Raw genomic sequence first — 65,448 nt, 5'->3', positions numbered from 1 at the left:
CGGTGAGGCGTACGCCTCCGTGGAAAAAGGCGTAAGCCTCGCTCGAGCGTTCGAGGCTTAAGCCTCAGTTCGCCCGACCTCCGCCTCGATTCGAGGCGCGCCTCGAGGCGTCCGCCTCGAACGCCTTTTTAATCGATGGTTGATATCCAATGTTTTTAGGATTCATGAAGGTCACTACGTTTCTTAGTTATGCCTTTTGGGCTTACCAATGTCCCAGCTACCTTCCAGTCGCTTATGAATAAGGTATTTCAGCCCTACCTATGCAAGTTTGTATTAGTTTTCTTCGATGATATTTTAATGTACTGTCGGTCTGAGGCAGAGCATGTGGAACACTTGAGGGTGGTGTTAGTGACATTGAAGGAGCATCAACTATATGCCAATTTGAAGAACTGTTCCTTTGCACAACATAGGGTGGAGTATTTGGGACATGTTGTGTCCAAACCAGGCATAATTGTAGATCTTTTCAAGATAGAGGCTATGTTGGAGTGGCCCTTATCCAAAATACTAAAGGAGTTGAGGGAGTTTGATAGGAAATACTTGAGTTCGCAAGTAACCTAAGGTAATACTTGAGTTCGCAAGCAACCCTAGTCAAGGGGGGGGTTAGTCATCCAGGCATTTGAGCAGCTGAAGTCGAGACGAGTATCCCTGTATTAGCACTACCAAATTTCAGCCAGCCATTTGTATTTGAGATTAATGCATCAGGTTATGGGTTAAGAGCGGTTCTTATGCAGAGTCAGAGACCCATAGCTTATTTCGGCCAGGTTTTGATCGTTAAGGTCATACTGAAATCAGTATATGAAAGGGAGATGGGGCAATAGTGTTGACAATACAAAAGTGGCGACCTTATTTGTTGGGACGACACTTCATAGTCAGGACCGACCAGAGAAGTTTGAAGTTCCTGTTAGCATAGATGATGGTGAGAGAGGAGCATCAGTGGTGGCTTTCCAAGTTGTTGGGTTATGATTTTGAGATCTAGTATAAGCCCAGGCTAGAAAATGAAGCAACAGATGTTCTCTCCAGGCGTAGCGAAGACCCTCAAGTTATGGCTCTATCTATTCCCATAGTGGTGGATTGGGAGGCCTTGAAGCATGAGAGTGAGCAGGATGAGGAGCTAAGTAAGATCAGAGGAGATTTGCTGCAGGATAAAGATAGCAATCTAGGTTATTCTTTGATTGGTCAGAAGCTATTATACTAGGTACGGTTTGTGCTTTTGAGGAAATCACCACACATCCCTTATTTGTTGCATGAGTTTCATGACACAAGCTATTGGGGGACATTCAGTAGTTTAGAATATATATCATAAACTGACAGCAGAGCTATACTAGGTGGACATGCGGAAGGATTTAGAGGAGTTGATGGCCAGTTGTAATGTATGTCAGAGATACAAATACCTAGCTATGGCTCCAAGTGATCTTTTACATCCTTTATCATTACTCGAGAAGGTGTGGGAAGATGTAACTATGAACTTCATTGAGGGACTACCTAGATCAAACAGGTTTACTATGATTCTAGTGGTTGTGGACAGATTGAGCAAATATGCGCATTTTGTTCCCTTATGCCACCCTTACACCGCGATGTCGGTGGCAGCCACATTCATTAGAGAGGTGGTTCGTTTGCATGGAATACCTGGGTCCATTATGTTTGGTCCAAATAAGGTCTTTCTGAGTCACTTCTGGAGATAGTTATTCAAGATGTAAGGACTATCCTGAAGACGAGTATAGCTTACCACCCTAGATGGATGGTCAGACGGAGTTGGTGAATCACAATGTGGAGACTTATCTTCATTACTTTGTATAAGATACACCAAAGATATGGGCTAAATATTTAACCTGGGCGGAATATTGGTATAACACTTCATATCATACATCAGTCCAGACAATGCCATTTAAAATTCTATATGCGAGGGATCCACCTCATCTGATATATTATGGGCATGACAACACACCAATATCATCAATGGAGCAGTACTTGGGAGAAAAAGATCAGATTTTGGCAGAATTGAATGAACATCTACATATAGCATAACAAATCAAGAAGAAGCAGGCGGGTGGACACAGGAGAGATGTGCAATTTAAGGTTGTGGACATAATTTATTTGAAGATCCAAACTTACAGATAGAGGACTTTGGCTCGGCGAAGGAATGAGCTCTCCCCCCGCTACTTTGGGCCCTACGAGGTAGTGGAGCGCATTAGCTCAATAGCATATCGCCTACGATTGCCACTAACCTCAGCCATCCATCATGTATTTCATGTATCGCAACTGAGATGAGCCATTAAAAACCACACACCCTCGCCTGCACCCACACTTTTAGAGGATATGGAGGTGATATAAAACCATTGGAGAAGAAAGGGATGCGCCAAGGAGACAATGGAATCAAGGAGGTGCTGATCAAGTGGAAGGATTTACCATAATATAAAGCGATATGGGAGCCCTAAAACTATTCATAAGCAATTTCCCTTTTTCCACCTTAAAGATAAACTGACTTTTTGGTAGGGGAATCTTGATGCAACTAGCAACAGCAATCCAACTACCCAGGTGAGGCCTAGGACCTCATTTATCACAAGTGGGTCCAGGACCTCTTTCATAACTTGTAGCAAAATAGGCTTAGGGAGTAAATTCTTTGGGAAAGATGTAACGAGTATTTATTAGGGGATTTGAGTTATTTAAGATGAGAGATTATGGAGGATTAGGATTTTTATGTTATGTTTTGAATTTTTACAGCAACTTTTGTGAGGTGTTTTGGGTTCTTAGTAGCTGTTTTGAATTATGGGACGAACGATTCACCTCTCAAACAATAAATCAACATGTATCTTGTCTTGTTTTGCTTAAAAATTAATAAAAACAACTCTGTGTTATTTTTTAATCTATTTGAAGTTACTATTTTTTATATTGTTATGTGTTATTTTGATCATCAAGTCCTATCACAAATGTAGTCAACGAAGTTACTCCATGAAATTAAAATTAGAATAGGAATTTAACATATAAGTTCCCTTATAGAAAAATTAATGAAATTAATAAATATTATGATCCATAGTAAGATAAATATTCTATGAATTCAGAAAATTAAATGGGTTCAGAAAATTAAATGGGTTGGAGACAAGACTAAGCAGATTGATAGTTTAGAATTTAAACTATGATGTTCTAGTAGGAGTCAAACTAGAAATTATGTAGGTATAATTATAGATAATAGTTTGAAGGATAATGCTATAAAAATTAATAGAATTATAATTTTAAAGATTATTGTTGATGCTAAAATTATTAATAATATAAGTATTTATGCTCCTTAAGTATGTTTGGATATGTGTTTAACATTAAAATTTTGAAATGATTTAGAAGAATTAATATAAAATATACCTCTCGAAGAAAGAGTTTTTATTGAGGCAGATTTAAATATACATGTTGGCAAAAAGGTATATGATTTTAAAAGCATTTATGATGATTATGACTTTGAAGCAACTAATGAAGGTGATAAGATCATATTAGTTTTTTTTAGGTTATGATTTTGTAATTGCTAATATCATATTTAAGAAAAAAAATAAGCATCTCATCCCTTATAAAAAATGAATAGAGTAAAACTCAAATTAACTATTTAAAAAAAAAAAGATCGTTTAGATTGTAAAGTTATCATGAGTAAAAGTTTATGTACCAAACATTGTTGATTAGTTTTAGACTTTAAGATAAAGAGCAGAAAATAAAAAATAAAGTAAATCATTGTTTTATGATTAGATAGGACATTTAAAGAATATTAATAAAAATATTTTTAAGAGTAAGATTCTAGATCATAAGATTTTGTCTATGCATGAGAAAACTAATGTTATGTTATAAAAAATAGCTAGTGATATTAAAAATGTTTCAAAAGATGTGCTTAGAGTATCAAAAAAAAAAGATCATAATAATAATAAAAAAGTTGCTAGCGGAATCAACATGTGCAAGAAAAGATTAAAAAAAATAAGAATATTTATTATAAAAATTGAATTAGCTGCAAAAAATATAATAATTGAAAAAGACATAAAAAAGCACGTAAGGTGTCTAAGAAAGCAATTTACAATGCAAAGATTTTAGCTTTTAAATATTTCTATAATATATTAAATATTAAGGACGATGATATATATATATATATATATATATATATATATAGTTAGCTAAATAAAGAGATAGTAATAAATATTACTTCAAGTAAAATGTATTAAAGATGAAGATCAAAAAGTGATTTTATTAGAAGAGGATATTCAATAAAAGTATAAGATATATTTTACTAAACTTTTCAATGAAGATTATCAAAATGACTTTAGTGATCTTAGCACCCTAAATGAAAAATAAAATTTATTTTTATCAGCGTATTAGTAAAACCGAAATTAAAGAGATTTTAAAGAAAATGAAGTGTGAAAAAGCTGTTGAACTTAATGATATTCTAATAGAGTTGTGAAAATGGTTAGGAGATGACAGAATTTATTGGCTTACTAAACTTTTTAATATTTTTTTTATGACAAAAAATGACAGATGAGTGGAGAATGAGTGTGTTGATTCCTATTTTTAAGAATAAAGATTATGCACATCATTGTGCGAATTATAGAGGAATTAAGTTAATGTGTTATACTTTAAAACTATGAGAGAGAATTATGAAGCATAGGTTGCGGCATAACACTTATATTTCTCAAAATCAATTTAGATTCATGCCAGCTAGGTCTACTATGGAAGCTATACATCTATTGAGAGGTTTGATGGAGAAGTATAAATAGAATAAGGATGATCTATGTATGATTTTTATTGATTTAGACAAAGCGTATGATAAAGTTTCAATATAAATTTTATGAAGAGTTCTACATAAAAAAATGGTTAATAATGCTTATATTCAAGTCATTAAGGAGATATGTATGCATGAGTTGTTACTTGTGTTCAAACACAAGGTGGTTTGACCAAATATTTTCCTATTTCAGTTGGATTACATCAAGGATCAACCTTAAGCCCATATATTTTGCATTAGTCATGGATTTTATATTCTCATTTGCAAGAGGTTATAATCTCATGTATGCTTTTTGCTGATGATATTCTCCTTGTTAATAAGACTAAAAAGGGTGTTGAAGGTAAACTTGAATTATGGAGGTCAACCTTAGAGTCTAAAGGCTTTCATTTGTGTAGATCAAAAATTGAATATATAGAATATAATTTTAATAATAATAGATCTAGTTGAGGGATTGTGACTTTGGGTTAGGGGTATCAAAATGAGTCCGCGGGTCAAGTTCGAGTCAAATCCGAATTGACTTGAGTCTAAACGGGTTGACCCTAACCCAACCTATTTTCGCAAATGGGCTAGGAATCCAACCTGGACCCGAAACGCGCAGGTTACGGGTTGACACGACCCGACCCGCGAACCCGGGGACACGCTTACGAACTAAGGTTGTCAGAGGAGCTTTGAAGGCGGAGTTTAGTGTGTGCAAGTGCCTCGGCCTGGCAGACGACGGAGGAAGGACGACCGGCCAGACAAGCTGGCGCCTTAGCCTGTAAAACGGCGGAGTAAAGACGGCGGAAAGTTGGAACCCACGGAACGGGGAGCTTTGAAGGTCAGACAAGCTGCCGCAGTGCCGCCTCGATCCGACAGACAACAAAAGTTGAAGGCCCAGAAGGCCACACAAGTTGTGGCAGAGAACGGACGCGGCAAGCAATCTGAAGTCCCGAAGCTTCAGATGGTGGAGGATGGCTTGCAAACAGGCCAATCCACAGAAAGTCAAAATCTAGGGTTTCTAAATGGGCCAACTGGGTAAATTTTGGGTTGTTGGGTCAACACGAACCCGACTGTATGTCAAATGGGTTGACCCAACCTGTATGTCAAATGGGTTGATCCTAACCTGGAATTTTTCAGGTTGGGTCCGAATCGGATTTCGGGTCGTGTCAAATATGGACACCCCTACTTTGGGTGATCAAGTCATTAATAAGAGTACACATTTTAGATATCTTGGATCTATTGTTCAGAGTGATAGTGAAATAAATTGGGATATTATTAGTAGAATTCAAGTTGGATGGTTGAAGTGGAGGAATGCACCAGGTTTGTGTGATAGAAAAGTCCCTCTCAAACTCAAGGGAAAATTATATAAGATAGTAGTGAGACCTGCAATGCTTTATGGTACAGCAATGTTGGCCATTAAAAGATAAGCACAATATTAAATTGAGTGTCTCAGAGATGAGGATGCTCAGGTGGATGAATGACTTTACTCTTAGAGACATGATGCAAAATGAGCATATACATGAAAACGTTGGAGTAGCACCAATAGAACATAAGATTAGTGAAAGTCACCTTAGAAGATTTGGTCACATAAAATGGCGGCCTTCCGATGACCCGATTAGGAAAATAGATGCATTAGATTTGACTTATGTTAAGAAAGACAGAGGTAGACCTAAAAGACTTAGTTAGAAAATATTAAAAATGTCCTTTCTTTATTAGATTTAGATGAAAATTTGACTCTTAACAATATACGAAAAAGGATTCATATAGCCGACCCCACAGTGGGATAAAGGCTTGATGTTGTTGTTGTATAAAAAGATCCTTTAAAACATGCACAATCTAAACAATTAATATAGCATAATTATAAAGTAAATCCAAAGAAGGGTGAAGCTTACCATGTTTTACAAATCAAAATTAGATTTCTTTCCGGTAATGATGCGAGATATTTGAAGACCCCTGCTGAATGCTTCATTGAAGAGAATCCTTGTCTGCATTGCCTGGAAGCCAGGTAACCACGACAATAGTGCAACGGGAGCCATAACAATGACTCCAAACATCATATCATACAGCCGAGCCACAGCAACAACAGTATCCCAGACCACAGTGGTCTTAATGAGCGGTTTCATCACTTGAGCTATCAAAATCATGCCCCAACCAGTTGGAATTAATGCTAAAAGACTAGTAAAAATATCAACGATACCAAACTCGGTGAACTTGAGAAATATAACAATCACCAAAATAGCAAGAGTGATGATCAAAGCTTGGACGGTCCTATAATAGACATGCTCCTTTGCTGCATATTTATCTCGAGCATAGCCCATTATCAAGAAAACTCCAAAAGCAACTAGCACATAGATCCATGAGAGAAAGTAAACAATAATGCTTTTGCTATTATTGGCAATATTAAGCTGAAAGACGATGCCATACTGGAAAAAAAAGAACCGTAGATCAAGAACTATCTCCAATAATTTTCCCCAAAGTCCAGTTGTGCGCAAATGATCTTGTTCTTCCTCCCACCACATTTCCCAACTTTGCTCCGATTTCGCAAATATCCCACCACGGTACCATATCCAATTCACAAAATCATCGAAGTCATCAACAGTCTTCAACCAGTCAAAACCAGAAGGGTTGAAAGCAAAAGGAGCCATTATCCATGACACCACCAGAAACCATGAAGAGATTGTCATCACAATGTAAACAATAGTGTTCTTCGCAATGGCACTATATGATGCATACAATGTTAGCACAACACCAAGCTCTATAGCCTTAATAAAATGGCTCCGTGCATAAAGCCTGTAGTTCTCACAAAAACTCTTGTGCTGCACAACAAAGCCGCGCCCAGTTGCTCTATATTTTGCACCTCCGTGAAGGATTGTCCGCCCAAAATAATGAGTTTTAGTTCCCATGGAGAAGGTGTAAAAAACAGATGCAAGCTGAATCTGCATGGTCAGAAAATCCCAAACCGCCCCAAGGAATCCATGCTCAAGTGAGTTTTCTACAATCATTGGCAAGGCTGTGAAAATACCCAGCTGAATAATGAACTGCTGATTCAGAACTGTACCAAGTGCAGTATTGCTTGTCGAGTCGGCGCTGTTCTTTATGGCAGCCTCAAGCCCACTAAGAGCCAGGTAAAGGCGTCCCCATACAAAAGAATATACGGTTAGGACGACCAACATGGTATTGAAGTAAAATCCAACGGTCGTGTAATAAAAGGAAAGCATCCTAAAAAAGTCCAACCTATGGCCAAGTCTATAGACATCCCTGCTTAAAGCCTGCTCTCCATTGCCACTAGCGACCTTAGCCTCGAACATCGAAATCTGATTCAGGCCAACATCGCGTCCCTTGCCAACCTGGATATACTCATGATGAGTTACATTACCACCTCGCAATGTGCAGTTAAAGCCTGCAAATATATCCTCACTGATGTTGATGACTCTGGAAGCCTTGCTAATACCGCCACGACCCAAAAACCAGAGCCGATCAAAAACATCTGGGTGTCCATAGTGCATCCTCACTTTCAGAGGATTTGCTAGGACCCGCTGTCCAAGGGTGACGAAGCTAGTTTCCTGTGCAGACATGAACCAAGCAAGTGAAGAGACAGAACCAGTAAAAACATGCTCCCGGACACCTAAAATGGTTGGCTTTCTTGAACCATAGTTATGTGTGTATTCTTCCAACAAATTTCTCATCTTGAGAGCCTCTTCAAAGTAATTGTCTTGGTTCATATCTATAGTCTGCACTGCATCACCTCTTGTGAAAATGAGGGCATGGTTCTGGTTCTCTGGCTTGCCCTCACCAAGCTTCAATGGTCCAGGCAACTTGACCCGGTAGATCTCTACCTCTTTCTGCAACTGCTGGTCATATTTAACAAGAACAGAATAATATTCCACTTCCTCCCTCCCTGTGTAAACTTCATCAACATAGGCCACCCTGAGTGCTTCATTATTCTTCATAAGATACAAAATTTCTTCAGCATGAGGGTCTTTCTTTGCCTTCTGCTGTCCATATATCTGACAGGCAACAACGTAAGTATACTTCATGAGGGCTGTTCCATACTCATGGCCTTTGAATAATAGACTCACACCACTGCTTTCTCTGCTGAGATTCCGTGCTGACACAGACCTAAAAGAATCCCCTAATCCATCTGCAACAGTCTCCCGAGAAGAACCAAGTAAAGAAAGTTCTCGTGATCCTTCCCTAATGTCAATCTCAGAAGCAGAATCAAGAAAAGTAAGCATCTTGAGAGCCTTGTAGTAGTACATCATTCCCCTGACTGTGCGACTGAGAGTCTGGCCCCTGTTAGAGGCCCAAAGACGAAGATCCCTCAACTTCTCACCCCATATGTCAGACTCATACACCATTCCTTCTCCTCTCATTCGTTCTAAAAAGTTAGCCCATTCATCATCATAAATCTTTTGCAGATAAAATAAGATCGAGATGCCATCTTCATTCTCTGTGCGAAGCTGCTCCTTACTGAACAAGACATCCTCATTATAATATGGGGTAAGAACACTAAAGGCAAACATTTTCTCTACTTGGGGAGCCCGTGGCATGTTCATGAACAAGGAGTTGCTGAAGAAGGAAATTCGGCGCCGAGCCTCTAGGTTCTTGGGCACATCATTCATGGAATCCCTGGAAGTAAGAATAGTGTGCAACCGTCTCACCTGCCTGTAGAAATTTGTGTCTTCTGCGACAGGCAATTCAATAGCATTCTCAAAAAGAAGACCAGATGCATTTGGTCTCGTGGGCACCAGTCCTGCTTGCTTTAGCTGCTCCATGTTCCTCTTAGTAGTAGGAAAATCACGGATGGCAACATCATATAAAGTCTGTAATGTATTTACTATTTTGTTTAGATCCTTATTTGGTTTGAGCAGTTGATCGAGGAGGGTGATCAGCTTGGTGTGAATAACTGGCAACACTGCCAATTTATACTCTGCAGTCAATTTCTCCACGCCGATGGCATCATCAAACCCAAAGAACAGGTGTGAAATGATTTTGTGCTCCTCAGTTTCCTCTTTGATGATCTCAAGCAGCAGGTGTTTGACGCTATCATAAGCCTCCACAACCGCACATCGCCGGTACTCATTTTTGCATATCTTTCTCCAATGCCCACGGTCCGACGCTACCAGTTCCTTCGCCTGGTTAAGAGCCAGAAGAAGCTCATTGCAGAGTAACAGGCAAGGCCACCGAATCACCCTGATGTTCCAAGAATTTGCGGGCAGCTCAAGAAGTTCCAACTCTCTGTCACTGATGATATCCTCCTCCCTGAACGTAGCCATAATCTCATTCCATATTAACGCAAACCTGGTTGCTTCAACCTGGTTTGATTCAATCTTCTTGTAAGGCCTCCCCAACCCATATCGGAGCTTGAGGCGTAAAACCGCATCTTTGAACTTGCTCCTTAGTGTACCCCTCTCATGAAAGAGTTGCTCCTCAGGCATCAGATTGAACTGCATCGCACTTGCAAAGAACTGAAACCTCAGCCTTAGCTGCTGAACATTCCGGATTTCGCCAATGTGTGAGAACAGCCCCACCAGAGCTCCAACAAGGGATGAAAAAATTGAATACCAGATTGAAATATCCATAAGATATACCAGTACAACCGGGAGCCACAAGAGAAAAACGGCAAACCTGTTGGTCCGACTAAAGAGCTCATGCCAATGATAGTCTACAACATGAAGCTTGTAAATGGATTTGCTTGGAGAGACCATTGGCTTGATCTGAAGGAAGTAGCTGAAGGTGAACTTCACGGCTAGAAGAAGAACCCAAAACAGGGCGTATTTCACGTTGTCAACAAGCCCTTCTCTCAGGCCACGACCAACAAAAGTGCGGCTTTGAAACCACCAAGTAAGCACATAAAAGATCTTCCAGTTTGTCTTCTCAAGGAAGTTCCTTATCCAGGGCAGTATGAAGAGAAGAAGGGCCATCACCTCCGGCAGCACAAACACTCCGGCGGCCTCCAAGTAGTTCACCAGCCTCTGGTTGGCTGCCGCAGACCATCTGCGGTCTCTGTTTTTCTGGTCCCAAGCCCTGGCGTACAGAATGCCAAACACCACAGTCCAAGCAGCAGCCACAACGCTCTTGAGCACCATCCTCACTCCTAGCCACATAGTCTCCCTGCGCACAAGGCTGTATTGCGTCCCGGCATCCAAAATGGATTGGAAGAAGCGAAGAACAGCCCAAGTGATAAATATAGTTAGAGTCCTGACCTGGACGTCACGGCTCTGCAGATTTTGCCAAGGATAGGTTTTGCCTTCCCAGGCAACGATGATGGCCGCCTGGAGATAGAGGATTAGCATTACCCAGAGACGGTCGAAACTGCGGAAGAGGTTCCAGAATGAGCGCTGCTCGACGAAGCCAGTCTTTCGAACTCGGTTGCGATCAGGAGGAATGGCAAAGAAGTTCTTGGAGAGTTCGAGAGGCCATTTAAGGCGCTCAAAGCAATGGCGAGACCAGAAGTACTCGTTGATGTCATCATAGTTGCGCCAGGCGGAGTGGGGTGCGGTGCCATTGCGGCTGGAGTCAACCTCGGCTTTAATGGTGGCGTAGATTGGCTTGACTACATGGTTGAGGAAGGCCTCCTCACCGGTAATTTTCGGGGTGGAGGGGCGACCAGTGGCTTCATCGATGTAATCCTCAAGGATGCGGTTGAGGTCCATGGCCATGTGGTGGAAGATGTAGGAGATGCATTCAGGGACGAAGCGGAGGTTAGCAGCTTCGCCCCAGATGAGGAGGTAAAGGGCAGTGTAGAGGAGGTCGCGGCGAGAGTAGTCGGAAGCAGCTGTGGCGGAGCGGCGTCTGTCTGAGATCCAGACGTTAGGTTTCCGACCAAGGTAGGAGCACCACGCGGTATAGTTTTTGAGAAGCTTGCGGCGGAGACGTCGAGCGACGTTGGGTTCAAGGGCATCGATGTTGTCCGGTGGCGGCTGGAGGCGCATCTGCGCGTTAGCGAGGAGGAGAACTAGGTGCTCGCGCTGGTTGCGGACGTTGTCGGGCTGGAAACCGAAAAAGAAGCCAAGCCAGTCAAGGAGGTCGTATCCTTCCTGCCACCGGATGAACTGTGGCTTGCGAAGGTCACCAACGGTGCGGAGGGCGGCCATGGCGGCACGCACCTCAGGGAACCGAAGCGCTGGATGCTCCGCGAGCAGATTGTGGATGGGTATTATATTATAGGCTTCCTCCCCCTCCGCTGCGCCGTATCCCCTAGCACCATATCCTCTGCCCCCAGCCCCGCCGGCCCCAGCCGGGCGAGTCGTGCGCTGCCGGAGGCTCATGCGGGCATCAGATCTGGCACCAGTTCTTCCCTTTTCCTGTTTTGTAATCAGAAAAATGGAATTTTGGGAATGAGTCTTCTTAGGGTTTGTCCTCTTTGATTCTTTCTCTGTATGCTATTTGACAACGACGACCATGGACGAGTTTGGTGCGAGCGTTGAGACTTGCTTCAGAGGCGGGGAGGATGGACACTGGTTGGCATGAGGTTTGACCAGTTATGCATACTAAACCTAATTTAATTAATAAATTACCGCAAATGAATGACGGAGGAAGATAAAGGGGAACTTCGGAGCCTCTTCAAAAGTCTCAATTGAAAATTTGAAACTGAAAAAATCTACAGAAGAACAGTCCGATTGAAGTTTGATCTACTTTAAAAAAAAATTAAATTTATTTTCATATACAGATAAATAATTAATTATTTATTCAAATTATAATATCGTCTGAAAATTTAAAAAAAAAAATCATACCGGCTACAATATTTTGTCTTATTGTCTTCAAATAAATTAAAAAAATATTCTGCACCGTGTTAAACTAACCAATTAAGGAATTAAAAGCCGCGTTTATTTAATCGGCCCGCACACGGCGGGGATCTGAGATAGCAGATTTGCCATTATTGATCTCTATTTAATTTTGAAAACCAACAGAATAATCTCAAAACAAAAATAAATTAAAGAAAAAAACAGGATTCGCTTAAAAGCAAAGCATACGGGTTACAGGCACCCATCCCAGAGAACTGATAAGATTTGAAGCGTCGAGATTCAAGAAGAAGGGAACCGTTAACTCGGGTGACGGAAAGAAAAGCGACGCCGGTGGAACGGCGAAGCAAATGGACGTCACCGGCCAGCCACTAGCATGTAGCAGTCAGCTCGGCGAGTCTTCAACCCTAAGCTTTTCAAACGAATTTTCCCCCACAAGAAAAGACCAAAATCATCAAAACCGAAGCAGAAACAGAAAAAGGGGGGGAATCTCCAAAACTGTGACAAAAGCAGTAGAAATGGAGTGGGAAGAGAGTGAGAGATAGGAATACCTGAGAAGAGGAATCAAATTCCCAAAACCGGCAAGGTGGATAGAAAGTAGCGAATCTTCGGCTACGGAACCAGAATGCGCCGCGGAACTGAGACGAGGAGGAGAAGAAGATGATGAAGTACGGGATTGAAACCCTAGGTTTTTTTGCAGTACTGGATTGAATTAGGTTTTGCTAGAAAACGGAGAATGGAATCTGGATTTATTTCTCCTGGTTTTGTTCTGATTGAGATGCCCCTTGAAATTTCCAATACGGGAGTGGACGGCCAGGATGAGTTGATGATAGGATCCCGTATCGGGTTGATTCCGTGTTCTGTTCGTATGTCCTAATGGGTGAGTCGAACTGACCCGAATACGGTAGTAGTGTTATGGGTTAACTCTTAAAGGACCGTATACCTATCTATATGGATCTCTGCTATTGTATTACGTGCTTTCACTAAAGTGGCTATTTGGTTGGCTGCCGGATCCTACCATTTTAGGGAAAATTATTAAGTCCGGACATCGGATTTAGAAATAGGTCCTAATATCCAATGAAAATTTGTCGCATGGACTATGTTTTGACTTTGCGCTTTGACTGTGCTTTGACTACGCTTTAACTGTACTTTGAATATGCTTTGACTGCGCTTTATCTGTGCTTTTGACGCGTTTGACTTAAAATTACGCGGACACGTGTACATTCCACATGTCAATTTTTTTGTGGATGTCTGGATGTATCTATACGTCTGGGGTCCAGACCAAATAATTTCCCCCATTTTAGGTATTCATCCATGCAAACCATGGGATTTTCTTCATGATTAATATATGATTAAGCATGGCAGTGTAAATCAAAGAGCAATGAACAATTTGACTTAAATTTATATTATTTATCTTATTATGTATCGAATTTCTGATAAATTTTGTGTGATTTGCTAAGAATTATGTTGAATTCTAAATCCTGAATGTGAAAAGTATAGTGTTACATTAGATAGTCAACAAACACTTTCCTAACAATTATGACTTTTAATAAGGTATAATAGAGAAAAAAGATTCATGTACCATGTAAAAATCCAAAATGTCATAAATAAAACTTAATTTTAAATCTAAAAATTTTGAACTGGAGCGTCGAGAAAGCGTAACCGCGGCACTGAGCTCTCTAGAATTTTGAAAATAAATTTGGAACGGTGTTATAAACCATATTTTGACCTGGAGAAATAAATATTATTAAGAGTCATTATAAATCCAAATCACAAACCGTATTCGTCATAACATAGGTTTATAATTTCATTAAATAAAATTGTAGTTATTACATTTTTATGATTATATGTGATACGGCATCACAAAATTATCTTGATCCGGCACGAATCTCGATGCAAAAAGCTAGTTGGAAACTTCAAAAATTAAAATCAAGAGCATTCGAACTCCGATTTCAATGAGCTTATAGTCAAACTGAGCCTCTTGGAAATACAAACCCAACGACACCAAATTCGACCCAATCCGAGCCCAAATGGGTCCGAATCAAGGATCTGAAGCGCTGTTGGAAGGTTCAAACTGCAATTTGAGTTACCAAACAGTCTCCGATTTTAACGAGCTTATACTCAAATCAAGCGGCTCGACGAGGCAAATTTAACGAGCCCAAGATCACTGAATTCCGACATCATTAAGGCCTTCAAATGCCCAACGAATGGTGCATGATCAAAGGATTCGATATCGGCCGTCCATTCAAAACACTCCCAATTCGCCCTTGATCTCACGCCTATTTACGGGCTATGCCACTCCAGAAAAATTATAAATAGAGCTCTCATTCTACACCAAAGGGACTGAAGTGAAGAGAGAGAAGAAGAAGGGAAGAAGAAGAGAAGAAGAAGGAGAAGGAAGAAGCTCCTCCTCGACCACCGCCGGAGCTCTTCCTGCCGCCTGAAGACGCCGGAACTCTGTCGGATTTTCGAGAAACGCCAGGAATTTGCAGAACTTTGTAACTTTGTGAGAAGTTAATACTAAATTGATCGTCTTGAGTTGTAAGACGGGTCAACCTTTGTACTTCAAACAAATTCTAGTGAAACTTTACAACTAAGCAAGGCCCCGTGGTTTTTCCCTCTTTTGGGTTTTCCACGTAAAAACCCTGGTGTTCACTTCTCTGCTTGTGTGCTGAATACTCATACAACGCTAGGGCGTAAATTTCCAAGCTCTACCGCCGTGTATATTCTAGCACGCAACAATATGGGATAGTGATTTTACTTTTTTTTATATAAGCATATTATTAATACAAGCATTATAAATGAATATGAGCATGTAATTTACTAATAGCTAACTGATATTACTTTTGATAATAAAATATTTTGAAGAAAATAAAGACCAATTATTTATAAATATTGGTTAAACACTGACTGATATGTACATGATGATGGATAGAAAAGCTTTCCTTTAAATACTATGATTTTATGTTATTCTCTACAAATTCAAGTGATTATTAACTAGTAGTTATAAGGAGATTATTTTTTTACCAATAGGCAAAAAGTGACTACTCTTTTACGTACCCAATGATTACTGATTTATTTATTACTAAAAAAAATAACGTATAAGCCAAAACTATTTACTTATTTAATGCAATTATTGGGATACATTCATTATACTAATTTACTATCACTATCACTATATTGATTTATTATTACTAAATCCTTTTACTATTACTACAACATATTTACTGATATTGCTGCTGATTCACTATTAATATTACTTCTATTGATATATTATTTACTATTTTTGAGTATGTGATATAAAACCCCTTAAGTAAAAAGAAAATAAACTCTTAAATATCGAGTTGCTTTTTAGTGTAATAGTTAAAATTCCATTAAGAAACTCCATAGTTAAGTGTGCTTATTTTGAAGAAATCCCGAGATGATTAACTTATTAGAAAGTTACACCAACAGGATAAAACTATGAGGCCCTTAGGCTAAAGAGAACATTCTCTTAATAGTTAACAGTTTGACTGTTACAAATGGTATCAGAGAAATGTACCGGCCAAAAGATGGGAACTAAGTGTCATACAAGAAAAAGTGACATTTCAGGGGAGCCACCTCTTGAACCCTTTATGGGAAAAAGTGCTACGTGATAGGAGTCATCATTTGAACTTATAGAGGCCACCTATAAAATCATATTTATTTGGTGGATGATTCTGGATAAAGATGCTTACGAAGATGTTAGTTACTTAAATGAGAGAGATTGTGAAATCTCTTAAGTAAAATTTTTTTTTTAAAAAAAAAGATAAACTCTTAAACATCGAGTTGCCCTTCGGTATTATAATTAGAATTTCACTAAGAAACTCCGTAGTTAAGTGTGCTCATCCCGAAAAAATCCTGAAATGGATGACCTTCTGACAAGTTACACCAACATAGCAAAATTGTGAGGCCCTTAGACTAAAGCGGATAATATCTCGATAGTTAAGATTTTAGTTGTGACACATGATTCCTATTACTAAGCATATGATATAGGATTCTGATTTGATACTGATTTAAAATGATTGAATATAATTCATATTTTGATAGTATTGTATTGTTATGGATCCGATGGTCTTCATAGATACTTTGATTTTATTGATTTAAATGATTCCTTTGTTTGTTGGATAACACTACCATGTTGTATGAATGACATTCATATTTAGTTTATGAATTTGTAGATTTTAATAATTCAATATTATAATATTTTATTAGCATCCATATCGTATTAGTATACCAGTTTATAGATTTTTATCGTATATAATACATTTAATTATTTCTGCTTAAATTCATGATCATATTTACTGCTACTATTATATATGAATTGAATGATTACATGTATACTATTTTTTATCATGCTTTGAGTCGAGATATAAGATTTTAGTTATCTGCTAGGCTTTTAACTTTTTTTTTTAAACAAAAAGGAACTTATATTAAAAACTAATGAAAAGAAAATACAACAGTTGGAGAAAAGAAAGCAGAAAGAAAAGACCACCATTAAAAAGATACAGACACAATAAAACAGTAAAATAGAATCCCACAAGAGGGCTCAGTAGACTGCCGAGACTCCCAGCATCCTCGAGAGCGCAAGGACCATCCAAAAAGGGTGAGAATCACCAACGGTTGCCACAAGGTAGCCAACGAGGACACGAGCCCCAGCAACATCATCGCCCCGCAATCTCCAATCCCAGCAAAGAGCAATCCGTAAAACCGCAAAAGACAAACCAAGTTGGAATCGAATTATCTTCTTCTCCCTCCTCTATTCCAAAATTTACCACGAGAAACTAACTTAATAGGAAGATTACGAACCACTTTAACCTCATTACCAGGGTCTGAATATGACTCAGAATCAGATTCATATTCAGACGAATTATCCAACCAATCACCATTGGACCTAACATCCACTCCATCACCCACCTGATACTTCAAATTTTGGGATGCCATTAAGCTTACTGGAACATTAACCAAATTTTGAGAATTGTCCAAAATGCCAGACAATGCAAACAAAAATTTGGCATGCCCTCAAAGATCACCTTTTGAATGTAACCAAATTTTTCCTGCCCCAACCAAATGGACTCAGGGTGGGATTTGGAAATGTCAATTTCAACAAGAATACGAGCTACAGAGGGGCGAGAACCAACCGCAGTAGCATTGTCGGTTTGAATCGGGCGACCAAAGATAGATCCTAAACCTAAAAGTATACGAGGGGAGAAAAGATGAGGACGCAAACCAGGGAAGGATATCCACACAGGGACGATCGGCGATTCCTCCGATAAATCAAGAAAAGGAGACCACTTAATCACTTTCATAAAACAGCCAAACACAAAATACGAACGGTGGGCAAAAATTCGTCCATAATCAAGATCATTCGAGAGTTTGATAAGCACATTCGACTGATCCAAAACAGTCACAGAGACATCACCGGATAGCTTAAGATTGAAAAAAAATTTACGGATTGAATCCAAATCCGGTCGTTTAAGGGGAAACTTTCCAACTAACGCAAAATCAAAAGGTTTAGCAAGATGTAGAAATTCCTCTTCCGAAAACCAAAGAGCAGTTAAACCACGAATCGTAGAGATACGACAATCCGGAAAAACCTTCGAGGAATCGACGCCAGATAATACCTCTTTAAACGATTTCGAGTTCTTACCCTCCAAAAAATCAGGGTCAAGCCTTTTGTTAGCCATGGACAAGCACAATAGCAGGGGATGAAGACACCGGCGGAGACGGAGAGAAAAGGCACGAAAAGGCAGCTAGGGCGAAAAGCCCCAACCAGAAACTGCTAGGCTTTTAACTTATTATATATGATTTAAATGATTTCGGGTCAGGAAAACATATCGTAAGTGTGAGACTAGTCAATTATAGGATTCCTCATTTTTTATTATCATTTTGTTTAATTTGTCTTTTAGTTATTCTTTTATACCCAGGAGTGGGAAGATGGATTGTTGCATTTTGTATGACTCTTGAGCATTATACCTGATTTATATATAGTGATTACAGCTGTACATTGATATTTTGATCAATAGAGTTGCTTTCATTGGTATTTCATTATTGAAAAAACTTAATAACTATGGTGGTTATAATTAAAATGATAAATGAAATAATTATTTTAATTTAGATTCTGGAAAGTGATTGTATAAATGTATTGGTTTTACTGATTGATTTGGCTAGTACTAAATTTCCTTTTGTTTATGGATGATTGATTTTGATTTCCAACATTTTATAAATGTAGTATATGTACCATATTATTTATATAAAAAATGTTTAATAGATTTTTCAGTTTTCAACATATATTTTATCGCTTCTACACCAACTTATGATCATTTGAATGAATATTGTTATAAATTGGATGACTAAATATATATTATTTCGTTTATGTACTTTGAGTTCAGTTATAGATTTTAGTGATATGTTAGACTTTATAAACTTATTATATGTGATTAATTAATTTCAGATCAAGGAAGAGATTTAAACTCATGAGTCTGAGGTTAATCATCTTGAGGATTTATCATGTTACTATTTATTTTTTTAATTTTAGTGATTATTTTGTAATCAGAAGTGTATAGATTGATTGTTGTATTAGGTTGAGCTTTTAGTTATTGTATATTAGATTTTGATCAGTATTGTATATAAATGTTTGGAGATAAATAAAATTTTTTATTAGTTATTTTATTTTCAATTGAAACTAGTAGCTCTTGTTTAAATTAAGAAAATGAAAAAGATATAATTATTTCAATTTAGATATTGTGGCGTAATAATAAGAGTCTTCTAATTCCCTAAATTTGATAAGATGGTATTGCAAAGTATGTAATATAAAATTGTCTTTCTTTGAATGTGAGGGATAATACTAGAGATACAACAGTTGAACGATGTTAGTTGGGAAACACCGATCAGATGATGGTAGCTAGGTGACAATAATCGAGCGATGACAATTAGGCAATGTCAGTCAAACGATAATGAATGGATTCTGACAATTAGGCATTGGTGGTCATAAAATGATAGTTGTGTGATTACAGTCGGATGACGTCAATCAAACAATCAAAATTACTCGACTTGATCGATAGTGTCAAACGTTAGGTAGGGATCTAGAATACATTATATCATTAAGCTCTCTTAAAGCTCAAGTGCAGACTTTTTTTGCTGAAAATGAAAGTCTATTTATTCTATTTTGGGAGTGGAATTTTAATATAGATTTGTTCAAAATTTCATTAGCACTCGTATTGAATCTTAGATCATAGATCATTTTGTTGAGCTTTTAAGTGTCTTAATAATCTAAAAAACTAGTGATTGCAGGCTCGTTGGATTCATCTTGTTGAGCTTTTCCATTTAATAATAAACATGCTAGATTTGGAAATTAATCGATCATGCAATCAAAATCCTAAAATTTCCAATTATACTTCTAGTGTTTGAAATAAACATGCTAAATTTGGACTATGATCAAATTACTTTGGTGTCATTACATTCGTCTTATCCAGGCGCTAAGCTTGCCTATAAGTTTACTAAAATTAGAGGTTAAAAGATTATGAATTTAATTCCGAAAGTTTTAATACAAATAAACAGTGCAATAATATTCTTGTTGATCAAATAAAATTTCTTGTCAAAAATATTTTTTATTAATATTATTTAAATGAGTCAGCTTAATAAATAATGATAAAATAAAAATGGACTCAAACCCAACCAATGGGTCATTTCTCTAATCCATTACAAGCGATTCATGAATATGTTCAACAATGCCACCTTTATTAGCTAATAATAATTCCAAGACAGCTATAGGTTACGGGCAACCGATTCAGATGAATAGGATAACTTTGTAATAAATTCTGACATCTTATCAGCAATCACATCAACTTCCTATTTTGCAGAAATGTCCATTTTTAATCTGCTAAGTGGGCCAATGAGCCAATCCTTGCGAATTTTTCCAAAATTTTAAGGATCACCCCTTAATGGATACAAGTGTAAATATCACTTTTAATGCTCAAGAGTGAAGATAGCAAATAAAGCCCAAACTTATTCATATTTACAAGTCTATCATTACTTCGAGGCTCACATTATTCTAAATAGGTGTTTTCATGTCTAAATTTTTTCTTACAAAATAATTTTTTTTTATTTAGGGACTGTTTGGTTGAAAATAAAATAAGTGTAAACTGAAATAAATGTAACGGTTTTTGAAATATTTAGTATTTAATTGGATGAAAAAAAAGTGTAGTATAGTAAATATAATGTAAAATAATTTGGTCCTTTTTGAGGTAAATAATTAGCGATTAGTTTTGAGTGAGAATTGTTTTAAGCTCAGCCACAATCAACTGCAGGCGCAACCTACCGTCTGCCACCACCTTCCCAGTCGAAGGCCATCAATCGCCGACAATCACCCACCATAGCCGGCGACCACTCACCACCGACGACAACCCACCGTCGCCGACTTACCACCATCACCACCCTCCCAGCCAACGCCTCCGCCGCCATCCTGCAGCCATTGTCGTCGTCACCCTCCGATCACTACCGCCGCCATCCGCACCATAGCCGCCCTCTTGGCCACCAACCCCACAACTTTTATTTATTTAGAAAGTTATATTTAATTTAATATTATTTATAGGTCCGGGTCAACCCGACCCGACACGAATGACCTGGGGTTGACCCAAAATTGATAGTTTTAGGGTCAAGAATAGGGTCAATCTTCGATTTTTGGGTAAAAAACAAGTCATTCTCGGGTCAAATACAAGTTTTCGTGTCAATTTCGGGTTGCTATGTCAACCCGATTTTTAAAACGGGTTGATTTGTTGAACCTGAATCCAACCCGTTTTCGTGTCTGGTTGACCCTAACCCAGATTTTTGCAGATCAGCTTAACTACTTTTGCTTTTTAATTTTAATAATAAATATTAAGTAATTAAGATAATAATATTTTTTAATTATTTTTTCTAAATATAATTTATTATTTAATTAACTTAATAAATCAAAAAATTTTTATTAATTTAGATAATTAATTAGGAAAAATATTATTAAATTAGTCTAAGTAAGACTGAAATAAGCAACGAAAAATCATATAAATTCTTAAATCTTGAAACAAGTAGCTAAATAGTTTACCAAGACGTAATTTAATTTAACTATCTATCATGCCAAACAAGTTTCAAGATTTAACCCATAGAGGATTTAGTAAATCAAAATTTACAAGAGATTTACTAAATCTTATTTGAGCTAAATCCTACTTGTTGCCAAATAACTCATAAATCTTATACTAATTTGATTCCTCGTCTTGTTTTTTGATACTCAATGTAATTACATGGGGGACCTCACATCTCTGTTTCTTTCTTTCTAGGTTATTTTTTTGTTGTACTCTTCCCACTTTTATTTGCTTCTTGACTTAGGAAGATATGAGCCTCACATAACTATCATGTGTGTGTGAGTGAGAGAGAGAGAGTTTTTAACAAAATGCTCTCTTAATGTGGAGAAATTATTTCGTGCGGTCATCAGATGGTCCGGAGGTCAATCAGGACGCGCCACGTCATTCGATACATAGCAGTACACATTAATGATACAGATTGTATTGGTGTCGTGGAGCATCTTGATTGGCCACTAGACAGCATTCGACGACCGCACGTAATTATTTCGCTGTAATATGACTGTTACAATTGATGCCTACTCTAGCAAGCTATCATCACAAGTTCCCTACTAGTCTAGTCAATAAGTACCCCATCACAACACACATACATGTGAGCTCAGGCCTTTCGTTATTTTGCCGAGTTGAACTTGTGTTAGTCATGTCTTAACTCTACTTAACTTATGCACATCCAAGTCTTATAAATGGCCATACCCAAAGTTTTCGAAATTTTTTGGATTACAATGGACTCAATTAAGCCATCATTTCTCTCTATTTAAATATTACAACATGGTATTGGATTGGATTTAATTTAGTGGGATTTATTAAATCTGGTTTTAGTAAATCCCGAGGTTATTAAATTATGAAAACTGTTTGGTATGACAAATTTTAAATCTTATTAAATCTTGAGAATCCGTTTGACAACAAATTCCGGGATTTTAAACAGTTAGAGATTTAAATATGAAGGAATAATACTCAATTACATCAATATGTTGGTTATAAATTTAGACATCGATAGGCTATTACATGATAGTACACTTCGACATGATAGAGGAGCTGATTTATCTTGCATTGGAGAGTAACTTTCTCATAACGATCGATTTCTTCGACAACTTATCTGAAATCCAAAAAACATGAAATTACTACAAAATGTATTTAAACTATTTACTAGTATTTAGTAATGTAATTCAGGACTTTAGGTGATTGGTTCATTTAAAAATTAAATTAAATGTGATATGAATTTAATTCATGAGTTAAATACAAATTGCTAATTAATTTCAATCTTAATTACCCTCAATAAGTAATAATTATAAATAATATAATTAGAAGCTTGTTTGATTATCAAATAATTTAATTAATTATACTAATTATAATACTATTTATCAAACAATGTACTTAAGTAATTCATTAATCACTTAAATATTCTACAACGAACTAATAATTTAAATATTATTTACAATGTTAATTAAATAATTAATTATTTCAATTTCTAAACCCTAAGCTAATTATAATCATTTTAATGACAAATTATACAACTAATTATTTATTTAAGTTTAATTAGATTACTTAATTAAACTACCAATTAGTAGTAATTATTAATATTGTAGAGGTCTTTAAGGATTTGCTAATTATACTATAATTATGTTAAATTAGATTAATTACTAATTTAGATGGAGGATCTCTAGGGTTTGCTTTATTAATCTTTTCCATTTCTCCATTGCTGTTACTTTTCCTCATCGCCAGTTATTCGTTGCTACTTCGGCCTCGCTTGCTTAGCGTGAAATAGTGTTGAAAGAATTGCTATAGAAGCTTTGTCGCCTCCTGCTCCAGCGTTGGATCGAAAGACACGACGGGAGATCGCTCACTGCGAATGTAACCATATTTCTCCACAACAAGGACGCCGCACGAGTCATAAATCCCTCAAATCCACTGAAGAATGGGATTTGGATTTACCCGAATTTACAGGGATTTATGCCATAAATTCGTAAATCCAGGATTTACGTCATCACTGGATTTATAGGCACGCAGAAAACCGTTTGGTTGGATTTAGGTTAAATCCTGCTATAATCTTATGCCAAATCCGATATCAAACAGCCCCTTCGACTTAAGTTTCATTTGGGACGTCTTTATTATTATTTATTAAAGTAAATTTTTAATTTTTATATAAAAAATTAATTAAAAATAATAATAATAAAGCCGTCCAAATGGAACCTTAAAAATCTTGTGTAATTTCCATTCCGTATCTTTGAAAGAGACACTATTGCTACAACTAACTTACGTGTGGAATAGACATTCATAAGCGTCCCGCAGAAATCCAAAGGAGTAGTTTGGTGGTAATGGTACTCTTATGACGCAGCCTTAAACAACCAAATAAGCTCTATAATAATGCACTCACCTTCCGTATACAATACAAGTAAGGTATACCAATCAACCAAAAGGAGATAAAAAACTATTTTTTTTAGAAAAAATATAGGAGCGAGCCCAAATTTCATTCAATATAAAAGAGATTACAACGAAGGCCTATAAAAACAAAAACCAAAATACAATGCTAGAGAAAAAAACCTCTAAAAGTAGCTAAAATAAGGCATTACGAGGAGAGATTATTGGGTTCGGACACCGGACACAGCTTACCGTTCGGTATTTCATAGTACCTAATAATACTGAACTCAGTGCTGTGAAGTATTGAGTTTGGTACTTCACAGTAACAAGCAAAACTGAGCTCGGTACTTCATAGTACCGAGCTCAGTACTTTGAAGTATCAAGCTCATTCTAATTCAACTGGACCTGATCCGTCGGGTTTCCGAGTTGACCCAACCAGACATGAAATGGGCTATGGACGAAGAAGCATACGAATGGGAGGAAGGTGACTCATCTCGTGACTCTCGTTGTAGTTGCAGGACTGGACATTAAACAACGTCGTTGTCTCATCGAAGCCGGAGAAGAGAAGCAAAACTAATTGTGAACCCGAAGAAGAGGAAGGAGTGTCGTCTACGTGCAGACTACTGAGTGCGGAGCTAGCGGCCTAGGGTTTAGCCAAGGAATGTTGTTGGCCGGACTTGGGGCCGCGAGACAACGATCGACGGAGCCACATGATGACGGGAGAGGCGGACGGTGAGGCCTTCATGCCGTATTGACTCGCGAGTTGTGAGTGCTGCCAAGAATCGAATCGTGATTTCCGATTTGGTGTACAACTGAATTTTTTGGGTCAGTTCATATTATTTTCGGGTTTCTTGGTCAAACTGATCTGATTTTTGAAATATGTTGGTTTGTTGAACCTGAACTCGAAATATTCAGATCAGATTCAGATTGAATTTTTGGATCGTGTCAAATATTGACACCCTAAACACACTCATAAATTTTTTTTTTTTTTTAAAGCTTTCATCACATCATGAAATATGAATGGCTCTTCTTTTCATAGAAGGAAGCAAGATGGTCTTTTGAAAGGAATGGCCTCTTATTTGCTACAAAATGATTATGTTTTTTACAAAGGGAAGGCGTGGAGGGCCTCTCAGTGCCACGCGGTAACCAGCTCGCTGTTGTCACATTTGCCATCTATTATCAAGAATGATTGCTCTCTGTCTCACTATTGTAATATTCATTATCTATTATTCAAACTTATCAAATCATCAATAAATGATCCGACCTATCAATCAAAAAATAGTATTTGATCCTATATTTGTTAAAGTTTAGATGCTACAGGAGAAGCTACATTTGTCACTGCCTACCATTGAAGGCTGGATGACTTTGAAGATTTTCCTTTGAGACAACTTTAATACTGTTTTCTAAAGCAGCTTGTTAGTACACAATTTTTAGTTCAAAAATTTCTTGTACTAAAAAATTGTTTTAGAAAACAGTAAGAAATCTATCTTAACTGAAACCTAAATCACAATTTATTTCTATCATATTTGCAACAGAAGTATGCGAGAACATAATCTAGGTGGCCTCAAGCATCACCTTGTGTACATCGCAACTTGCCCATAGTAAAGTTCATCAAGTAATATGCAACCAACCTTAATCTGTTGGTTGAGAGTTTAAGCTACCAACCAAGATATCTTGAATTCAAAGCTTGCATGTTAATAGGTTTGTGAGTTTAAATTTAATTCAGTCAGAAGTCCCAAAAAAAAATCCTCAAGTACTTGCAAATGGGTTTTTTTTTTGGATGAGGACATCTACTAGTTGCCACTCCAAAGGAAGCGCTTGATGGCGTAACTAATCCGTCGACGAAACTTAGCGAGGCCACCCACCGGCATCGCCCACACTTACTTTGCCCTATTAAAGAGGCAAGGCCGTAGTGGAGGGGATTCGAACTTGAGATTGGAGGTTCCCAACCGTGCTTGCCCACCAATCACCCTAAGTCTCGGTGGGTCAAATGGGTAATTTTTGCAATGGTTTCATAAATAGGAAAATTTTCAGCTGAACAAAGGCCACATAATTTTTCCCCATTAAAAGCTTTTCACTTCTATAAAAAAAAAAGAAGGTTTTCTCTAACCTTTTGTGGATTTCTGGACTGAGAAATCGTAGAGCCTTCGTGCCTAAGGACCAGGAAAATTTCTTCAGGTTTGAATCATCCCTTGCCTTATTTTTCTAATGGCCTCCAGAACAGAACTGCAGCCTAAGACTTACTAAGCATTATAGCAAGTTAGCTTCAAAAAAGCCTATGAAACAGGAAAAACAACAGGAAAACCAATAGAATTTATTTAACAGCATCTTCCCGAAAAACTACTGAAGCTTACCGCTCACTGTAAAACTTGTGGCGGAATTTTCAAACATACATCATACAGATACAAAGATTCACCAGACTAGAGAATTTTTCACAACCATTATTGGTATTTACAGAATACCTGGCACATAGATCATCAAAGAAGATGATTAGAAATATGTAATTGTTGTAGACGAGGGTACACGTCAACTCTTAAGCTTCGTTCAGCACAACTTTTTTATTGTTTTCTAAAACAACTTTTTTCTTGAACTAAAATTTTTTTGTATTAGGAAGCTGCTTTAGAAAGCAGTCAAAAAAGGCGTCCCAAAAGAATCTTAAGAAGGATCACAACTCTAGCCCGACCAAGGTCGCCGCATCCCTCCACTAGCAATTGCATTCAGCCTATCAAGCAAGGTGTTGAGATCAAGGGGCTGACCACTTTCTCCCATGCCCTGAACCACACCAACCACCTGATCTCTCGGGTAACCCATGTTAATAGCTTTCTCGATCATTTCTCCATAGGGGTGGTGATTATTCAGCATTTGCGGAGCAGCTACATTGTTATTTGGTTGATGGCGAAGATGAGAAGCTCTGCTTCCATCAATGACATAAAAAGCATTATAACCAGGCATGTTTGATTGTGAAGGGTAGGTGTTTGTTCCAATATAGCCAGTCTTAACTAGTTGTGGTGGTCCAAATGAAACTTGGCTAGCCTGAGGAAGGGGCTGTCTCTGCATGTTGAGATGAGAAGGAAGATGAGGAACTGCGATGTATGGGGATGGGGGTGCAATGCTGCTGCCTTGGTATGCTTCAGCTTGAACTGTGTTGGCAGGTTGATTGGAAGAATAACGTGCGTAGGTAGATGGATTTTGGGGCCTGGGAGCTTGAGATTGTGAAGAATGTTCTTGAGGTTGCATTGGCTGAGACCATTGCGGGTGGTATTGAGAAAAAGGAGGCTGTTGGGGGAGCAGGTTCGGTGCCACATTCGCTTGCGGATTCGCCGGTGCTTGGTTCGAAAGATCTTGCATTTGGGTTCTCTGTTGAGCATATTGCAGGTTCTGGCTCTGCTGTTCCAGTGGCAGAGGTTGGAGGGAGGTATAATATGAGATTGCTTGATTTAGAATGTAACGATCTTGTGGAGGCGCAGTAAGAGATGGAGGTGCAGGTTGCTGTATTGGGAGCTCTTTGTATTGCTGGTTTTGATCAGGAACAGGGGCTGTTTGGTGTGGAAGAGCAAGAGCCAGTTGCAGGTTTGAAGGATCCTTGTCATCTTTATGCGCTTTAGTTTCAGTAGCAGCTGCAGAGATACCGTCAGTGCTTTCCGGGGAGTGACTTGAATTAGTTGGTTCTTTTTGTGAAAGCTGGAGTTTGGCCAGCTCCTTCTGGGTCTCAGAAAGTTCTTCTTTGTCTCTGATTATCTGAACAGATCTATGGACCTTATGCACAGAACAAGAACATATTAATAATCAGAAATTATGATATACTTATTTTGAATATCGGACGCCGATATTCAAAAGCGTACGGCAGAAATCCAAAGGAGTAGTTTGGTGGGTAATGGTACTCGCATGACCAAGCCTTAAACAACCAAATAAGCACTATAATAATGCACTCACCTTCCGTATACAATACAAATAAGGTATCACCAATCAACCAAAAGGAAATAAATAAATAAAAAAACTCATGTCAAAGATATGTGGCATAAATTTTATCAGCATGAACTTAATAATGGTTCGAATTATTTCGAGATTACAACAACAACATCAAGTTTAACTTCCCACTGTATAACGTTAGTTACATGAATCATTTTTCTCTATTGTATCCTATTAAGAGACAAATTGTCATTTAAGGCTTCATTTAGGACAACTTTCTTATTGCTTTCAAAAAACAAATTTTTAGTACAAAAATTATTTGAATTGAAAATTTTTGTACTGAAAAGTTACTTTACAAAGCATTAAGGCTTCGTTTGGGATAGCTTTCTTAATAATGCTTCATAAAGCAGCTTTCTAGTATAAAAATTAAAATTTTTATAATAAAAAGCTAATTTATGAAGCAGAAAAAAATTGTCGCAAAAGAAGCCTAAGAAAACTGTCTCAAACGAAAACTTAATCTAATAAAGAAATATCATTTCTAATAATTGTTAACATTTGACTTCGTTTGGGACAGTCTTATTCTTGTTTTATAAAGCAGTTTTTTAGTATACAAGTTTTTTATTCAAATTTTTTTTTTGAACTAGAAACTCATTTTAGAAAACAATAAGGAAGCTGCCTCAAATGAAACCAAACTTTACCTCTTTCTTTCCTAACATAAGCCTACTTCTTTCTTTCTTAACATAAGCCAGATCTAATACATCTACTCTGCCAACCGGATCATCAAAAGGCCGACATTTTCTGTGACCGAACCATCTAAGACGACTCTCTCTAATCTTTTTTCAAGATTAGCATGATATAAATTTTTTAGATAATATTAATCTCAAACTAAATTTAGTTTTTTTAATATCTATATTGATATAATTTATATCGAGATATATGCATATATTTTAAAGATTTCTAACTAAAAGGACTCAAATCTATATTAAAAAAAAAAGTATTCAATATCATCGCTTAATTAGAAGATCTAGTCAAATGGGTTCAACTACCCCTGTTCTAATTTTTGAACAATTCAACCGTTAATTTTTGCTCTTCGATCTCTAAAAACTCTCTTCTTATTCTTTTATTTAATCGGATTCACAATCCAACTAATTCAACTGGCCATTTCAATCCAATCTAGAGTCAAAATATCTTCACCTTTTGCAATTAGAAAATGTATTTTAAGATAAATAACATAAATACTTGTATTAATTACAAAATTTATCTAGAATCAGACATATTATGCAGAAGTCCTAAAAGAAATGGAACCTTCAAATTCATCCAAAGGCTTTGGATTAGGAAAAGTTATTACGTCCGGACAAAAAATCGGAAATCCGGACGTATACCGAGCAATACCGAGTGCTCGGTACCGAGCTCCAAGTGACGTGGCGCGTTGTTATTGGTCTCACGACGCGTTCGGTGTCCGGACACAATAATTACTCTTAGATTAGTGATGTCAAAATCGGATTTCAGGTCAGGTTCAGATTTAAGTCGGATTTGACCCGATGCTATTTGACATGACTTGAACCCGACCTATTTTTTTTGCAAACGGATCATAAAATTCAATATAGACCCGACCCGTTGGGTTTCCGGGTTGACCCTAACTGACTCGAAATGGCCTATGGCCGAAGAAGCGCACGAATGGGCGGAAGGCGACTCGTCTCGTGACTCTCATCAAAGTAGCAAGCTGGACAGACAGGAACGTCGTCGTCACGTTGAAGCCAAATAAGAGGAGAAGCAAAACTTATTGCGAAGCCGGAGAAGAGGAAGGAACGTCGTCGACGTGCAGATTGCAGAGTGTGGAGCTAGTAGCATGGGGTTTAGCCGAGGAAGGAATGTCGTCAGCCGGATGGCGGGGCCACGAGATGGCGATTGATGGGGCCACGGGACGATAGGCAGATGGCAAGGCCTTCAGGCCGGGTTGACTCATGAGTTGCGAGTGCAGGATGGAATCGAATCAGGATTTTCGATTTCGTGTATAGCCGGAATTTTTGGGTCGATCCAGGTTATTTCAGGTTTTCGGGTCAAACCGAATCCTATATAATTTTTTAAACATATCGATTTGTTGAACCCAAACCCAATCAGTTTGACAAATGAGTTGACCCTAACCCGAAATATTCTGGTCGGATTCGATTCAAATTTTTGGGTCGTGTTAAATATTGACACCCGTAAAAACACTCATAAATAAATAAAAGCTTCATCATGAGATATGAATGGCTCTTCTTTTCATAGAAGGAAGCAATATGGTCTTTTGAAAGGAATGACCTCTTATTTGCTACAAAATATTATGTTTTTGACAAAATGAATGTGTGGAGGGCCACTTAGTGGCACGCGGTAACCAGCTTGGTGTTCTCACATTTGCTAGCTATTATACAAAATGATTGCTCTCATAGTCTCACTACTGTAATGTTCATTATCTGGTATTCAAATTTATCAAATCATCAATAAATGATCCGGCCTATCAATCCGATTAAAACAAAATCTGAAAAAATTGCATTTGAATTGACCCACTTATTAAATGAGTTGAATATGAATCTATAATTCTGCCCGTTTATTAAACAAGTTGGGTTTGTATTGACCTGCCAATCCAAAAGTGACTCATCTATTTTCTTTTACTTGCTTATTTATATTTTTTTAACAAATTAACCTAAAATCTATGATTAATAAATTATAATTTATTTTTAAATCGAAATTGGCTATCAGATCAAATTCAGGTCATTCGAATTGCCAACAAGTTTAGCTCGGATTCAGCATTTTGTCCAATTTATTAAACGGGTTGGACTTGAGTTGATCGAATTCAAATTGGATCAACTTCAAGTCGGACCGAAAACCAACCCATTAACCCTTTTGACACCCCACCTTCAACACTCAATTATTTCACAAATCATGACATAAAATACTCCCCCTCCCTCCAAGAAAGGACTATCATATAAAAATGGTGAAACAACATGTTTGTTTCTGACAAATTTGTTCAAGAGGTGGCAAATATATATACATATATGCACAAAAAATAGTATTTGATCCTATATTTGTGAAAGTTCAGATGCTACAGGAGAAGCTACATGTGTCACTACCTAACATTGATAGCCGGATGACTTTCAAGATCTCTACCGTTTCATTTGGAACATCATTTTTACTGTTTTCTAAAGCAGCTTGTTAGTACAAAATTTTTAATTCAAAAAATTCTTGCACCCTAAAAAACTATCTTTAAAAACAATAAAAAAACTATATTAATAAATAAAAATAAAAAACTATGTCAAATGAAACCGGAGGCTTCATTTAGGATATAATTTTTTTGTTGTTTCTTAAAGTAATTTTTTAATATAAAAATTTTACAAAAATTAAAATTTTTATATTAAAAAATTATTTTAAGAAACAACAAAAAAAGTCTTCCTAAACGAAGCCTAAATCACCATTTGTTTCTACTATATTTGCAACAGAAGAATCTACTATATCTACAAATGAAACCTAAATCACCAGAACAGAACTGCAGCCTAAGACTCACTAAGCATTACAGCAAGTCAGCTTCAAAAGCCTATGAAACAGAAAAAACAACAGGAAAACTTATTTAACAGCATCTTCCCGAAAAACTACTGAAGCTTACCGCTCACTGTAAAACTTGTGGCGGAATTTTCAAACATACATCATACAGATACAAAGATTCACAGGACTAGAGAATTTTTCACAACCATTATTGGTATTTACAGAATACCTGGCACATAGATCATCAAAGAAGACGATTAGAAATATGTAATTGTTGTAGAGGGTACAAGTCAACTCTTAAGCTTCGTTCGGCACAACTATTTTATTGCTATCTAAAGCAACTTTTTAGTACGAAAATTTCTTGAACTAAAAAATTTTTGTATTAGGAAGTGCTTTAGAAAGCAGTAAAAAAAGCATCCCAAACGAATCTTAAGAAGGATCGCGACTCTAGCCCGACCAAGGTCGCCGCATCCCTCCGCTAGCAATTGCATTCAGCCTATCAAGCAAGGTGTTGAGATCAAGGGGCTGACCACTTTCTCCCATGCCCTGAACCACACCAACCACCTGATCCCTCGGGTAACCCATGTTAATAGCTTTCTCAATCATTTCTCCATAGGGGTGGTGATTATTCAGCATTTGCGGAGCAGCTACATTGTTATTTGGTAGATGGCGAGGATGAGGAGCTCTGCTTCCATCAATGACATAAAAAGCATTATAGCCAGGCATGTTTGATTGTTGTGAAGGGTAGGTGTTTGTTCCAATATAGCCAGTCTTAACTAGCTGTGGTGGTCCAAATGAAACTTGGCTAGCCTGAGGAAGGGGCTGTCTCTGCATGTTGAGATGAGAAGGAAGATGAGGAATTGCGATGTATGGGGATGGGGGTGCAATGCTGCTGCCTTGGTATGCTTCAGCTTGAACTGTGTTGGCAGGTTGATTGGAAGAATAACGTGCGTAGTTGGATGGATTTTGGGGTCTGGGAGCTTGAGATTGTGAAGAAGGTTCTTGAGGTTGCAATGGCTGAGGCCATTGCGGGTGGTACTGAGGAAAAGGATGCTGTTGGGGGAGCAGGTTTGGTGCCACATTCGCTTGCGGATTCGCCGGTGTTTGGTTCGAAAGATCTTGCATTTGGGTTCTCTGTTGAGCATATTGCAGGTTCTGGCTCTGCTGTTCCAGTGGCAGAGGTTGGAGGGAGGTATAATATGAGTTTGCTTGATTTAGAATGTAACGATCTTGTGGAGGCGCAGTAAGAGATGCAGGTGCAGGTTGCTGTATTGGGAGCTCTTTGTATTGCTGGTTTTGATCAGGAATAGGGGTTGTTTGGCGTGGAAGAGCAAGAGCCAATTGCAGGTTTGAAGGATCCTTGTCATCATTATGCGCTTTAATTTCAGTAGCAGCTGAAGTGATACCGTCAGTGCTTTTTGGGGAGTGACTTGAATTAGTTGGTTCTTTTTGTGAAAGCTGGAGTTTGGCCAGCTCCTTCTGGGTCTCAGAAAGTTCTTGTTTGTCTCTGATTATCTGAATAGATCTATGGACCTTATGCACAGAATGAGAACATATTAATAATCAGAAATTATGACATACTAGTTTGATATATCACACTTATATTGGATTATATCCAAATTGTTTAAAAAACTACAGGAAGAGTTTACTTGTAAATCGCTGGCATGGAGCTTATGTGGTGAATGGGTGGGTTGGAGGTGGTGGGAAGGAAGAAAGTTATTGGGATGAATTTGATAAGAAACACTGTGGATCTCCAGTTTTTCCTATCAATCTACAGAAAATAGCGAGATTTCTCACAAAAATCTACACAAAACCACGAAAAAAGTAGATAATTTGTATTATTTGATGAAAAGGAAGCAGAAAATACCAAGATATAATTGATCCTCTATTCGAGAGAAGGATCGATCTCTCCCAATCTCTAGACGCCGCTAGAGCCCAAAGGAAACCTAAACCTAAGAGATCTCAAATTTCAATCAAATTCAAGATGCCCTAACCCTAGGAAAACAAACTATTTAATACATACAATTCAAAATGAAATCTCTAAACAACCCCTACATTCAAATTTCTGTCTGTTTCACGTGATCCAGTCCATACGAGACTGGCTTGACTGATCCAATGGACCAGGTATAACATAATTCACAGCTAAGCAAACAAAATTTTATTAAGAAACATAACAAATTCCGCTATGCAGCATTTGCTCAATATAACATGAGAAAGAAATATGGAATATTGTGTATCATAAGAGCAAAAATAAACAAAACAGATGCTATAAACATTACTAGGTTGATAAACAAAGCATCAAAACGAAAGAGCTGCAAGTTTTTTATCTAATAATGGGATGCTATCCAGATCCCCTATTTCATATTGACATATAATGCATGTCCACCAGGTATACATCGCACAACTGGCCTAATAGTGCAGTATCTTTTTTCTATTGTGGGGGCCGAAGAATGAAGGAGAATTTTTCTCTGATACAATATCCAAAAATTTGAGGGAGAAAGTGGAGAAAGAATTCTGAACTGCATGAATTATACTTGAGAACGTTTTCCCTGTAGTCGATACTAATTCTTGATATGGATATAGCTGTATGAGAACAAGGTGCAGGAAAGTCAGGTGCTATCTAGGGTGATGATGCAAATCTAGAACTATTTAATCATTGAAAAAGCAATTAACATGCATTGACTGTTAATTTTTGTTTCTTAATTCATTTCAAGTGTGAAAATATGCCTAACATGATGTGTTTGTTAGTATTTTGAATAATCTATTCGGCTATAGGGGTGTCTAAAAATAACCCGACCCAAAAACCCGGATTTGGGTTAACCTGTTTAATAAATAGGTCGGCTTCAGGTTGGGTTTTACCAACCCATTTATTAAATGGGTCGGGGTTTAGGTTGACCAGCGAACTTGTTTTTGACATGAAAATGCCCTATTTCATTTTTTTCTTTAATTTTTCTTACTTGTCTGCATAATCTTCTTTTTTTTTTAATCAAAGATGCTAAATTTTATAATTAATAAGTTATAAAAAATTAACCAAAACAGATTAACGGGTGGGGTTCCAGTTAGTGTTTTTTGACCTATTTATTAAATTGGTCGAGTTCGGATTGACTGGATTCGAGTCGGACCCAAACCCAACCCATCAACTCATTTTGACACCTCTATTCAACCAAACTCATAACGGCATGATTTCAATTTGCCCATCAAATTTCAATCAGCCCATGGAGTTCAGAAGCAATACTATAATCCAAATCGTAATATATTACCCACTACTAATCCTATTTCTCTACGAGCTATTGCTGCAACTTTCACTTTGACTGCCATCCTAGCTACAGTATGCCAATGTTTTCCCTGTGTGTTCCCACGATTGATGGTTTTCCTGCTGCTCCTGTGTTCCCACATAAGTCCCAACTGTTCGGACTTGTTGATTCCTAGTCACAATAATGCCACTTCTATGAATTTCCCATTAAGTTATAATTGTCGCCTTCCTCACCAGGTGCTTGTTCGCTTTTTCCCCTGCCTTATATTGCTGCCACTAACTATAGTTCCATCCTCTGCAGCAAATCATCCGCTCAGGTGCCTTCTCTGTTTCATTGGTTTGAAAGAACAAAAATTTTCCATTTCATTTGGATGCTCAAGCAGCAGCAGCAACAACAACAACATCATCAAGTCTTTGTCCCACTACGTGGGGTCGGCTAAAAAGGACGCATCACGAGGACTTCCCAGAAAGTCAACCATCATAGTACTAATCTAGCCCAAGCATGCTTAACTGCAGAGTTCTAATGTGATCAGGTGCACGGTTGCAGGTATGGTCGCACCCTAAAGGACAAAGTCAAATTTATAGGAGAATTTCTACAGACGAAATTAATGACGGACGTTGAAATATGTTATATTGAGTAGATCTTAGCAAGAATTAGGTGGGTTTTTATTTATGTAGAGTTCTTAGTAGTTATAAATAGGACACTGAGGCATATAAAATTTATTAGAGATTAAAAATTGAATAAAATCCCATTTTTTCCTCTCTTCTAATGCCTACCCATCAAATTTGTATTTTCTTAGTGCTGCACAAGTGTGGTTGACTATTTCCAAATGAGGACTTAAGTCAGTATAAGGACTACCTCTTCCGTTCGGGGTGATTTCAATCATTTCTCATTTTTTAAATCATTTACTAATTGGCTTGCGTTAAAAATTAAAATTTTCTCAAATGAGTGTAATTGATATGTGCCGGCCTTCTTTTTGAGGTATGAACTTAACTCGTTTCTGATGTTTAATGTTTGTCATCATTTTCAAAATTTAGTTGATTGTTAAATTATTTCTTGGGATACACAAAGCAAGTTTCCTTCTTTACATTAAAAGCAAGCAATTTTACTAAAGTTGTAAATTAGCAATATACAAATTGTAATTTTTATTGAGTTTTAATTTTGCATCTCATCTTAGTTTATTAGAAACACTAAAATCTTAACAATCTTACGATGCGAGCTCTCATACTATGTCTATTGGCAGCCTACTTTCATCAGCTAGCAAATCTAAAGTAGGTAGTCCCCTGCCATTGACTTTCAATGATTGGACTAGCGAACCATCACATTTAAAACTCACTTGATAGCTTACAATTTTAATCAAGATAAAATTGAATTGGTTTCTCTTGAATTGAAACACAGACCTGATCGGAACTCGAACCGAAAAATCTGGATTCGGGTCGACCCATCTAACAAATGAGCCGGGTTTGGGTTCCAATTTTTGACCCATTTGAAATATCGAGTCAAGTCCTGGTCAACCCACTAACCTGAATTTGATCGAGTCCCCATTCAGACCTCGCCAATCACCCCACGCAATTGCGCATTCCCCCTCGGGCGTGCCAGCAGTCGCTTTGATGAGGACATCGTCAGAGATTGCGACACATGTACCATCAGGAGATGCCAGAGATCGATGACTACGATCATGATCTTTATTCCCCAAGTAGTTCTTGTTCATCGCATGTGGTTTCACATCACGCTTATTTGCGTGCAACAGAGAGTCGGAGTCCAGAGATATGTGGGCAGCCTTGCAGAGAACCGGAGATCTGAGCACAACACTCATGCTGTCACACATATAGCCCTCACCCAAACAAGAAGTCGAGCATTCACGCACTCCCGCTCCCGCCCTCCCTCGTAGTCTTGATTGCGCAGGTGTAGTCTTGCACGTGGCCCTTGCCCTCCCTCGCGCATTCGCGCACTCCCGTGCCCAAAGTCCTATTCGCATGCTGCATTGTGTGCTCTCTCTTACAATTTTTGTGTCAAGTCGGGTCAAACCGATAACACGATGGGTCGGGTCCGGGTGTTAGTTTCTGACCTGCTTATAAAATTGGGTTGCATTCGAGTCAGTTGAATTAGACCCAGGTCAAATCCGAGTTTGACCCGATCCTGACCCGAATACTCATTTTAACACCTCTACTAAAAACTTGCCTAAAAACAAATCCACCTGATTGTGGATGAAAGGTGAATCATAACCAATTCAAACATACAATCTTACAAGCAATTCAAACCCCAAAAGGGATTTAAATCGAGTTTGAACAAGATTTCTTTTCTCATTTCATTTACGATTCCCTTAGAGAAGAGTAGTAAGCTAATTCAAAATCAGTTAATTCAAATCAAGATAGATCAAATAAAAAGCTTGTTATAATAAAAAGCTTGTTCAGCTTTAAGTATGGGTGATTTAGATGATCCAAAAGATCTAGTAGATGCTAGCATGCACTAAATCAGGAAAGCTCTTTATCCTATCAAATAGTAAAAGATAACAATCATAAAGTTTTCTACTAATAATAAAGTTTTCTACTAATAATATTGTATTGAAATGTACTACCAATGAGCATGCCCAAACAATCTGCTATGAAACATTTCTCTAATACTATCACTAATTATGCATAGAATACATAAATTATTTTTGAGAACTAATGCTTTCATTAAAGATTTCATTAAACCACGATGAGTCTAAAATAAATCGGTAACCTACACTTGCAATTAATGCTTCTCTGAAATTCCATTCCAACAAGCCCGCTACACTGTTTTTGCAGTTATGATGAAGGCATTATAGATATCTAGCAGTTCTTGCTTAAATGTATCACTCCACTAACATCTACTACTCTGTCTAACACATCCATCCAACATTGTTGTCCTTACTCTCAAACTCTTTTGATGAGTGTCCACACCACTTCAATCTCCTAAACTGCTATAAAAGTGATAATCCAGCCACGCAAGTAGATTTTCATCCAAAAGATGCATGAACAGTTGGCTTTCATATCATGTCAAAGAAACTATTTGGCATGTCTTTTTCATTAAAATGCTAGTTGAACACTCCTCCGAAATGGGGCACATATATGTTGGATGCAACCTTTGACACTCTTAACTAGCAACACACCAAATCGATGCAATAAAGGATTCTCTTACTCTAGCTTTTTCATTCTCTTAATAATATAATAACGGCTTGATTTATTCCTAGTCTGTACTTGACAATAGCATCTTGAAGATGGACCTTCTGCATCAGATTAAATTCAAAAATAGTATCCTGTCTGTCTTTAATTTCAGATGACATGCATTAAAGTGAAGTTTTCTACGCTGTTAACCTTTTTATTTTTTATTTTTTATTTCTAAATCTACAATCTAGACACTTTCTATGTTGTTAACTTGTGTTTCTTTCATCATGTCAATTAGGGCCGTCAAAATCGGGTCACGGGTCGGGTTCGGGTCAAATCCGAAACTGACCCGACAATGTTCAACCCGACCCGTTTTTGCAAACGGATCGGTTTTCTGAACCCGAACCCGATCCGCTTCTGGTCCGGGTCAACCCAAACCCGACCCACTTCGGGTATATTTTACTAATTTTTTTATTTAATTCGATTTATTTCAATTAAACCTAAATTAAATTAGGACAAGATTTACTTTAATCAATTTAAAATAAATCAACCTTAATTTAATTTGGGCAACAATGTTTATTATTTTTTAGAAATATCATTTACTTATCTCATAACAATCTTTTAAAACCCTCCTAAATTAATTAAAAACGGGTCAAACCGGTTTGATTTCGGGTTTCCGAGTCAACCCAAACCCGACCAGGTTCGCGTTGATCCGAACCCGAAATTTTTGGGTCGTGTCAAATATTGACACCCCTAATGACAATATAACTTGATACACAGTTTTACCATAATTAACAGTCAAAAAACTCACGAGACATGTAAGATAAAACAGCAAACTAAGAAAAATAAACAGAATCACAGGGGAAAAAAAAAGTTTATCCATAATAAATATCTTTATGACTTCATATATAGGTAGAAGAAAAATATTTCTCCATCCAAAATGACTTTTTCTTCATGACTATCCTTCTCATACCCAAGTATTAGCCACTTCTACTAAATCTTTAAGCAATAAATAGTTATAATTCATAATATAAAGATAAAATTATGTTCAAATATAATTTTACAACATTGAAAGCCAATCAAGTTGTTTGGTAAATGGAAGTTATTATTTAACATTATATTCATATATCCTCAACAATAACAACCATTGGACCGAGAGGTCTAAGCAAAAACAATTCCAAATCAATTGTGAGATCATTTGTATCAATGAAATTAGTAACAAATTCAGTTTATGGTGTTTGGATTACTTGTGGAACAAAAATCGTTAAAGTTGTTTCCCCATGCTAATGACGCTTTCAAAGGCTATTGCCTTTCAGAGAAGCTAACAGAGGCTCTCAAATGCCTATAGTTTTTCAGGGACATGGATTTTGTTTTCTAAAGGCGAAGATTCTAAATTGAGTTAACCCTTGGTCATGAATTGTAATCTAGTTGTTCAAATTAATACATTCTTATGGCCTAACATCAATGAAGACTTAAAAAAATAGTATTTCTATTTAAAGAATCATCATTAGCCTTATCCCAACAATTTGTAGAATGTTTTTTTAATCCTATTTTCCATTAGTTAATACTAACTACTGTGTGAGGTGTTAAACCTATTTTAAGGAAAACTTTTTGCTTTTATCCATGCCTCCATACCCTTTTTTTTCTTCCTAACTCTATGATATTAATGCATCTACATTTTTTTATTAGCATATTTTTATCATCATAGACATTCCCAAACCACCTAACTACATTTTTAACCACCTAATCTTCAATTAATGCTATTCCCACCATTTATCTAACAAATATTTCTAAATCTATCCTAACATTCTCCTTTGCATACGCTCATCATTGTTGAATGCTCAAACATAAAATAATGTAATTAACTATAACGATATTAATTTTGCCTTTTAAGATTCCATGATATTCTCTCACTTAATATAGAATTCATGAGGTATTTCTCTAAAATGCCCTTTGAAAAATAAATGAATCTATATCTATATAAGGTTGACTGTGTATGGTACAAAAGACCATATCAAAAAGGTAAGGGGATTCCTATCAACAATAAGCAACTGGAAATTAAATTTAAATGATATGACCATGTACAATGAAAATTTAGAGAGCAAAAGAAGCTTTGGCAAATATACAGAATCATGTGAAATAAGCAAATTAATTAATTGAAACAAAATCAGCGTGCCCAAAAATATTTAGATGATCATTGTAAACAACAAATGCAGCTCCATGCATGGATGCCAATGAAAATGAAGGGTTCATAAAGTCATACGTGAAGAGTTGGAATTATGATAGTTGTGTGCCAGAAGATAATGGTAACTTAATTTGTAGCAGGGTAAATGAAAGCTCTCATCATTATATGGTTAAATATAACATCTTACTGCAAAAAAAAAAGAGAATATAGCATATCAATTGCCCTCGAACCTTAACTAGCACATAAGATTCATCATCGGTCGGTTGATCATATTATTGCATGCATGCTTTAAAAATGAGCTAAGCTGTCCCTAAGATATTAAGTTAGAATATTTACAAAAACAAGCAAGTGGTTCGATGTGATACCTTGGGTAAGAAAAGTAACAATTCAAAGATTTCAGAATGTGCAAAACTAGAACCGGCATGAAAAACAAATCTGCCCAAATCTACCTAAATGAACAGACATTGTCGAACATATCGAAACCGCAACAAGAAGCGATGTTTGCAAATTGACATGTGAACAAAACAGTATAACATCAATTTCCCATCATATTTAGTTGATTAACTAGGCAATACGCAAATTTCTCACTAAGATGAGAGCTATATGTGGAGTATCAAGGATCCCGTAGCTGCTGTAATAAAAAGATATAATTAGGACGCCTATGAGATAAGAAACTGATACAGGAAGATCTTAATTTGTTATGGCATGTATCTCCTGCTTTGAAGAGGTAAGAAAGATTCATGTTATGTTTGAATGTACATATATGTTTGTATACTTACTTCATGAACATGCTTCTCAAGAGATTTAAGCTTCAAATTTGCTTCACTCTGTTCACGAACCATGTCAGCACGAAATTCACCGATTGATCGTTCGAGCTTAAAGCAATATAACTCCAACTGAGTTAGTCTTCCACTGATTCCTTCTAGATTCCTGGTAAGGTTATCAGTATGTATTTTCATGCACTTCTCAATAGCAGATATCACATCTTCTCTAGCATATTCCTCTGGTTGGCCAAAACGATTAGTCAAAGGCCTCCCCACTCTACTCTCATGAAGGTCCTGCTTGGCAATATAAAATATACAAATAAAAAAATGATATGTGTGGCAAGGATATCAGGGTAGTTCTTTGATGAAATTATGAGCAATGAAAAAGAAAAAAAGCCTATCATACTCATGAGATCAAATTTGAAGAATATCTACACTCATAAAAACTTTAATAAAGACGGTCTTTTTTTTGGCTTTTAAGCCAATTAAGTCAAACTCACACGCACATCACATACTTGATTAATAGCCAATGCTCTCAACCAACCATTAAAAGGTGAGCTGCATAAGTCTCTTCATGTGAAAAAGCCTTAGTTTCAGCCTTGCTAGTTCTAATTTTAAGGATGCGTGGCATTTAACTGCTCTACCAAACAATCATAAAGCAGATGTAGGTGTCGAGTGATTAACCACAAAAAAACTTCAAGAGTATTTAATGAACAGCCAGAGAAATATATAAATAAATATTAATTACACTTACAAACAAATTGAGAGTTAACCAAACGCTAAAATGCCAAAACTTATTACGAAGATTTAATTATTATTAACTAAAAATAGTCTATTGTCTTAATCATGTTGTAAGTATAGCTGAACCAAAAACCGTTGCCTTTGGTAGGGTTTCTATGGTCTTCTACGACTAAATAAAAATAAAAGCATCAGCTTAAACAAAAAAGATAGCAGCTTCTCAAAATAATGATCCTTTTAGATCCTAATAACTAAATACAGCGAAATTTAACCAACTATCACTCCGCCTCCATTGATTCTCGATACCCTAGTTAGCCCCGACCGACCACCACAAACCTCCAAGCCCCTAACCATAACACCATAAACTCCAGAATACCTCTCCACATCATAACCTATCATTTGACAAGCCATTCCACCCATGAAAACATCCTTTTGTCTTTCCCACAAAACCCTGAACCCGATCTAGGCACTCTCGGTTTTTTCACCTTTCTAAGGGTTTTCCCAACTAACCACCACCACGAATTCAGTCCTACGAACATCCCAAGCATTCTATCCACTTTAAGACACCTCTCACCTTCCACCCCCCAAAGTTAAATAATTCAAAGTATTTACGTAAATCCCTTCCCCGATCAGGTAAAAGAAATTACTTTGATGAAATTTCATCACCTTCGCAGGAGACTCCGACCGCTTCCCGTTGACCGCCGCATCCATCTGCGGCGTGTAGTCGTCGTAAGAACACAGCACGTCGTCAGAGCCAAAATCAAATGATCTCGCCGAAGCCGATCGCGTCGCAGACCCACCGGAAGCCATCGAGATGCCGAGATGTGGAAGCCGATGGACAAATGGGGAACTAAGGGCTTTAAAATCAGAGGTTCTGAGCAGCGCAGACGCTGGGGTAGGATAGACACTATCGTATTCTCCGGAGAAGATATAAAGTAATCAGGTAGTATACCCATAGCCTTTACTCAAATAAGCCGACCTCCTCTCAACCGTCCGATTGCTTTAAACGGCGTGCTATAAAGGCGTCGGGGTAATATAGTTGACCCTTTGGCTGTGTTTTTGTTATCTGGAGCCACTGATTTTAAACGTATTGGTGGAGAGAGAAAGCTAAGGACGTGTACGGCAAGTACGTCATTCAGTTCATTTTATGATGGTAAGGAGGTACAGTTGAAACGAAAAACGTGTTTTTTTTTGGCTGGTGGCTGGTCGGCGTCGATAGTGGACCAAAAACTGTTTACGCGTGTGGCACGTGTGATATTGGAAAGCTAGGGCCATAGCGGCTTTAGAGGAATTTGTAAAAATTGTCAAACTTATTATTTATGAAAAGATGATAATAATTAATAATAACAACTTACTGAATTAAAAATATTTTTTTTCCAGAAAATAATGAAAAATAATAATAATTCATTATGAATTTTATTCTTCAACTTTATGTTGCTTATTATCATTTAGCACGTATAATCTTTTATATATACTAATATAATTAAACATTTACCAAGTGCATTATTTAAGCAAAATTATAAAATTTTTGCAAGCTGGTATATGTGCGGTGGTTGAGTAAGTGAATTTTTCATTCTAACGAGGCACGAATACCTAGCACACAAACATATAGTTGGAGAGAGCAAAAAAATCATTAGAAATTTTTTACGTGGAAATTCCAAAAAAGAAAAAAATTATAAAGCCTCGCCAAGGTGAAAATATTGCATTATATTTGAGTGAGTTAGAGAGGTTGACTCGCCCCTTAACTTAGATGTGATTAAATTACAATTATGGGTACTCAGGAGTTTGTAATGACCTTGGTTGAATGACGGAGGCCAAAAATCTTGTGATAGCGGCTGGGAGAAGGTCTAGTTGAGGATGACGCTTGGGCGGAGGTTTGGCAGTTGTTAGTGGTCAGGTGGAGGTCCAAAGGTGGCATGACGATGGTCAGGCGAAAGCCAGATGGAGATCGGCGGAAGGGTAGTGGTTCAGCTGCAATCGACGGATGGACAGTGGTCCCGCGGCAATCGGCGGCCCGGTGTGGTCCCGCGGCAATCGGCAGCCTGGGGGGGTGACCTGGCAATGACCTGTCTATTCATAAATTTTCGTGGTTGACACATCCTATAAATATAGAAAATATTCATGGCAAGTTTGGAGTGCTCAATCAGACAGTCCAAACTAAATCCCTTGATCATGGAGAGTTTTTCAATCATTTATGTGCTTTCATGATGTTAGAATTAAGAGATCTTAAATTCGTTGGATTTGTCTCCTCGAGCCACCCGATTCGATTGTAAGCATGCCATATTTAGATATCACTTGGTCATCCCATCAATGCTTTAAACATTTTAAATATGTTTCGGCTCTTTGATTTTGGCTTATTTGGGCTTGGATTAGGCTGATTTTGATGTCATTTGATTCATCTTATTAAGACGTTCAATTTGATTATAAGTTTGCTAAAATTGGATTTTGGATGGTCTGAAATTTAATTTCAAAAGTTTTAACTCGGATATGACTCGAGATTCAAGCTAGATCAAGGCAATTTAAGGAGACATATCGTTGCCCCCTATTTTCGGACATCGAAACTCACAGAGTTTGAAAATATACGTCTAAGCCTTCAAACTGGTTGAGAAAAAAATATATTTTAGATAAATTATGAGGCAAGACTACTCCATGGACATCAATTTGGACCTCCCCTTAAGGCTGTGAACCAAGTAAAATATCCCTAATTAAATTTTAGTATTCCATAACTTTGGTATGACGACTGTAGCAAAAAAATGTCAAATTATTTTTTTTCTTCTAAATCCACTAAAATTGCATGAAAGTGACTATAGAGTTTTTTTTTTTTTTTTTTTTTGCTATGAAAGTGCCAAAAATTAGTCTGGAATGTCGAAAAATAGTCCGATGACCCTTAAAATGTGTGCATCTAACTGTCCAGGCCAAAAATTGGGCCCGATCACACATTGGTGGCCGCCCGGCTGGCCCCCGCTTATTGCTCTCAGCAAGCATCAACATGCATATAGGGCATATCCAATTACCCTCAATTAATTTTTGGATTTTTTTTTACACACCGCCTCTCATCAGAGGTAGCTATATTGCCGCCTCAATTAAGGCGACAACATTAATAATTTTTTAAAAGGGCATATACCTTTTTTAGCAAAAAAGAATCTTAAAAATTCATGAAATTTTTTTTTTCTTCAAGCCCTTGAATATTTTATAAATTCTCCCCTTAGGGTTAGAGAGAGGGCACACATGGTGGAGGTTTTTTGCACTGATCAAGTCTCGATACTCTTATGTAGGCTCCTATTTCCCTTGTTGGGGGAGAAACTATTTGGCAATAGTTTAAATACCCGTGGTAGTGGCAATCAAGATCCGATACTCCTATGCATGCTCTAGTTCTCTCCCAGTAGGGAAAAACAAGCCTCATATAAAAGTATGTGTTTGTAGTATTTGTTTATGTGTTTATTAATATATTAGCAAATTTCCTTTATGCTTAAATTATTATTATCCTTTAATTATTTTTATAATTTGATTATTTAATTAACCCATATAAAAATAATAATTAAAAATTAGGATAATAATAAAACCTTAGATCCTAGTTTGAATGAACTCTATTTATACTTCATAGGTTGAAAAAACTAAAATTTAACTGATTCAACTATTTGATAAGTGTAAATAATATTATGTTTTATGTATTAATTTATAAGTGAAAACATATGTTTTAGTTGTGTTTTTACAAAAAAATAAAGGAAATGGGCAAAAGTTCAGGTTTGGTACATCGCCGTAGCATTAGATAATCTATCGCAATGATGTCATCATTGACACCGTTGGAATGCCCAGATATGGACATGGTGGTGCCCAGTCTCTGTTTGATAGCACCATAGCATCGGAGGAGTCACCGTCACAAAGCATAGTCTATATCTATATAGCGCCGCAATGCCAAATTTCAACGTCGCCAAGCCAAGGGGAGTGTCACATGGAGTCGTGGACGTCACAATGCTCAACTGTCAACAGCACCGTGACGCCACAGGTAAAACTATTTAGGCCATGACCTACCAGCGAAGAGACACGTCAATTCATTAAATAATGACTCATTGTTAGTAAGCGCCAATATTAGTAAGTGCCACAACGTAGGAAACCATTTAGAGATGTGGTGTTAGTTCATTTTATGGGTGTTGTAGTGTAAGTGACTCAAAAGCCGCAGTGCCGGAATCTATTTTCTATAATTTTTCTATAAATTATTTATTTATAATGTTAGTTGAAGAGTTCAATCACTTATTTAATTTCAATCTTTATAGCGCTTATTTAATTTTTTCTTAAGAACTGTGTGGGTCTCCAAAAGGATTCTACTAGTATAGTTTAGAATGCAAAGGTTATGATTGCACTATCCCATAGGATAAAATGGTTATTAGAACGAAATATACAAAGTTATTTCAAATAGTTTCGGTCTGTGAGAAGCTCTAGGCATACGTGTAATTATGTAATTGGCCACCTTGCTCTGTCCGTACATCCCTAATCTATATAAAGAAAACAATAGCTGATGTACCAGATATCTAAAAATAATATATTTCTATTTTACTTTCTCTATGTTTCTCTTTGATTTCTTGAACCATTGGTTTCTTCATGGTATCAAGAGTAAGATAGTATCATGTTCATGGCCCATTCCGCTTCATCTCAGACGGAAGATCGCTCTTCGTCGACAATGGCAGAAGCAATGGATCCGATCATCCTGTCCAATCTCAAGTTTCTGGTCTCAAACATAAAGAATGTTGTCACGATCCCCCTCGCCGCCGACAACTACTCTCTTTGGCGATCACAAGTTCTCAAGATCGTCTGCGTTAATGGCTTCCAAAGCTTTCTTTATTCAACTATGCATCCTCCACCGGAGACAGTCACCAATGCAGATGGGTCGTCTTCTCCAAACCCTCTGTTCTCCAAATGGACTCTTACGGACCAGAACATTTCGGCATCCATTTGCTCGAAAATTTCTCCACAGGTTCTTCCCTAATTCATCTACCTGGACACTACCGCGACGATTTGGCTGTCGCTACAAAATCGGTTTCAATCTACCAACCGATCCAAAGTCATTCAACTCAAGAACGAGCTACACAATATCTCCTTCAAGAACTCCACCATGACCCAATATCTCATCGAGATCAAGGCGCTGGTGGATCAAATCGCGGCTGCCGGAGCAACCGTTGACACGGAGGACATCATTCTGTACATTCTCAATGGTCTACCCTCACATTATCAATCTTTCAAGACGGCGATTAGAACGATGCTTACACCAATCACGCTCGGCCAACTCTACCCGCTTCTTCTCAGCAAAGAAGTAAATCTGGCATCCGATGCCGCCAAATAGGCTAGTCGGACCGATCACAACATGGCCCTCTTCAACTATCGTGGTCGCGGGGTCGAAATTCCTCTAGCACGTCTAATACATCACGACAACCAACATTTGCAAATCTTATCTACTAGATCTACTTCAAGAAGGGACATTCGACACAATCTTGCTGGCACCGCCTAAACATCCAGTATACTCCTCCATCAAGAAACTCTAATACAGCTCTTCTTGCTGGTACTGAAATTACCGAACCTAATTGGTTCTTGGACTCGGGTGCGTCTTCTCACCTTACAAACTTGCTCGAGAACATGACATTGTCCACACCCTATAAAGGAGCGGATACCGTGACAATAGGTGATGGAAGCTAGGTTAACATCTCTCACACAGGGTCGGGCATTCTCCCAACCCCGTCTCGTAAGCTAAATTTATCTCAAATACTACACTCACCATCCATTCAATACAATTTACTTTCCATATCTCAATTAACTAAAGATAATGACATATCAATTATCTTTGATCCTAACGGCTTCATTTTGAAGGACGTGAAGACACACAAAGTCATTCTTAGCGGACCATGTAATGGGGGTCTGTACAAGATTCCAATCAGTTCTCAACCAAAGAAATCCATTGTACTAGCTACCAACAACTCATCGGCAGCCCGATGACATCATCGTCTTTGACACCCAAACAGACGGATTATTGATATAATTTCTCATTGTAACCCTGCTTTAGGCGTAGACAATCACGATTTTTCTTGCATCTCTTGTAATACTTCTAAATGCCATAAACTTGTATTCGACAAAATCGAACGTAGTGATCAAACATTGCTTTCTTTAATTCATTCCGACGTGTGGGGACCGGCCCCAGTTGAATCCAATCAAGGATTCAGATATTACGTGATTTTTGTTGACGACTACTCCATATTCACATGGCTATTTCCGTTTCAATTCAAAACTGAGGTGTTTGATACATTTGTTAATTTTAAATCACGGGTCAAAAACTACACATCTCAAAAAATCAAGACCCTACGGACGGATGGGGGCACTGAATTTGTAAACCACTCATTCTCCTCGTTCCTGAAGAAACATGGCATCAACCATCAACTCTCATGCCCTTACACACCCGAACAAAACGGGGTGGCGGAACGAAAGCATCATCACATTATCGAAACCACACGCATGCTCTTAGCCACTACCTCTATTCCGTACAAATACTAGCCGGATGCAGTGTCAACGGCAATCTATCTCATCAATAGACTTACGTGCCCAACAACGAACAAATTATCTCCATACGAACTGGTTCACAATCGAACACCGTAGTATGATCATCTCAAGGTGTTTGGGTGTGAATGTTACCCACTCATATCACAGCAACTCCGTCACAAAGTTTAGCCAAAGGCGCACCAGCATGTCTTCTTTGGCTACTCTGATATTCACAAAGGCTACAAGTGCCTAAATCTTCACACGAATAAAATAACAATCTCTCGTCACACAATTTTTCAAGAGAACATATTCCCTTTTTGTGCAACTTCTGTATCTATGCCAACCAGCAACCCAGCATCGGTCCCTCCTACATTACTCACGCCAGTCTCTGTTCACTCCAAGGCTCCTGCTAGAACTCCTACGCAAGCAGTCTCAACTCAGAGAACACCCGATACCTCTTATGTCCAGCAACAGAATACAACTCCTGTAGCTCCAACCACTGAACAAAATCCTCAATCGGTATCGATTCTTTCATCCACTCAGCACCATCCAATGGTGACACGCAGCAAGACAGGCACTCTTCGACCAATAACAAAACTCAATCTGATCCACGATCACAAGTAGGAATTCAGTCAGAACGATCCAACAACCTATACTGAAGCCCTCAAGAAATTCGAGTGGCGTCAAGCCATGGCCACCGAATTCTTGGCTCTCCAACGCCAAGGTACTTGGCAACTTGTTAAACCACCACCAACTGCCTCCGTTCTCGGATGCAAATGGACATACAAGACGAAGCACCGCTCGGACGGCACTATGGATACCTACAAGGCTAGGTTGGTGGCCCAAGGGAATCACCAACAATACGGTCTAGACTACCTACAAACTTTCAGTCCTTTGGCCAAACTACCAACCATCAGAATTCTCCTTGCCACTGCCCTGCACAACCAATGGCCAGTGCAACAACTCGATGTGGCGAATGCCTTTTTACACAGAAACCTCTCGGAGACGGTGTACATGGCTCAACCACGAGGATTCGAGGATAATACTCACCCAGACTACGTTTTCCATCTGAACAAAGCTATCTACGGCTTAAAGCAAGTGCCGAGAAAGTGGTACAATACGTTCACCACCACGCTAATCAATCTCGATTTTGCTCAAAGTCAATATGAACCCTCTCTCTTCGTCTACAACAAAAATCTTACTCGGATCTATCTACTGGTCCACGTCGATGACATTCTCATATCCGAAAATGATCAAGAAGCTGTCTCCATGATCCTCACCAAACTCAATCGCGCATTCAATATGAAACATCTTGGGGATGTGTCCGAATTCATGGGCATTAAGATTACAAAGCATTCTAACAGTTACTTTTTATCCCATGAAAAATATGTTCATCAACTTCTTACACAAGCACAACTAACGGAATGTAAGGCGCTGGCGAACCCAACATGTACCAAATTTCCAGATAACTTCAATACCGAGACCATTCTTCAGGACGCGCAGCTCTACCGTAGCCTAACCGGATCCTTACAGTACCTAACTATTACCCATCCCGACATCTCGTATTGTGTAAATTAACTATCCCAGCACATGCACGATCCGCAATCACAACATGTCTATCTGCTTAAACATCTACTGCGCTATCTCAAAGGTACGTCCACATTTGGCATTCCGGTTTCAAACACTAACCTTACTCTCTAATCCTTTTCAGATACCGACTGGGCAGGAGATCCAAACTCAAGAAAATCAACCTCCGGATATTGCTCATTCCTAGGGACTACAATCATCTCATGAACAGTCAAGAAACAACACATCATTGCTCGCTCATCCACAGAATCCAAATATAGGGCATTGGCGGCATTAACAGCTAACCTTATATGGATCAGGAGGCTGCTTTCTAAATTCGTCATCCCTCAAAATGGCCCTACACCGATATAATGCGACAACACCTCCGCAATAGCTTTGGCGAATAACCTGGTCTTCCACGCTCGTACAAAGCACATTGAAATTGACCAAAAATTTGTACGCGACCACATACAAAACAACAACATCTCCATTCTACCCATTAGTGCCACAGACCAAGTCGCGGATATATTTACAAAGGCTCTCTCAACTCCGCGATTTCAAAAACATTGTCACAAACTGACAGTCATACAAGACCCTTCAGTTTGCGGGGGAGTATTAGAACCATATATACAAAGTTATTTCAAATAGTTTCGGTCTGTGAGAAGCTCTAGGCATACGTGTAATTATGTAATTTTCCACCTTGCTCTGTCCGTACATCCCTAGTCTATATAAAGAAAATAATAGCTGCTATACCAGATATCTGAAAATAATATAATTATATTTTACTTTCTCTGTGTTTCTCTTTGATTTCTTGAACCATTGGTTTCTTCAATGGTCGTAGGCCTTTATACTATACGTAAACATGCCAATGAGAGAGCAGATAAGATCATACAAATGATTAACTATAGAGGATAGTGGCTCTCACATACACACATCGATGAGTAATAGTATATATGACCCAATAATCATTAGATTTCTCCAATTCAATATATCAATTTGAATGGGATTTATTTGATATTGGTATCAATTTCACACGGGTGTGAACCCCCGTAGTTAATTACATCTTTGGTCTCGGCATATAAAAACTCTCGATTAAGGATACTATACTTTTCTCTCTGAGGGTTTGGCGTATAAGGGAAAATCTAGGCTCTTCCTAATCATGAGAAAGATAGACTCAATTGGGTTAATCAACATGTGTGGATCATAGTATCACTAAGCCAGACTAAAGTAGAGAAATATGAGGAAAAGACATTACAATCCAAGCATGTATAATACAAGAATAGAGATGGCGTCATCTATGTGACGTTAATGGGTGTGATATATAACCTCTAAAGGATAGAGAGCTTACCCACCAATAAGGTGTATAATGGTACACAAATACCGCCAACCTTTGATCATAATTCTACAAGGGACGTAGTACTGTACACCCAATATTAATGTCCATGACCTAATGCAGTATGGGCTTAAATCTTGCTTGAAAAAGAAGGCCAGCTAAACCACCTAATCGCGTAAAAGCCATGTTGTTCAGTCGTTATGAAAGATAGATGGGTGATTAAGTTTTTGGGATTTAAGGTTGACATCTAGAGAAAATTCTAAGTTGCATTATACTTATAAATGGTGTTATACGTCTAAGACAGATATAATTAAATTTTGATTTTAATTTATTTTTAATATAATGCAAGCTAGTTAAAATATCTTAAATCATGAATGATTGAAATTTAAAAAAAGCTTATAAAATAATTTTTTAGAAGACTAGGCTACCCCATGTTCAGCACCTCATCTTTATAGGTCAAATTATCTGAACTCCACCCTAGAGCTGAAAAATGTCTAAAACAAGAAAAAAGAGAGTGCATTAATATGCATGGGACCTCGAATGGCCTTTAGATTACATTAGTAGGTCGTTAATCTTTCTATGTTATTTGATTTCTTTAAATTTATTTTTAAAATACGAGCAGAGAAATTTATTCCTAATAGTTTAACAAAGTTCAAGCACATACACATAGAAGAATGAAACTTATAAAAAGTATATCATTTCTACTGCGCAAATAAAGTAAACAATCAATAACATAAAAAAAAAAATAAACTATTATTATATATTGTAATCATAAAAATCACAGAATAATCATTTGCTCAATTTTTAGCAACCTGTAAGCTTGACCATGTTTTTATTAATTTGGTAGCTAAGCAGCTGAAGCACCTATAGCAATTATATTATTTTAAAGCATTATTAAACTTATCTCCCTTTTATAGCCCTTCACAAGAATGATCACGAGCTGAGCATTCAGATTATTTTTAACCTAGGAGTAGTTTATTGCTCATCACATCACAAAAAGAGAGTGATCAAAATAATCATCACATAAATCTAACACAATAAACAATAAATTCACCATCACATATTTCACATGCATATTGCCATATCACAAAAATAAAAAAGAAAACATCGACCTGATCTAAAGATATAAGTGGTGTCCTAACCAACAGATCTAGGTTTGTGTAGTAGGCTGTATGGTTTGGGTATGTCCTATATAGAATAGCATTATTAAAATTACTTATGATTTTGATTTATTAGAGGTTAAATGAAAGTTTTAATTTAAGTTTAAATATTAGTGTCTCAATATTAATTTTAATAGTTTATTTTTAGTATTTAGTGATTATTATCTTTGTTGCTCATTGGGGCTGTGAAGTTTATTTTACTAATTTTGTGACTAAGTTAATAACCTCGTAGGCCTGGATTATCCATAAGTAACCAATTTTGTTAAGTTCATTTAGATGGTTGGAGATTAGAAGTTGATTAATAGATTTTAAATGATTGATTTATAGTTTAATTAAATTTTAGATGGATTATTATATTTTTGAAATTTAAAGTTATGTTGAACCTTTAATTAGTTTTTTACTTTAATCATTAATAAATAATTAGCTTTTATTTTATTTCAAAAATTTCACTTGAATTAATATTATTAATCTTTAAATTTAATTTATCTTTATTTAGTTTTAAAGGTATTCTAAATTATATATGAAATTAATTATGAGGAGATTTAATTATTTCTTGAAATAGAATTTGAGTTTTATAAGTCTTTTCATTTTAATATATTTTGATTTAGATTCGTTCTTCTTATTATTATTTTTTAATTTATTTTGCAGCTCTTAAATTCAATTTATTTTTTATGGATTTTATTTAGTTAATATCCAATTAAAGGTTTATTTTCATCTTAATTAGATTTAGTTCAAGTTTATGCCGAAATTTTCTCTTTTTGTGATTATGTATATTAGTTATGTCTGATTAATAAAAGTTAAGTACTTTTATACTTTTAATTAAATTATCACTGATTATATTAAAATTTTTAATTATTAATTGATCATGAATAAGATTAAATCACTACAGAAAAATATGTCATTACGGTTAAATTTTTGACGTATAAATATATGTCAAAAACAACGGCGGGAAAATCGACGAAATATTCACCGGTATTTTTACGGCAAAATTTTCGGCGTGATTATCGCTACTAAAACACCTGTACAAATTTTGCTTGTTTTTCGTCGATATTTTAAATATTACGATGCATATTCCGTCGGTAATGACCGACGAAATTACCGGCGCATATTGCACCAGCTTACTTAAACCCAACGAAATGATACCGGCGTAATACCTGTCGGTAAGTCAACTGGCGGCTAATCCGCCAGAATAACCCTACTTCGGTCGATCTGCCGTCTAACTTCTCATTTCTTTCCGCGTTAGAGGTTTTCGCTTCTTTGACAACATCGCTGTTCGAGTTCGCTCCTTCGACGACGTTCCATTCTGGTAATAATGCATTTTCCTGTAATTAATTAATAATACATGCTAATCCTATGATGAGATGTTACTAAGTTTTTAAATGGATGCATGCATCCTAAATTTATGTTCTCTAAGACTTGTCCTTAATTTTTTTGTCCTTAAATATCAATAATGTTATATGGAATGAAAATTATTGCTACTAACCCTTGGACATACACACACATTTAAATGGGTTTTGGATTTCTAATAATAATAATAATAAGCAATCTAGAAAATAAAGTTTCTATAAGGACCTAATGTTACGGGATCGCACAATCAAGAGGCTTCTAAGGGCTTCTAAGTTTTAAGAGAACTTACAGCATCGGTGCTAATGCCCGATGGTCCCGCCTGTAGCACCCCCATTTGGAAGAAATGAGGGTGACTAATGCTCCTATCTGTTGTTCAAACTCGTTTGTCCAAATAGCTTTAATTGCTCATTGTCCGTTGCTTTCCAAATTTCCCTCGCAAAACATAAAAAAGAAAAAAATATTGTATCATAGCATGTTAATATTTAATATACGAATGATCAAAATAAAATGCAATTAAATAAAAAACATATTCTTTTTTTGAGCTTGCACACCGACTTTATTATTTGCCTTTTAAAATTTTAGGTTTTGAAAGCATTTTGTGTATTTTTCTACATTTTACCTCAAGGCACAAGTAGAAGAGAAGTAGAAGGAGAAGAGAGAGAGAGAATAGAGAGAGAAAGAGAGCTATTGTTTACTTTATAAAACTCCACTTTCCAATAATCACCCAACAAACTCAACTTTCCAACATACTCCACTCTAACAAAACTCATGAAAATCACTTAAAATAACTACTCCTTTTTACACATGCAAAGAGGCAATCCAACTCTCTTTTTTTCCAAAACACAACACACGATAATGCAAAATTACTTTTCTCCAAAAACTCTTAATCATCAAACAGCTAAAGAAGTGAGAAAATATGCTTTTCTAGGTTACAAGTAGAGTTATTGAACACAAAACAAAACATTTTTCCCATTCCCCATATAGTCACTGGTATAAGATAATCATAATCATGAAAATCCCCATTTATTAGAACAAGAAAGACGTGCAAACTTTAGAGAGCTTCATAAATTTCCCCCACCAAAATCTTGGAATAAAAAAGAATGAGCACACCCCATTTCTTTTAGATATTCAAACCCCTGATGGAAGAAATATTCATAACGACAAAGTCACAATGAAAAGCATGATATAAAGAGGATCCATTAGATAATGTTAATAGCAATGACAACAAAAATTTGAGAGCAAACTCCCTTTTACTCATTAAAAAAAACATTTTTTTTACAAAGGCATAGTCCCAAAATCTCATCAATCTCAAGAACTCATAGATAATAAAATGTAGTGATATAGAAAGAACATTGCATTCCATGATAATCAAGAATATCAACTTCTCAAATAGCAAGTAATAGAAAACTTGATAAGAAACAACAAATAAATTATGTATCTATTTATTTCCTTAAGCGGGCTTAAATGGGTCACTCGAATTCTAAACCATCCTAATAATCATATATAGAGATAATAGAGATATACATTGGGGGAGGAGAAAACTTATGAGAAGAAGGAGAAGAAGAAGATATTTTGCATTGCATCTCAACTATTAAAGGGAGTAACTAGATACTAAGCATGCGGGGAGAATGAAGCAATAACTATGCAATTCCTCATCTCAATAATAAACTTTGATTCAAATGTAGTGACTATAGCGGTCTACGAACTGATGTTGCGTCAAAATTCTATAGATAAGGGGCATTAATATCACATGCGTAAACATTATTATTATCTCTTCTCCAAATAAAAGGAATAGGCTTCAGATTAATTTCACATGTATAAACATGCTAGAATGATAATTATGATTGTAGTGTAGCTTTCAATGTGTTCATGCACAAGAAAATGACAAAACTCATATTTGTGGTCTCCACATAAGATTTCAGCACAAATAAAACCATTGATTATCACATTATCTTACTAAGGCATTTTGTTGAACACCTGATATACGACACTATGGAACAAGTTGATATGAAAGCCACACTCTATAATCACACACAATCATGAAAAATACAAGTTTCATTCATACTTTTTTTTTTTAAATAGTACTAGTAAGAATGACATATTATATAAGAAGTCCGTGATAAGCATGATATAAACTGGCAGGAAGTCATGTGCTTCATTTTTTTTATCAATAAAAGAAAATAAGACCAACAGGGAAAAAAATAGAAACGATACTTTCACTTTCTTTAGAGAACAATGTAATCACCACGTGATGCTATCATTTATTGTATGTAAAAGACAAAAAAAAAAAAAAAGAGATTTCTTGATTTGGAGAAATGAGTTCATACATGATAGCTTCACTTTTTTTCAAAGAAGAATATAGAATAACTCATCTTTAATTCTTAAAAGGGATGAACACATTTTAAGCAATAGTTTCATGAAAAAAGGAAGTAAGAAGCAAAGGAAAAGAAAGAGAAATAGGAAAGGGGAAGGAAGAAAATTGAGAAGAAGAAGAAGAAAAAGGGGAAAAAAGAGACGGGGAAGTGGTTACCTTTTTGCTCAAGAGAGGAAGGATAACGATCTAGGGCAGGTCGTGAATAGGCCTGGTGGCTTGCGGTCTCCTGAGGCGTGTGAATATAAAGACCGGAAGGAGGGAGAGAGGCGGAATTCTAGTAAATAGAGGGGGATCGGCCTTTTTCTTGGATTTACAAACCAGAAGAGGCGGAGGAGTTCCTCTTGTGGTATGAGAATGCTTAGAGATGGAAGATTGGGGGAGAGCCGAGATTTTTCGAAGAAAAAAAAATGCCAATCAAGGCCCTGTCCGTCTGTCCCCTTGTCCGAGCATGTATATCCTTTTTCCAATGCTTCTTCAGCCTTTTATCTCTTTTAAACACCAAAAAAGCACTGTACTGTTCTATCCCTGCCTAAAGTCCTTTGAATTGTCTTTAATTTCAAGTGATCACATAATTAGAGAGTCCGACAACGGAAGAATCAAGCCTTTGATAGAATTGAGGCTGTTGGATCATTTTCCTGATTTGAAAAAATATTCAAATTGGACGAAAAGTTAAATATACCCAAATTAAACCTAAACTTAGTCCATTGGGTTAAAGTCATGTTAAATTTGAACCTAATTTGAACTTGAATTGACTCAAATAAAGTTAATTATGGGTTTGATGAGGCTCCGTTGTGTTCATTTTATGAAATTAAACCTGAATTAATACTGAATTGCCTCATATAGACTCAACGTGACTAAAATGGATTAATTTAACCTAATTAAATGCTGTCAGGCCTAATTCGACTCAATTTCGAGTTGATTCAAGTTCAGTTGGCTTCTACCGAATCAATTTAATGGGATTGAACTTGACTTAATGCAACTGAACTCAAATCAGCATCAATTTGAATTGAATTAGTCTTGATGGGGCTCAACTTGCTTGATCGAGCATGCTTGAAGGGGAAATAAGAAAAAAATGAGGTCAACAACTCATAACTAAGGGAATTTAGAGATGTATTTGATACATTTTATTTGAGTGCTTCACTTGTGTTTGTGGAAGCAATTTTGTAAGTTCAAGGAGGAGTGTATAGGAGGTCATTGAATCCATTTGGTGTTCTCTTTTCTTATGCACTTTCTTTCTTTTTTGCAATTAATAAAAATGAATTTGTTTTACTTATTATTCATGCTTGGTTAAATTTTTTAGTTTTGAATTGATTATGTAAATAGAATATGGAGTACTAATAAATTCTCTTCATCAATAATTTCATGATATTTTTAATATGCAATCTCTTTATTTAATGAACTTAGTGGTCAAATGTGTAGTTAATATCAGGTGTAATGTGGAGCCTAGGAATAGAAAAATAGACACAACCAGGTATGTTGGATTGATACAACAAAAGTATAGGCATAATGCTTGTCATGTATCAATTTTTGGAGAAGAATTATTATGATGGGGTTTTAACAATAAATGCCTTACCTACTTTTCTAAGATTTTAAAAGGGTGATAAACTATGGGAGTTTAGAGTGGTATTGTGGTTGGAATATATAATCTGTCCATTATCTTTTCACACTTGGCTAAGCAGTCAGTGATACATATGCTATGAATAACATAAATATAAAAGAGAATCATTAGAAAATATATTATATTTATATTCCATTAATCTAAAATAATTTATCCAAATAATGCTTCATTTAAATATTTTTTATTTTAAATTAAGTTATTAAATCTTAACCAAAACTTATTTTATTGAGTAGGCTAATTATTACATTTGAAGTAGACAATACTAATATTTATAAATAAGCATTCTTCCTCATAAGATCGTTATATACTCTACTTTATCATGATATTACTTGATTCTGTATGTGTACTTGCATATATTAAGTGAGATTTTTATAATTTGTATATCAAAAAGAACCTAAGCATTATTTAGGAATTGATAGAACTCTAAATCATTTTCATAATTCTTTAGGCTACTCTACCACTATCATCAGAAGTTCGCTGAAATGTTTGAGTTAAAAAAGTTGGGGTTTGAGATTAATTTATTTTTGGGAGAGTTTAATTTTTGAAATTTTAGTTTTAAAATTGAACACTTTATTATGAATAATATATCGTATCGGGAGGTGAAAATATTATTCCATAATAGGCTTAGATTACAAACTGTAAGTTCATCATGATTATCATAGTCAAACTCAAGGAAAAATCATATATGACCCTAGAGGGTCAAAAAAATGTTTGATTGAGTGTTTGACTATAATAATCTAGATAAGGAATAATTAATTTCATAATTAAAGTCATGATAACAGAACGATATATCTTCCCTAAGAAAGAAAATATCATTCAGAATTAGTAATTTTATGACGATAATGATTATTGAATTTGATTTATGCAAAGAGGATTAAAAGAAATGTGAAAGATTAATTTTTAAAATTTTGATTTAGGTTTCTAAATCTCCTATGAGCGCAAGCCCTCATAGTTAATTACATCGTAGGAAAACTTAAGTTTTCTATGAACTCTCTATTAAAATAATGATAGAAATTATATCTAAATTTTTCAATGAGTAATATTAAAGGATTGAACCTGGAATTTTAAATAGGAATGAATCAAAATTGAGCACTTATTTTTTGTGGTCAAATGATGAAAGGTAAGAGGTGCTTTTTAATTCTAAAACATTTCAGAAGCACCCCAACCAATCATAAGTGTTGGGCTTAAATTTTGTATTGAGGAGAAGTTTTATTTTAAATTGTCAGTCTTATTAGAATGTTGTGATTATTCTCCCAGAAGGTTGAGTCTTATAGTCTAAACTTGCCTTAGAACCAAAGTTTTAATTGGGCGCTAAAAATCAGTATACCAAACCTAGCTAATACAATGTAAATCTGAACTTACCCTGGCTTAGATTGGCAGGCCAATTAATTACCTAATCACTTTAAAAACCATGAGTCAGATTATTTATGAAAGAGTGGTAGGGACGTTTAATTAAGATTTGAGGAGTTGGGGTCAACATTTAGAGCAGATCCTAAATGTCCCCTTAACTTATATAGGGTAACTTGAAGTTTGAAATAAAATGCATTTAAATTTGTAGACGCTTTTAAATTTGTTTCTAATGCGATGCATACAAGTTGACTTGAAAAATGCTTAAATCAAATATGAAGCAGTTTTAAAATCAAGCTTAAAAATATATTACAAAACTCCCCCCTAACAGGACTTGCATCCTATTAGGTCATGTGGCCTACCATAACAAACAAATAGAGAGATGCCTAATAAGATAGAAAAAATATAATATCAATTGGGCCTACGCGTTGATATAAGAGAAAATTACAAGTCCTTAAGGGGTCCATCAGCCCGCTACTACTCAAAGAGCTACAATCAATAAAAAAGATAAAAAAACCTAAGGGCCGATTGTCCCCATCTATACAGACTACAAAACTGCCTAGATACAATCTAAGCCGGCACGGAAGGAGTGCCCAAAAAATAAAGAGCACGAAGGATATCCAATCAGCCCAAGCTCCCTTTTCAAAAACTCCCTCAAGGTGGAAGCAAACCTGCAAAAAAGACATAACAGAATGAGCTGGAAAAAGAAAGAAAATGAAAGTAAGAATACCCTTGAACAAAATGACCACACCAGCCTCCAGATCCAGAGAAACCAACCAAATTGTACCCACCTCCGACAGAACAAGAAGCCTGCAAACCACCATGTAAGCAAGCAAACCAAAATCAAGATAATAAAGCATTAAACAACAACCCAGCAACCCCAATCCAGAAGATCTGGGCCTCAAACCAAACCAACCCCCATCCAGAATAGCAAAAAACATCAACCAGCAACCAAGAGAAAACCCCCCAGCACAAGCAAAACCACCAGGGCAACACCCAACCATAAAGATGATAAGGACCAAACGAATCAGTAAAAGGAAGGAAAACAATAAACATAGAGAGGAAGACCCAATAACCACCAACCAGAAAAAACCCCAGCATCAAAAACCCAGAACTAATGATAAACATGAAAACCAACTTTGTCTAAGTTAAGAAGACCTTGAATGTAAATAGGCAATTGGTCCAAATAAATTACCTTATAACTCTTGAACACAGTGCCCAAGTAAGCCAACGCCTGGGCGACAGCATTCACCTTCTCATTAATTATAGAAAACGAATGAGGAAAGGAATCCAACTCCTCAATAATCCTTCGCCTGAAGTAAAAAAAGAGAAGGGGTACAAACCGAAGCATTCATACCAGTATCAACCAAGTTAACCAAAGGGAAATTAGCCTCAAATATAATATTCTTAATCTTAAGCTTCTTACTCAGAGTAATCCCACTCATAAGCAACACCAAATGCATATTATTAACCACAGTCGGGCCAACAAAATAGGAAATAAACAAGCCAAAATGATCTCTGATGATACCCGCATAACCACGAGTATTACCCACTCTAACGCACGCAATATTAACCTTGAAATGATTAGACAAAGGCTTACCCCAACTAACACAAAACAGATTCGAAACACCATTAATACCAAAAAAAGACATAGTATGAACACAATTGTTAAAATTCTTAAAAGAAAGTAGCTTAGCCGTGAAAAGAGAAAAAAACTTTTTCTCTAATATTGATAATAATCCTGTGATGGTCCATATTCACTCCATTAAACCTAGAGTCATTTCTAGCCAACCAAATGTGCCAACAAATGAGAACAGAAATAACATTTATGATATGACCTTTGTAGTCAACAAACCAAAAATTTAGTAATTGGGAAATGGACATAGTCGCCTTAAAGAAATTCAAATGAAACAAATCCTCATAAAAGGTCCAAACCCTAATAGTTATAGGACTAGAAATAAAAATGTGATGCATATTATCAACATGAAAACAGCACTGACATTTAGAAGTAATATAAGACCTTTCCTCCTTAAATTCTCATCAGAAGGTAAAAAATTATGTAAAGTTCTCCAAATAAAGATAGAAACAGAATGGAGAATAGTGCTATGCCAAATTCTTTTAAAAAGTTTAGAGGTCTCTTTTTTAGTCCTAAAAGAATTCCAGACACTTTTGATGCTGAAAGAACCATCCTGAGAGCCCGAGAAAAGTAACAAGTCCCCTACATTGACATTCAAAGGAATCTTAATAATAATTTGGATAATGTCATCTGGAAGGATAGCAGAGAGCTTGTCCACATCCCACCCATTATCAGAGAAGAAGTAATTAACTTTCAAATTAGAAATAGAAGTAGTATTGAGTAAAGAGTCAATGGACTCACCATTAACCCATCTATCCTGCCAGAAGTTAATATCGCCATTACCAAGGCCCCAAACTAACAAGGGCTCCAAGAACCATTTGACAGAACAGATACGCTGCCACACTTTAGAGTTACCTTTAGAATAATAAGATAAGTTAGAATGCTTACTACCACAATATTTATCGTTCATAAAGTTGGCCCAAAGACTTTCATTAGCTCTAAAATTAAACCATAATTTCAAAGAGAAAGCCCAAGCTAGCCAAATCAGTCATATCTTTGCACCCTAAACCACCTTCCTGCTTCATGCCACAACAACCTTTCCAATTTTTCCTATGAATCTTAGAATTGGAACCCGAACCATTCCAAAAAAATTTATTCAAAATCCTCTCAATTCTAAGGCAAACTCCCTTAGTAGGCAAGAGAGTTTGAAAGCTGTAGACAGGCAACGAACAAAGAACACTTTTAATAAGAGTTAGCCGACCACCAAAACTTAAAAAAGAGGAATTCCAAGAAAATAATCTATTCTGAATCAAGGAAATTAAATCATCAAAAATAAAAGCTCTTTTTCTGCCTTTAAAAAGGGGGATACCCAAATAATTCATAGGAAGATGACCATGAGAAAACCCAGTAAGTTTTCTAATATCCAAAATATGCTCAGTACCAACATTCTTAGAAGCAATAAAATAACATTTATGATTGTTAAAAGAGAGACCACTGACAGCTTCAAAATGATTAAAATTTCTTAAAATCTTTCTAATCTTATTCTTGGAGGCATTTGAAAACACAATGAAATCGTCCGCAAAACATAAATGAGAAATATGAGAACCTCCAAGATTTTTAAAATAGAGACTATGACACTTAAAGAACATATTAGCCAAACCCCTAGATAAATAGTCAGCAGCAATGATAAAAATAGCGGGAGACAAAGGATCCCCTTGTCTCAGCCCATGTGAAGCTTGGAAATAACCATGAGACTTCCCATTCACCATAATAGAATAAAACAGACTTTCAATGCAAGATTTAATAAGCTTAATGAAATTTAAATCAAACCCGAAAAGGCTAAAAATTCTATAAATAAAAGACCAATTGATATTATCATAAGCTTTAGCAATATCCAATTTCATGACCATATTACCCCCTCTCACCTTAATGTTCAGATCCTGACAAAATTCCTGAGCTAAAAGAATATTGTCAGCAATAGCTCGACCTTTGACAAAACCCATTTGAAAGGGAGATAAAATCTTAGGTAATAAACCAGATAACCTGCTCATAAGAAGTTTAGATAACAGTTTATAAAACACAGTGCATATACTAATAGGCCTGAAATCATTCCAAGAATTGACAACAAGATTCTTAGGAATTAAGACAATAGTAGTGGACGTAAAGAACTTAGGAATAATAGAACTATTAAATAAATCCTGAACAGCATGGAAAACATCATTAGCAATAATAGACCAAGTAGTAGTAAAGAACTTAGTAGTATACCCGTTGGGCCCAGCAGCAGAATCAACATTCATGTTAAATAAGATACCTTTAATCTCTTCCATAAGATGAGCCTTAGAAATGTCCTCGTTATCCTCCAAAGTGATAGCCTTCGGAATAATAGAACAGTCCACATTCATATTAGGAATAAAAGTTTTGTTCATGTGACCTTGAAAAAAATTAACAGCCAATCTAGCAATTTCATCTTTATCTTCAGTGATAGAACCGCTAACAGTAGCAATTTTATGAATATAGTTCATGGCACGTTTCTTATTAACCAACGAATGAAAATACTTAGTATTATTGTCACCCTCTACCAAATGTTTGGTAGCCGCTTTCTGTTTCCAATAGGTTTCTTCCTGAATCTGGAGCTTAGAAAGCTCCTCTTTAGCTTCCCTAAGCAAGCAGAAATTGGCTTCAGAGGGGTTATACTGACAAATATCCTCGATGTTAGCAATTTTGGACTCAGTATTAAGAATATTGTTAAAAAGATTTTTAAAAACTTTTTATTCCACGATTTCAAAACAAATTTAAGCCTTTTGAGCTTAAGCCATAACCTATTCATGCCAAAAATAGAGTCATCGGGAAAAACAGGGGCATTCCAGTTACCTTGCACAACATCTAGAAAAGAATCATGAAGAAGTCACATATTTTGGAATCTAAACTGCGCAGGAAAATAAGTAGGATTATTCTTAATAGTAATAAGCAACGGAGAATGATCCGACAAAGTACGACTAAGATCTTTAATTCTTTATCCTTCTGCAAACTTCTTGGATTTGTGGTGTTCGGATATTTAAATGAAAAGAAAATCTCCCTCAAAAGGGGCCTTATCTTTCCTCTTTGAATATTTAAAATTATCTCAATTTGGAAATCCAATAGATAGCACTCCAAGAAAACGTGCTGTTACCGATGGACAAAATCCACCAGTAACATTAGTAATTTGCCAGAAAATATTTATTTCCATTGAAATACCAGCAAAAACATCTCTAACGTTAATTCTCATGTCGAAAAATCTATACATGTGTAACATTTTTGCCGGTATATTTTTCGTCTGTTTTTTCGACACAAAATTTGAGAAACCAACGTCTTCGCTGGCAAAAATATGCGATGAAAATATGCAACAGAGACCTTTAAAATACCGACAAATAGCTGGCAAAATATGTGCTCGTGATTCAGCGGCAGACAATTTGTTGTTAAGTTACTGGCTGTTATTCATCCGGTAAATTTGTCGGTTTTATCGATGTAACTATTTTAACTGGAACATCCAACGGTGATGATAGATTTTCCTGTAGTGTAGAAACTCTCCCATAGGGGGATGTTTTCTCCTTTTTGAATTCCAAATTGGAGTTTTTTCCCTTCTCAAATCACTTTAATATTACAACTCAACTGAAATTAAATTACATTTCATAAAATCAAAAATCTAGACTCAAATATAACCTGCAGGGTTATCCTAAACAGTTATAATTAAATTCAACATCTCAAAAAGTTATATATATTAAAATCTAAAATGCTCAAATTACAACCACACTTTTCTATGCCGTTTTTAATTTAAAGGATGTTTTAGAAAGCTTAGTACTTGCACAAAACATGTTAGATGAAAGGTTAATTTTATTTTGCCCCTTTATTTTTAATAGTCCTATGCCAATATGGCCACGTGTATAAAATTACATTAACATTTAGATCATTCATAACCTAAGGGTAATCTAATACCCATCACATCAATTCACAAATTGCCTTAAACTTAAATAAATAATCACATCAACTAATTTTATCAACCAATATGTAATGAAAATCATGAAAATCTGGCACACAACTACAAAAAAGTAAACACCAACTTAGCCAAAAACTAGAGTTGGTTGTTGTAATAAATCATCTAAAGTATTTTAGGCAGGTTGTGTGATTTGGATATGTCCTATATATGATAATTTGTGAAAGTTATTTGACATTCTGGTTGGTTGAAAGACATAAGGAAGAATTTAGTTAAAATTAAAATATGTATGGTTTAAAATTAATTTTAAAATATATTTTAAATGCTAAATGGCTATCATCTTTATTGCTCTTCAAGGTCGTAAAGTTAATTTCACCCTTCTTGTGGTTAAGATAATAGTCTCGTAGGCCTGGGTTACCTAATAGTAATTGATATAGTTAATTGAATTTAATTGGTTGGAGTTTAAAGGTTAATAAATTTTAATAAAATTGATTGGTTACTGATTTTAGTGTTCAAATTAATATTTTATAGAATTTTAAGTTAAATATTAAAATTTTGAATTATTTGTATTAATTATATGCATTAATTAAAGGGGTCAAAATTTGACTTTTTGATTAAATTTAATATCTAAAAAGTTGATATTTTTCTTAAATACTGAACTTTAAGATGAGTAATAAGACTACATTTATTGGAATTGGACTTTTCACATTTTTATGAATTTTTTAAGTTTGAGTTGAAATTTTAACTTAAGATTGACCAAAAGTTTGACTTTTTGAATTTTAATTATTTTGGTGGTTTGATATTTTAATGAATACAAGACCCCAAATGGAGTCTGTTGCCTTTATGTTTGCTCAATTTAAAATTTTCTGAAATTAGTTATGATTTAATTAATGGTTTTAATGATTTGAATACAAATGAACTCCAAACTCCTTGAACTCACCTCTAAATGTTAGAGATGACCTAAATACGTGTTCTCAAGTGTTTGAGAATTTTTTGAAATTTTTAATTAATTAAATTAATTATATATTGATTTTCAATTAAAGTCAAATTAAACTCAAAATTAATGTCAAATCAAAGGGCTTTAAATTTTCTTTGATTAAGGGTTTGATTTTGGTCACTTTAAGATATATTTATAATTTTTGAAATTAAATTTGATTTATTGTAATTTTTAGATGTTT

At 36.3% G+C, this 65,448-nt stretch overlaps 3 protein-coding genes, 1 non-coding gene and 1 pseudogene across 6 annotated transcripts in view; all 5 read right to left on the bottom strand.

The window, feature by feature from the left end:
* The window catches only part of LOC110112460 (callose synthase 12), a 27,398-nt gene extending 14,174 nt beyond the window's left edge, over nucleotides 1-13,224 (bottom strand). The window contains exons 1-2 of one of the 3 annotated variants that reach the window (XM_020844696.2): nucleotides 13,020-13,224; nucleotides 6,616-12,222 (exon numbers count right to left, since the gene is read on the bottom strand). In XM_020844696.2, coding sequence (XP_020700355.1) covers nucleotides 6,622-11,994 — 5,373 coding nt within the window. In that variant the 5' untranslated portion in view covers nucleotides 11,995-12,222; nucleotides 13,020-13,224 and the 3' untranslated portion in view covers nucleotides 6,616-6,621. Of the gene's footprint in view, nucleotides 1-6,615; nucleotides 12,244-13,019 lie in introns of those variants that run through there. The other 2 variants (XM_020844693.2, XM_028695156.1) reach the window with 2 other exon arrangements.
* On the bottom strand, nucleotides 8,916-8,996 carry LOC114579751. The gene has a single exon (XR_003700918.1). It is a non-coding gene; the product is annotated as a small nucleolar RNA J33 (small nucleolar RNA).
* Nucleotides 13,225-26,277: 13,053 nt separating the features above from the next.
* LOC114579688 (probable helicase with zinc finger domain) lies at nucleotides 26,278-27,746 on the bottom strand (the record flags this gene model as incomplete). Its single annotated transcript, XM_028695053.1, has 1 exon — nucleotides 26,278-27,746. A coding segment is annotated over one exon (1,113 nt), but the record flags the coding sequence as incomplete, so codon positions are not given.
* Nucleotides 27,747-31,450: 3,704 nt separating this feature from the next.
* On the bottom strand, nucleotides 31,451-42,372 carry LOC110112458 (probable helicase with zinc finger domain). Its single transcript, XM_020844687.2, has 3 exons — nucleotides 42,124-42,372; nucleotides 40,735-41,013; nucleotides 31,451-32,921 (listed from the first exon to the last, which is right to left on the bottom strand). Exons 1-3 carry the CDS (start codon nucleotides 42,265-42,267, stop codon nucleotides 31,836-31,838), a joined length of 1,509 nt encoding a protein of 502 aa, XP_020700346.1. The 5' UTR covers nucleotides 42,268-42,372; the 3' UTR covers nucleotides 31,451-31,835.
* On the bottom strand, nucleotides 35,084-35,202 carry LOC114579737 (annotated as a pseudogene).
* Nucleotides 42,373-65,448: the final 23,076 nt, after the last annotated feature.

This window comes from Dendrobium catenatum, unplaced genomic scaffold, assembly GCF_001605985.2.
Source record: "Dendrobium catenatum unplaced genomic scaffold, ASM160598v2 fragScaff_scaffold_621, whole genome shotgun sequence".
In the NCBI taxonomy this organism is placed as follows: domain Eukaryota; kingdom Viridiplantae; phylum Streptophyta; class Magnoliopsida; order Asparagales; family Orchidaceae; genus Dendrobium; species Dendrobium catenatum.
The sequence above is the reverse complement of the archived record's forward strand: the minus strand, read 5'-3'. Positions and strand labels throughout refer to the sequence as shown.

Coding starts and splice junctions, on each gene's coding strand:
- LOC110112458 (XM_020844687.2), bottom strand. CDS start 42,267: ATGGCTTCCGGTGGGTCTGCGACGCGATCGGCTTCGGCGAGATCATTT. Junction 41,014..42,123: donor GGTCGGAGTCTCCTGCGAAG/GTGATGAAATTT, acceptor ATTGCCAAGCAG/GACCTTCATGAGAGTAGAGT. Junction 32,922..40,734: donor TTGAGAAGCATGTTCATGAA/GTAAGTATACAA, acceptor TCTGTGCATAAG/GTCCATAGATCTATTCAGAT.